The sequence below is a fragment of the Aythya fuligula genome, chromosome 2, assembly GCF_009819795.1.
Source record: "Aythya fuligula isolate bAytFul2 chromosome 2, bAytFul2.pri, whole genome shotgun sequence".
Classification (NCBI taxonomy): Eukaryota; Metazoa; Chordata; class Aves; order Anseriformes; family Anatidae; genus Aythya; species Aythya fuligula.
In genome coordinates this window covers 136846658-136907605 of record NC_045560.1, presented here as the reverse complement: position 1 = coordinate 136907605, position 60948 = coordinate 136846658, and the positions used below count along the sequence as shown (strand labels likewise).

The 60948-nt window shown below is 42.9% G+C and overlaps 1 protein-coding gene across 1 annotated transcript; it reads left to right on the top strand.

The window, feature by feature from the left end:
• Positions 1–501: 501 nt before the first annotated feature.
• NIPAL2 (NIPA like domain containing 2) lies at positions 502–46320 on the top strand. Its single transcript, XM_032181152.1, has 11 exons — positions 502–579; positions 16519–16587; positions 18318–18489; positions 28065–28124; positions 30131–30252; positions 35634–35730; positions 39889–40024; positions 42408–42496; positions 44225–44288; positions 45595–45689; positions 46018–46320. The coding sequence occupies exons 1-11, from the start codon at positions 502–504 to the stop codon at positions 46110–46112; spliced, it is 1077 nt and encodes a 358-aa protein (XP_032037043.1). The 3' UTR covers positions 46113–46320.
• The last annotated feature ends 14628 nt before the right edge of the window (positions 46321–60948 follow it).

Sequence of the window (60948 nt, the reverse complement as noted above, 5' to 3'; positions counted from 1 at the left end):
TATTCAGGAAATGTCTACGAGCAAAGAATGCATGACAGAAATAAGAATTTATGCAAGTGACTATATGAATATGGAAACAACAACTTCCAGCTCTGGTAAGCTATCTGTGAGGAGTGAACAATTTGGTCATGAAATTTAGGCATTGATTTGAAGGAGTTAAATTCCCAGGCTGCCTTTTAAGAGCAGGGTGGGGCATTGGGGAAGTCAGAGAGGGAGGAAAAGAAAAAAGAAAAACAAAGAAAAAAGGCACCTGAATGCCCTGGGAAGGAGCAGCAAAACCTGCTGACCAATTCCCCTTCCTCTCCTATGCACCCTGATGTAAATCTTCCCCAGCTGAGGGTCTCCTGTTGCCCTTGGTCACGCTGCGTGCCCCTGGGTGCAGGGTGACCCACAGGCACAGCCTTACCCACACCAGGAAGCAAGTGCCACGTCCTCATCCTGCTCGCCTCTGCTGCTGGCCACCTGTCCCCGCTGGCGTGACAGGGGGCTGAGGGCAGGGACATGGGCATCCTCCCCGTTTCGGAGCAGAATGTGTTCTTTGAGGGGCCCCTCTCCGGCCCCTGGTACAGCAAGCACAAGGTAAGTGCCCTGCAGCACCAGGAGGAACAAGTGGGCTCAGGGAGAGCAGGGAAATCATTTCAGCTTCTCCCCACAGTCCTCTGAAGAGCCCCTCCCAGCACCCCTTTGCTGCTGGCACCTGCTCCTTCTTCATCCCAGGCCTCCTTAGCTTCCCCCTGCAAACAGCCATGTCCGAGCACTAACAGGGCTGGGAGCTGTGCTGCTCTGTGCTACAGCATTGCTGGTGTCTGCCAGCAGTGTTTCTGTAGTTGTCAGTGCTGACAATGTATTTGGTATTTGGGTGATGGCAAAGCAGAGACTGAAGCGGCCTCCGAGAACTAGCAAGTTGAAGCATCTGCTAACAATAAAAATGAATTGGAAGCTGATTAAACCCTTTACCTCTTCCCTGCTTTTTTGCTTCACAAAGTAGGAGGCATGGCAGGATACTCAACATTCTTGTTCTCTGCAGCACAAGAAGCAAACCACTTTTTTATGATGCAAAGTATTGGCATAAATTGTGCATAAAATGGCTTGCAAGTAACTGCTCTCCTTTCTCTGCGAGCAGCCCAGTAGCAGGTCATAACTCAGGGAGGGTCCCCAAAACCTTCCCCTCTGGACTCTGCATGTGCTACTGGCAGGATATCCAGGTGGCAGGATGCATTTCTCAGCCTCAGAGGAAAGGAAAACTCTGAATTTACTCTGAACTCTGAATAAACTCCTAAGCCCCTGGAGCTGCAGCACTCCTGCCTGATGGCTGATGGAGATGCTTATGGGAACCAGAGCACTTATGGAGGCAAGAATTAGAGCCAGGGGGTTAGTGAAGGTTTGAGAATTAGGGCCCTGGGTCTGGGAGTGCTTGCAGAGCTGATGGGGAGCCTGGTGACATGGGTCCCTTGTCATTGAAACACCTGCCTGCACATCATGATGGGGTTATAGCTTTGCTTGCAAAACTTCCTAGCCCTGCTCTGCATTTTGGGATGATTGAGTGAGGATTGCTATTTTTAAAGCATGGTAGTTTTCTGATTCTGGTTTTCTGTGCTTCCATTTACTTGCAGAGTTAAGGTTTTGGACTAGGCAAAGGGTAACTACAGGCCATATATTGCTACCAACCTTTATCTTCCCAAGTGTTAGCTTCTTCTCTGCACTCTCATTTTCACATTTTATGTATTTAGATACATCAGAAACCATTTCTTTCCTCCACTCCTAGCAAATGGACTGTCCTGGCTGTGTCTGTGGTTTGAGCCCAGTTTCAGGTTTGCAGGTAGAGGCTCTCTCTGTCCTTTCCCCTGTTCCTGTGGCTGTTTTGTCCACTTGGTTTGGTTTTGAAGGGGAGTTGTTTGTTTTCTGTGCCATGTGGACATCAGGAACATCCATGCAGGCCTAGCAGTTCTAACGCATTAGGGAAGTCCATGGTACTACAGTCAGCCCTAAATGATGGCTGTAAACATGCAGCTCCCTGGAAGAAGCTAAAGAGCCTGTGTTCATGTGACTGTGCAGTTTAATGTCTGCTTGTGCTGGCATTACTTTTTATTTATCATCAGGGTTATTCTCCTGTCATATCCCTGATCAAGCCTATTGATCCTAGCTGTTGGCACAAGGTTAGTAGGGGGAATGTGTGGTCATGAGGCAAAGGTTGGAGGTGGGATTTCTCCTTAGCATCAGTATGGGCAATGATTGTCTGATGCTATTCAAGGCTCAGCTCTGACAGCCTTCCCTGCCTCAGCCCAGTATCGTGTGCTGTGAAGCATAGACGTGTTTAATGATGTAGTAAAACCTGATGAAATATGTACTTAGTTACCTGAAGTATTTCCTGACAAACTAATATTACTGTAATATCTCGAGTCTGCTGGAGTAATGAACATAAGAAGCCACCACATGTGAATTTGTTCTGCTTAACATAAAGTGTGTGTAATTGCTTCAGTTTAATCCTTTTTTTATTTCCCTCGGCACTTCTCAAATATTGTTTATTTATTTCCAATACTATTGTTTATGGACAAAAACATTTTGCAAGATTAGTTGAGATTATTAACTACAATATTAATATTGGTTTGAATTTCTGTCAGAGGAGGAGGAAAGAGCTGGGTAGAAACAGTCAATGAAAACTCAGAAGAAATTCTTCCTCCATAACTCAGTATTTCACATGGCTGTTGTGTGTTGTCACTGTGTGTGGTGGTTTAATTACGGAAGCTGAGCCTGAGAGGGAAATTAATTTCATTTCTGTGTCTTTTTCCTCCTTTGCCTGTCTCTTAATAAGCTTGGAGTAATTACTGGCTGCCCAGACACTCACCTCGAGATGTTGTTTTATTTCATGATTTGTGCTAATAAATCACTTTGGCTCTATCCTTGAGGCTTAAAACGTTGACAGCTCCTTCAGACAGATTGGTGGCCTCCTGTCCCATGACTATATATCACCGTCTGTCGCAGGCTGTCTGTGCAGGTGGCCAGTATGTGCAGCAAGGAAACCCAATCCTCGTGTGCTTGAATCAGCTGGCAGTGGTGCCTACCATCAGGTGCGACAAGAAATCCCAAGGATTAAATGCATCGCTGTGAGGCCTTTCCATGCTGCCTTCTGTCACATACATGAAAGCTAGATTTCATGTAAAGTGCCACAATTAAGGCTTTAGCTCATTCTGTTCAAGGAGGAAATCTTCAGTGTTCAACTCACCCCATGCTGCTGTGGGCTTGATGCAGCCACTCAGTGGCCTCAGCAAGGTGAAAGCATGGTTTGATCCCAGAGGGAGCTGCCACCCTGGACTTGAAGATTATTTCCTCATTTCCCTTGGCTGAGGAAGCACCCCAGAACCAGTGAGAGCCTCTTCAGCTGGCACTTCCACCAGAGAAAACTGTTGTTAGAGCACGTCCTACAAGCATTCACCAGGATGCTTAAAGCACTTGAACAATGAAATTTCCAGCCATGGTTTTCCCCTGCAAGAAGCAAACACCACACATTATCAGGCTATTCAAGTTGAAGGCAAATGATGCAAACTCTCCTCTTTTTATTTTCCATTTCAAGTGTTTTGTAGTTGATTTTTTTAATGCCTTTTTCCCAGTCTCTGTAGGATTCCTCATGCTGCAGCCTGGTCCCTGATGGACTGCAGATGTTAACTGTTTCAGGTTAACCGGTGAGCCAGTCCCTGAGCATGAGGGGAGTAGAAACAAACATGCCCTCACCCTGCTTCCTACTGCTGTACTCATCTCTGAAGGCTATGGAGGAAAGATTTCCCCCCACCCCATATTCTAAAACTGTTTGTTGAAAACAAAAGTATCAAAACACTGACTGCATCATCATATGATTCTTTACCTGTCAGGTTTCAGACTTCAGACAGTCCCAGTTTCCTTTAACTTTGTTCGGTCTTTCAAATACACCTCTTTTTTGAATCAATCATAGGGAATCCAAAAGTCAAAACTTATAATTAAAAAACATTGCAACCAGTTGCTGGCAGTGTTCCTGCCACCTGAATAACCCTGAATTCTGCCCTGCCAAAAATCAGCTGTCCCTGCAGAGGTAAAGATCCCAACATGTCTGGTGTGAAATGAGCATGCAGCTTATGAAAGCTGTAGTCTTCAGGTTAAAGCAGGGTCAGATGCAGCATGGGAACTTATTAATTAGTCAAAGATAAGGGGAATAATGACTAGAGAGCTTTACCCTTTGCTTGTCTCCCTTGCACTTGCACCATAGGCATGTTGGTGTGATGGGAAAATAGCCAAAAGACTGGATGTAGCATTCAGTTTTCAGTCAGCATGACGAGCGACCTGCTTATCTGGCTTCCAGCAGGCACTACTACGGGTCCCAGAAGTGCCTAGTTTGCACTGCTGTGTTTCTGGCAGGCCTCTTCCACCCTGCCAAGGCTGGAAGGAGCCAGGGCCCTGCAGGCAGTTTCCCCCCAAAGCCCAGCATGGCAGTGCTGGGCAGCAGCTTCAACTCCACGTTTTGGGTTTAGGGCAGACAGACCCAAAGTGAATGGCATTGGTGGGAGAACTCATCCCTCACCTTTTCTGGACGCTTTCATCTCTTCAGCATTGCTGGTACAGCTGCTCGAATGGATGCTTCCTAGCCTGACAGCCAACAGGAGATGGTGAGCAAAGCCATGCCTGTTTCCTGGTTCTCACTGGGTTATTTTTCCCAAATCTCAGGCTCTTTTCAATGCTTCCCCTCACATCCCTGTTATGGTGAAATGAGTCTTTGTTTTCTTCTGAGGACGTTGAAGAATATGTGCATTTGTGGTGTTTTTTAATGATTGAGGAGACAGAGTTAAATAGAGGCTTCTTAGTTATGCTAATTTGTTTTAGGACATTTGAGAATGGTAATTTGGAATTTTCTAGGCAATAATAACATTAAAAGGCTCATCATTTGTCAGAAAGACAAGTGCAAAGAAACTCGAATCACAAAATTTACATATTCTGCCTAGTGCAGAAATTAGTTTTGCTTTGGACTGCTTCAAAATGGTATTTTACAGAAAGATTTGGGGTATAGTTCAGGCTCTGTTGGATACCCAACTTAGCCCCCAGTTGCAGAGCCTTAAAACAGGCACTGCTCGTTAGCACAGTGATTCAGGGCAGCAGAATCAGATTTACTCTGGAGCCAGCAGAGCAGCGTGAGTGCTTGTCTTCCCCTTGTTAGCACTGAGTAGGAAACACCAGCTATGGGATGAGTCTCAATCCCTATCCTGCTTTGGAGGTGTCTGGCTCAGTGCAGTGCTTTGCTCTGCCCACCCCACCACCAACCTGTAGACTTTTCTGCAAATAATGGACTCAAAGTTAAATTGTCCACAGCTCCTGTGTTGATTTTGATGTCTCACAGCCTTGCCTCAGAGTTGCAAGGTGAGGGAGGGTGAAGGTCTGGCTGCTCAGGCAAACACCAGCCTGCAAGTCAGATTTTGTGAAGGTGCTGTGTGGATCTAAGACATCGCTGCTGCCTGATGGGGTGGTGCTGCTCCCATCTTGAATCTGCTTCTGCTGTTTCACTTGCCTTAGTGCTCATTTGAATCCTTGGTGAGTCAGTTTTTCTGTCTAAATGGACAGGAAAATACTAATTGATTTATTTATTTTTAAAATAAAAGTTCCCCTTTTCATAAAATTTCATGTGTGACAGTATGGGCCCTTACCATTTTGTGATTTAAAGAAGACTTTATTGCTCTTTGAAGCAGAGGTATGATGTTCACCTACCTATGTTATGGTAGTCTGCTCTGGGCATCAAAAAACTAGACATCTGAATCTTACCCTTACATGTCTTCATCAGTCTTCTGGGTCTGATTAACTCCTGTTTGAAAAAAAATCAAAAGAATCCCAGTGACTCAAGTAGAAATTTGACCAAACTCAGAAAAATAAGGCTTTATAAAAATGAGCAAACACCAGAATGTGCTCTTCAGTCATAAGGGAGGTGAGGACCTTTGGCTCACCTAATAACCAAAGGCTGTGATTATTCCATTTGGAGTTTTGCTGATATGTATAAACTGTTTTGTTCATGTTTATAATGTCACCATGAATTGTCCCAGAAGAATGACATTTGTTAATGTGAACAGTTGGGAGATATGCTTTTCATTCTGTGACTAATCTGGACTTTGAAATGTACTGCCAGTGGCTTCAAAAGACAGCCAGTTGGTGTGCGAATCAACGCCAGGCCTGGAGCAGAGATCTTAAGAAATATGGCAGGGATATTTGCAGAGTATGCTCAAAAGTAAATAATCAATATCAAACCAAACAGATGTGTGCTGCTTAAACTGAGGTTATACCAGTGTAACTCCGTTCTTCTCCATGACATTCACGGTTGATTTACGTCATCTAGGCTGGAAGCTTTGGCCTTGTTTGGTGACATGGACTGTTTTGCCCATAATGGGGAAATCAAGAGAGATTGTGGAACCATGATAGACAGAAATCATGGGACTGTTGGAATTTAGCACTTGGAAGAGGCACTCAGTGACTATCCAAGAGAAGGGCTATAATTCTCTCTGTATCCTGTGCTGTGTTCTGTGGAAGCAACCCTGAGATGCAGAGACCTATGGGGTGCTGGCCCACCATGCTGAGTGCATCTTCTGAAGGAAAATCCTCCGTGTTTGGAAGCACTGACTCAGAGACAAGAAAATGCTGGCTGCTTGGACGTGGCCACTTCTTGCTGGCTGAGGCAAAGTGGTAACACAGAAGTATATCTCCTCTTGTAGGCAAGTCTAACTTGTTGACATTTAATCTCCTTGAATTAAGTCAGCTGAATGGTAGCTAAAATCTGCAATATAGCTATAGCTGGCATCCTCAATAATGTAACTGTTTTCCTCATCAAAATGAAGTCATTTTGTCAGCAGATATGGATTGCACTTGAAGCCATCAACAGCCAAGATATATGCACTGGAAAGAGGTTCCCATGAAAAATAATCAAATGTGGGATTTGTGTACATAACAGACTTGCACCCAGATAGTTAACTGTCAATTAAAAGCTGCTTTAAGTTTCTGGGGCTCCAGCTTGGGAGTAAACAGATCCTGACTCCATTTACTTTGCTTTATAACTCTAATCTACTCTTTCTTGATCTCTCTGTCTCTCATACAATTTTCTGCTTTGGACTTGTCATGAGGTTCTTGCATTTAATGACTTCTTATGACTCTTTGCCTTTTTTCTCTCTAATTCAGTGACAACCTGTTGCTCCCTGCAGTGACTAAAGCACCTTGAACATTATCATTCAGTGTCTATGTTATCATGCAGCAATGACTCATCATGTCAAGATGATGGAGAGCAAGGCTTGTAGTGTCTGCAGAAGTTTCAGTCAAATAAAGAATAGCAGCTTTTATCTGACCAGGCCTCTAGCTTCATTTCTTGGCTATAGATCAGAAGCTGCTAGGACAAACTAGAGTATTGTGTGGTTTACAAGAACATAAAGTTAATAGCATCCGATTTAGGACAAGGGTGCTCAGAACCCTTTCATTATTTTCTGCCTAAAAGGCAATGGACAGATTTTTTCTTCATAGGCCCCATCTCTATATTATGCCCTGTCAAGAAGAAATTGTCTTATTATTATATTCTATGTTAATATTTAAATAGCAGGAAAAAAAAAAAAAAAACAGCAAGTTGTATATTTGGAGAATCCACATAAGCTGAAAAATACTAACAACTAGGAGAAAATACTTAGAATCTCCTAATTTAAGTGTAAAGGAGAATTCTTTTTATCTCCTTATTTAAGTGCAACAGAGAACATAAAAGGATGATAAAAGTACCTAGAAGGGATTATCCAGCTACACTGACTTCTGTTTTCTGCAACAGAAGGCAACAGTGCAATGCCTGTTTTGATTTCTTGTGAACTAGACACTTGGTCTGTATGCCAGCAACCCATCAGGAACTACGAAATGGTTCCCAATAATTTAAGTTGGGTTACAGTTCAAAGTAAAAGATCAAAATGCACAACTGTAATGTGTCACATGGAAACTGGAGGGAAAAATGAGGCCATTGCCTATATCTCAGGCCCCTGCAAGAAATTTGCGTATGAGATCATTTCTTTAAAAAGTTTATTCATTATCATAATCCCCAGGTTTACATCGTACAGTTTTGACCAGAAGCATCTGTAAATTAAAAGCATCCAGTTGTGTTTGTGTGTGTATGCACCCACATACATGTGTGTGAATATTTTAGTGAGTGCAAGACCTCTTGTTTTTAAATCATCGCTGATAATCCAGCAGTTGTTTATATTTAAATGAAGGATGTTGCTAACCAGAATGTTCTGCCTTCTGGAGTCCAGTCCTGTTTTTTTGCATTACAAGCTATCTGTAAATGATTAACACTCCTTGTGGAAATGAAACAAGGAGAGCCAAGTGTGTGAGGTGCAAGAAGGAAAGCAAGAACCTAATGCGTAGCACCCCTCCTCTGCAGGAACAGCAGACTGGAAGGGTCTTTGGGCTGTCCATTCCCTACTGTATAATCACAGAAGTCTTTTCCCAGATGGATCAAACTTCATTTTAAATGCAGCCAGATCTCTTCTTTTTTCCTCTCCTCACTTGTTACTCAAGTGCTCAAGTTACTTCAAGTGTCCTCGTCTCCAGCCCACGTTTACCCCTGACCCACATGTGACAATGGAGTTCAACAGCTGAGCATGTTCATTCAGGTTGTGACATGGAAAAGACTTTTCTGTGCACATTAACCAAAGGGTTAGTTATAGATAACACAGGATTAACTGAGATGGGCTGAAAGACAAGCCTGCCTTTGTTGGAAAGTGGTGCTGGAGAGGTGCATGCTGGAAAAGGTATGCCGTTGCACTGCTCCTCGCAGATTGTAATGGGAGATTTTTATACAAAAGTTCTTTTTCGGGTTTGGTAAATAATGTATTCAGCTGGCTACGTTGCTGTTGAGACTTTGTGTATCTGATTTAAGTGGATTAGAAATAGCTCATTTGTACTCCAGCAAGTTTTGTACTAAAATAACAGAAGGGAACAAGCTAGGTATGTTTTATTTAGAGGCATGTTTGTGTGTACACACAGAGCGAGTCATCTCTCCAACAGTGTTCTCTGCCTTGTCTTGCAACCTAACATAACGCCTGACAGCATGATTTACTCAGTTGTTTAGATAGGTCTCCTCTGAGCTTGCCAGTCTTTCCGAGTACAGGCAGAGCTACTTCCATCTTCCAGAGCACAACCGGGGTTACTCTGCCTCCCCATGAACCTCGTGTCTCCTTGGAACAAGGAGCTGCACCCTCCCTGGCTCTCCATTTAGGTGTCCGGGGAGCAACATGAAGTGGGGAGAGGAGCAGTGCAGCCTCTCAATGTACATGTAAGTCTGGCTATAGTTTCTGGGAATTAATATACCAAGGTTTTTAGTGGTCTGGCTTATACCTTGACTTGTATACCAGAAACTAGACAGGATAAAACTGGAATATCTAGGAAGCCTGTTCTTGGGCAGCAATGGAGGAATATCCCTGAGCCACCTGGCCCTATTGTGGGAGAAGCTGGTCCATCAATGCTTGCTTGCAATCCTTGTCTCTCCTGAGGGACCTGGAAACTGGCAAAAGTTTAACAATCCTTTTCTTGCTTTTCTGGGTATGTAATGTCTATAGTTGCCATGGAGATGTTACGTGATGGTCCCTGAGAAAATCTTTCTATTAAGGTATTACCAGCTATGACTGAAATTTTTAGAGCCTCTATTATACATTCATTGGAGACACGTTTATTTGCAATCTAACAGGCAATATTAAAAACGTGAAATGCTCTCTGATTATGTGGCACAGTATCCTAGGCTACTCATTTGAAGAACAGCGTAAAAATCCATTCTGCGCCTTCCCCATTCTCCCATTTATTTCTAATTCTGAGATTTGATTCCTCAGTATAAGAAATTGAAATTTAGGAGATGGTCGATTTGATTGTAACTCTTCAAGAAGGAAAGAAATTACCCCTCATAACGCTTGTAACATTATCGTAGATGGTTATATTTGTATGTAGCCTTAGAGAGCATTGTTGAAAGTGACTTTATTAACTTTTACCAATCATATTCTTCATCTCAGTTTGGTACCATTATGGACATTAATTAATCAGACTGAGGAATATAAATAAGAATACATGAAAATTATTGAAGCACAGAGCTGGACAAAAGGGGCTCACTTCTGCAGTTGCTTTATCCTCTCAAGCTCCCACACCTTTTGATACCCTAACAAGCTTTTCTTCCAGCCTTTAAAGTTTATCTCTTTTCTGGAAAAAGAAATATTCTAAATTCATGAACTAATGAAAGATAGAACCTAGTAAAGGCAAGAGCATTGTAATAGTTGTGAGATAGGAACTTTATTTACTCGTCTGGAATCCAGTGTGGCGACTCATGTAAAACCTACACCAAGTGTCTTGTCTCCACTCAGATTTTCCCTGGCTTAGTTACCAAGTTCTCCTCTCTTCTCTTGTTCTTAACAAAAATGGTGACAAACATTTTAATTCTCTCTTTCCTGTATATTGAACAATGTTCTTTGTCTTTTATGTCACAATGAAGAAACCAAATGTATTTTCATTACATGTTCCAACACTGGTAATTACCCTTTCACTGTTATTTCAGGTCTCCTTCAGTACTTCATATGGGCCTGAACCATGTGAATATATGAATTACACTGTGAAAACCATTGAAACAAGGACCTTATATTCTTTATACATCTGTAAAGCACTGAATACAGCCAGAGCTCTATAAATAATAATAGCTAAATGATAAGCTTCTCCAAATTCCAAAAATATGTTTTTTGTTAAGGATTCTAAATTCCTCTAGCCTCAGATTTAACACAGAAATGGAAGATTAGGAGGCATTTTTCCCCAAAGACTATTTTGTTATAGGATCCATTGAAATCTGTTAAAAACCTAATTACTGGAAACCAAATGTAGCATTTGAAGCTATATAGGTCATTACATTTGTTGAGAACACCTTTAGATCACAAATAAATACAGAAATAAAGAAAAAATAGGAGGAATGGTTTAACTAGACTTGGTAAATTAGAAGAGAACATACATTTGAAACTTTTTTCTTTTTCTTTTTTTTTTTTTTCTTTTTTCTGTTCATCAGTTTAATTTACCAGCAAAGAAAGTTCCCATAAATAATGGCCATATACCTTTTACTCAATGCAAATTCAGTTAATCTTTCTAAGTTTTCATTTCATGGGCCTGGAAACTGCAGTTTAATGTGCATTAGGAAACACAGATGTAATATGGGTAAATTGCATCTCACTGTATAACTGAATCTCCAATGCAGATTTTACTCTGCAAGGGATAAATTTATTAGAATTAGTGCCAAAGATTTAGATTTCAGCCTGGCTTTCATTTATCATAAGCCTCTTGCCTTACTTTGACAATAAAAAGAGACCTTGCATGTAAAGACCCTTTTAAAACACTTCCAGAATGATGTGGAAAGGCGTTAGGATAAATAAGCATCAGGCCCTGCATGAGTGCTCGAAGCAGGGCCGTATGCAGCAATATGCCGTGCTGCCGCTCATTTATTTTGAAGAGCAATGCGTTGCCACTCCAGCTGGCAAATGGGTGCCTTCTGTCTGATTGTTCAGACCTCCCTTCCCCACGCCTGGGCTTGTGCGAGAGCCTCATGCAGCCAGCATGGGGGGTGCCAGGAGACTGCTGGGGGCACCTTGCTTAAGTTTGCCACCTCTCGAACCCCCGCAGCAGGCTCCTGTGCAGTCACATCCCCTTACTGTCACCCCTGGCAAACAACACAGGGTCACCATTTAAAAACCCTCGCTGTGGCTTGTGAATTTTAATCCGCCTTCAGTGTTAAACATTGGCAGGTGGCTTATAAAGAACATAATGCTAATGGGGTATATTTTGGGAGGGTTATTTCAAACCTGGAACAGTGCCTTCCCAGCCTCACAAATAGTTTTTTTTTTAACGCAAATGAGGCAGTGAGGAGTGAAGACCTAGGAATGGAGGGCCAGGGAAAGGTATTCCTCAAGGCAGCTTTGCCACCAAAGGAAATGCCAGCAGATCCACAGCCTCAGTCCATGGTCTGTGTGCTTGGAGGCTGTCTAGAAAGGACCACAAAGCCAGCAAGTGACCTTCATGGCTTGTTCCAAACCTAATTATGGTGAAGGAAATCGAATTTCTCTAGTGATTTTTTACTTTCTGACAAATTTAAGGGCAGGATTTTTCTGGGATGAGCCTCATGCATTTGGAAGCATTGGAAGAATGTGTCAACAGTTTGAAATCTGGGGTACAACAAAGTGGCCTGCAAGTTCAGACTGATGTTTTGGAGATGAAGGGACTTGAGTTTTATGCCAACAGTTTTGAGTATTTCAGTCTTTTTCCTGGAGAAGGTCTTAGCTGAGCGAAGTAGCACCATGGCTCTGGAGTTGTGTATGCAACTGAATTCCTTCAAGGTTTGTCTCAAGACTTGTGTGGGAGAAGCCCTGCAGTGCTTTGGATGATATCACAACTGGATATCACAACTGGAAGCTCTGTGTTCAGAGAGTATCATGTTTATTACTTATAAAACTGGATGTTCCACCAGTCCTCTAGCCTCTAAAGGATGTTGAATAGCAGACACAGCACAAATGATAACGCCTTTTATATGACAAGATAGGAATGGAAGGATTCTGGTGGCCTTCGGGGCAATACAGCAAACATTTTAGTTTGATAGTGTAATCTATCTCCTGTTGTGGGGCATCTTCTTTCATTGATGCCCAGTTTTATTATCCTGAGATTTGGTATCCTATTTTTCCTCTCTTGCTTTGAGCACTGCTGTAAATGATAGCTCTCGTGCAGTAGGAAAACCCTGCTAGCTTAAGATGCATTTTGATTTGTGAAATTTACAACCTAGTTTTTTTCTTTCCCAAATTTTTATTCCCTGTTGTTTTCTTTAACACTGACACGTCTGAATACGAATGAAACTGCACAAGAAAGTTTTGCCATGCTATAGCTGCATGGTGTGACTATACTTTCATCTCATCTCCCTGGAGGAATCTATGTGATATTTGACCTCCTTCATGCACCGTACTCTGCTTTTAATCGTTAGGGCTATGTCCAACCCCTGAGTTTGGAAGAACAGCACTATCACCCTGTTAAACAGAGCTCATTAACTAATGACAGTCTGGAGCAGTCAGCGTCATATATATGCCAACAGCAATGCTCAGGTGAACCATGTGGTCAATACAATAAAATGACCTGAGCAGGGAGGGTAAGTTTTGAGCTCAGACTGTGACCATAAATTTACCCTTGATCATACACATGCACTGTTTTTCTCCTGGATCCCTAACCTGGGCTATGGACCAGGACCCTATGTCAGCAAGGCCACAGCAAGGCCAGGTCCCCACAGCCCTGCCCTGCCCAGCCATGGGCCCTGCTGAGCCAGACCCACCTGTGGGCCCAGATCCCAGCCTGGCCTCATCCCATCCCCACCCAGGGAGGTGACCAGTGCCTGGTGTCCCTGACTCGGATGGGATGGGATGGGATGCCCTTCCCTGATCACCCCTGTGGGGAGCCTCTGACACTACTGGCTCCTGGGACATGTCATGGGGAATGCTGAGAGAAATGCTGACCCCAGTACTTCATAAGGAAGTCCTGAAATTATGGTCACATACGTCTTAGTATTTCCCAGAAAATTAGGAGACTGAGAAGACCTAAATTTTTGAGCTGCTTTCTGATCCTGACAATTTCTGGAATGTGCAAAAAGAGCAATGACTTTTAGGAGAAGTTTTCTTTTGAGACATAGGGGTGATCATCAGGTGAGATCTTGTGTGTCGAAAAGCAAAGCTCACATACACCTAACAAAGCAAAGCTCTCATGTAGCTAATGAGGCAACCACTGAGGTATGAAAGCAGTCAGTTCTGGAGGGGACACCAGTAATGCTCAGCAGGGGAAAACTTCCTGCTGGAGTCCCTATTCGTGTAGCACACAGAGCCATAAAAGGGACATTTGATTTACAGTTTCTGGAAGTGGATGCTCAGATCGTCATTAGAAGCCATAAGTGGGCTTAATTTTACACTTTTTTTTTTTTTTTTAATTAAAGATTGAACACAGTTTCACCTTCTGCCCACCAGCTGTATCCAGCTTTTACATCAAGAGAAAGGGACATTTATGAGAATTATTATGGGCCATCACAGCCATTCCACAGGGTGCCTTTCACCTGGGTTTTCAGCAACTGCGTTAGGGATGGATATCAGACCACACGTGGGGATGTTGTTTTGCCCATCCATGCAGATCAAGCTTGGAGCCCTCCCTATTTCCACCCATCTTCTTTTTCACTGACAGCTTGGCTCATCCCTTGCTACCATGACTTACATGTGCCATGCATGGGGACCACTGACTGCCTTTAAGAGTTAGGGCTCCTGTCTAAGGAGATGCAAGGAGGTGCCCAGAGATGCAGCTGTAGGAGCAGGGTTGGCTGCTGAAATGGAAAAAGCCACAGAGAGACCTGGTTCTCTGCTGGGACTTGGGGGGAGATATATTAAAATTACTTATGTGAAAGCAAAAAAATGATGGATTAAATGAGGTGGCAGTTCCTGTTTCTCTGTTCCCTGCCGTCTCCTTTTTCGTAAACCCTTCATGATGAGGTTGACAAGGTCACCTCTCCACCCACTCACAAAACGAACATGTTGTCATTTAAAAAGAATAAGTTTTTGGGAGCAAGAGAACAATTTTGATTTAACTGCTGTTTTATTGAAATCGTTGTTTGTGCAGGATGATGAGGGGAGCCAAATAATCCCCTTGTGAAGTGGTCAAACTTTGCACAAGGTATAGTAGCACCAGCATCAAAACCCAGGGGAGGAAATTCTGCCCCTCTGCTTCTACGAGTGGGGGCTACCTGGTAGCAGTTCCCCAGTGTGTAAGGAGGCTGCAATGCTGCTCAAGTCCCTGTAGTAGTTAGTCCTTGATATCAGTAGAGACATCCATGCCAAGGTGTGCTTAGATGTCTTGTCATGCACTCCACTCTGAGGGGTGTTCCCAGAGCATGGAAAACACAACACACATGAGAGCCCAGGGTGTGCTGCTGCTGGAGCATCCACTGGGGCATACTGGGATCTGGAGAAGTGGATGTAAGATGGGAAGGACCTGTAGTGGCCAAGCACCAGATGGTCTGGGCAAAACTCTGGAGTTAAGCTTGTTATTGAATGCTTCTCACATACAGGTTGTGGCACTGGTGCTATTACTTAGCACAGAGAGTGTGTGAGTGAAGGGAGCTCTCGTGCCTTCCCCTCTCTGCATCCTCCTGTTCCTGCCAGTCTCCTCTTGGTGAGACCCAGCAATCTGCCAAACATTTCACCCTGTGTGATTCTGTGGTCTGCTTCTCCTGAATCTGAGCCACTGCAGCTGCATGCAGATGAAGACAGTTGGATTCAGCTGTGCCTCTTAAGATTATCATCCATTTTTAGACCTTTTGTAAGAAGGCTGCTGTTTCTTCACACTTTTGGAGATGCTCTTTCCTCATCTGGGAATTATGTAGTCATACCAATAATCTCCCCTACTGTCATCTTCAAGGCCTTTCTGGACCACATATTTATAAACCTCTATAAATATTGAGGTCAACATTTCTCTGCCTCTGGTAGGCACTGCCTGTTCCTAGGTCCCCAGGGGCCTCACAGAAGAAGAGTCATAACAGCTGAAACTGTGAGCCTGGTTGGATGCTGCTTTACAGCTTGCAAGCAATAGTTGTGCTGGGTTATGTTACCCTGACCTTGTTTGTAAGAGCCCACTGGTAGTACAGTTCTTCTCTACAAGCTAATGGGGCTTCTCATGGCACTAAACCGGTGGCCTCGGATGGGTGAATACGCTTAGGACAACGCACGGAGGTTACAACATTTTGAATGTCAATGGGGAGCTCTTCCTTGTACATGTTATTTAAACTTGCTGAGACAGCGTCTTTCAATGGCTGCTCTCCAAAATAACGAGTCCCGTTTGAATGTTTTTAATTGCTCAGCTTCATAGAAAGGTTGCAAATCTTACTGAAAATTAGACAGGCTGATTAGAAAAGAATTTGGTGAAATAACACAATACATTAAGGAGACTGTCAGGAGACCTGTGCTTCTAGCTGCCCTGTCAAATAGCGGATATGTTAACACATAAAATAACTGTGTTCTAATATGAACAGTTTGATTGCTGTTGGTTTTCCTTCTGGATTCTGTAATAATTCAGGTCTTCATTTATTTATTTATTAATTTATTGAAAAGAAGAATACATGTGTGTAGTGTTCAGCTGAGACCTGTCTATTTAAGTCTTTTGCAAGACTTGAGGACGTATTCTACCAAAGGCCAGCAATCCACCTCCTGCAGTGGGATGCCCTTTCAGTTTCCAGTTGCTTACTACTTAAGCCCTAGGCAAAATGCACCAGCTTCATTATTCTTATAGCCCACTATGCAGAGCGATTTTTTTATCAGTTTGCTCAGTGCAGCATGAACTCAGTGACCGAAAAGTTCAATAACTTGGTTTTGATTCCATTAAAATGTGCTATCAGAAAACCACTGTTCTATGTTTTTTCTTAAACTACTAAGTATTTTTGTATTTCTTTGTTTTGTGATCTTGCAGACTCAGCTCTTGGGAGTTCTACTTGCTGCAGCTTCAAATTTTTTGATCAGTGTCTCTTTAAGTATACAGGTATGAAATTATTGGTCTTTATTTTCTGTCGTTTACATTTGGCATATAACTTTTCTATAATTTGTTTTTATGCTGAAGTTCAAAACACAAATTCTGTTACATTTAATAAACATTCCCACTCTTTCTTTAACTAGTGTTGTGCAGTAGTTTTCAGTAAGATGATAGCTCTCAGGCTGTTCTTTGCTGTGATTCTCATATGGGAACACAATAAAAATTCATAACTCCTCCTACTCTTCCTTATAATATGCCATAAGTAAGTACTAGCTGTGACCTACATATAGTCCCACTGGACATCGTGTGAACATGTCTCAGTATGTCCAAATCTAAAGTGGAAGTGACTAAAAAAATCTTGGGGGTAACTTAATGGGGTGATTAATGTAATTAAATGCCCATAAGCATAAACTTGTTTGCTTTTTATTTGTTTATAGAGACACAAAATGCTGGATGTCACTGCAAATCGTTGGTTTGTGGATCAGGGAAGTTTGATTTCATTATGCTCCCCATTTTCCTTCAAGGGCTAAACTTCTTTCTAGTATTTCAACCCCCGAGCATGTTCCACAGCATGAAGCTGCAATAATGTTCTGCTTTGTCTCACTGAGGGAAATGACCGAGACTATGGTATATCACAGACATTACTCTTTGGCCCATATTCTCCAGCATAATTTACAGAGTAGAATGGAAGCCTGAGGACAATGATTTACAACTTCCTTGTGACTCTGCAGTGGCACTTCCAAAATCGTGTATCAGATGGTGGAGTAAAAAATGTATTTTACAGCCATTTATACAATGATAGCTGTGTCATTTGGTTTCCAACTTTTTTTGACTCATTTGTCTGTGCAGAGGGGCTGGTAAGAAATCTGAGAAAGGAAATTATATTCTGCAGAGCTAGTGCAGAACATTGCATCCTTCCCTATAATGACACCTTCCTGATGGTGAATGCCTGGACGCTGTTTCAGAAGTCCACCGTGATCAAAGTCAAATTATCCCATTATATACAGGTTCTTTCTGTACAGCCAGAGGGGAGGCAATTGTGACATGCATAAATGATACCTTCTCCATCCAACTAGAAGTGTTGATGAAATACTACTTAAGTATATATTAAACCTGTTGACACAGCTTTTTTTCCTTCTGAAAATAATGCCTTACCTGAGCTCTTCTTCCAAGATCAAACAGGAGATTGTAGCCAAATCCTAAATTCTCCCTTTTGAATTTAAAGATCTCCCTACAACATATGTGGTTAAGTACTGCCTTTTTCGTCTTGAAATTGTATTTCTGACTATGATACGTATCAGGGGCAGGAACACCATGGAGTCCAGTCCCCTTCTCCCAGTTTGTTGCCACCATTCTCATTATGGCCCATCTCTTCCCTCTGAGTGTTTCCAGATTCACAGCACAACCTACTGAGCTGTGCTTTGAGAGAAGAACAGAGGCGTGCAGGGATAGCTAGGAAGTACTAGCTAGTATTCACTTAATCTTTTTCAGATTTATTCAGAGGTCTAATTTTTCAGTCATTTCCACCACGGCTGAAAAAGCACACATCTGAAGCAGCATTGAGTTAACACAAAGCCGTCTGTCTGCAACAGCAAGCTGAAAGGCATGTTTAAAAAGAAAACTTTGACGCACCTGGAATTTGAAGTTGACAGCCCCCTTAATTACTCCACTTTTATTATACATAAGAACACAATGGGAGCCTTTCTTTTCATGCCTGTTCCTAATAATTAATTTTCTAGAAATGTGCTCATCTCCGACTAGCTTGCCAAACAGAGCCGAAGCCCTACTACACGAGCAAGCTGTGGTGGTGTGGAATTATCCTCCTGGGGCTTGGAGAGGTGGGCAATTTCACAGCCTACGGATTTGCCCCCATTGCCCTTGTCGCTCCACTAGGATGTGTATCTGTCATAGGTGAGATGGTTTGCCACATTTTGCTTGGGAACATACTTTAATTGAATGCTTATTTGTGACTGGAGGAATAATACCAGGGGAACCACAGCAGGAATGCAAGGGGAAGATGTTAATGTTGTGGTTTGAAAAGAAATGATTCATATAATTACACGAGCTGACAGTTTAACACAAACCCTCTACTTAACTTGGAGACTCTTCTAATATTTTTTCCTCTTCTATGGTTTTGTCTTTGTGGACTTTGTCACTCTGTGCTGTGCTAATCCCTGCCAGTTGAGCTGGCAGAGCGGGACCAAAAGGGACTAGAAATTTCCTGAAATGGTTTAGCTTATTTGTGGACATTATCAAAGTTGTTCATTTGTTCCTTCATGTGCAGATTAATTGACCTTTAGCAGAATTATTCCTATCCTTAGGGCTCATTTGATGCAATCTTACTCTTTACTTCATGATTGTTTGGGTTTTTTTTTGTAGTTAAGGTATTTGGGTATTATCTTGGGTATGAGATGTCTTGATTCTTTGATAAAGAAATGTACGTTTTAAAAGATGTTATCATGTCGTGCTAATGCAGAGCAGAGTAGACACGGCAATATATAGAGTGTATGAAAACTGGAATACAAGGTGCAGCTGTATCCCTTGGTCAAGTCGCTTCACATCCACAGCTGAAACATCCAGGGTTGAGATATCACAACAGCTCCGCACACGCTGGAGCTCATTTGCTTGCTATTGACAAGTGATAACATTTCATGGTCTGTGTCTAGCTACCAGTTTCAGGCTTGGAAGCAACGCTGTGGTGAGCGATTCTGCATGGGGAGGTAGAAAAGATGAATTATCTTCCCTGTGGACTGTCTGGCTGTATTGGAAGGAGGCAGCCAAACATATGTGGGTGCAATTTAGCAATAAAGTAGTGGGGGAAGGAAACTGCAGGCAATTTACTGTAACCTTTAATGTTAAACTATTGCAGAATTTTGCAGAATGAGATATAAAACTGCTGTAGTTCACCATTGTAGGAAAGATTTCTCAAGGAAAGGAATGAGATATTACCTGAGATGAAAATGTAAATTAACATGACATATCCCAGTGTGATTTTGGTGGCAGTAGTTTTATCTTTAACAATTGTAGACATTTCCAGATGTTTCTGAACATAAGGGGACTTGATCTAATTTGTTGCCCAAATTGAGGAAAATGCAAATGTATATACATCTAGCAGGAAGAAATGAAAAGCATTGGGAAGTCAAAAAATTACGTTGGTTATTAAGCTACTACAAAGAAAAGGTCATATTTAAGATGATTTTTATCTGGGCAGATTCCTTCTTCCTTACCTTTGCAATATGTGAAGGAACATTGCATATGTTTCCTTCATTCTCCATTTCTCCTTACTTACAACAAGTATCAAGAAGCCATTTTCCTTACTGTTATATTTTATCAAAACTCTCACCCACTTTTTTTTTTTTTTTTTTTTTTTTTAAACTGACCCCATAATGCTTATCCTGGAAGACCCCAGAAAGCACTTCAATATCTTATTTTCCATTCCCACATATCAATTGTCAGTCTCCCTTTCATAGCCCAAACAAGAGATATCTAAAATTGTATTTAGTCTAGCAAACATTCCCTTAAGGAAGGAAAAGTAAAAATGATGTAGACAGCCAATTACAACAATAACTTCCCAGTAACACTTCCTACCCCCTAGATACTTCCCTGTCTTCTAAAATTAGAGCTAGAGAGAAAGAGAACACATCCTTTTAATTTTAATGGTTCGCCATTTAGGACAATGACAAACTGACCAAGACACTTGCAGTTCATCTGCTAACAACTGTGCAGAGGATGGTTTGGCAGCAGGTCTTCCAGTTTCAAACATCACAAAATATTTTTTCATTAAGCTGTGACATCTTTTAGGTGGGGGACAGTGGACTTTGCACAGTCTAGTTGGCTGCTCTTTTGAGGTATTGTTGAATGTGCAACTTTTCATAAGTTATTTTTCAAAATGAAGAAATTAAGCACTTGTTAACAGTCTCCAAATTTGTGTTTGAACCTTGAGTCTGCCCTTCTTATAAACACTTTTTTTTTTCTGAGTTTGGTGTCAGCACATCTCAGATGGTTAGAGCTGGCTCCATCGCTGATGTTGGGTACTCAGTACCTGTGGCCATGCAGAGGGGAGGTGTGCTTTGTGTTATGCCCAGTCATCAAGGGGACTCTCTGAAGCTCTTTGTGACTCTGGGTCTGCATGGAAAGTTTTCTTTGCTTGGAAACCAGGGTGTGGGGAGAGGATAAGGCACACTACAGTCTCTCCAAAACAGATTTGGGCTGTACCCATCATGTATCTCCAGACCTCTGAAATCGGAAGCATCCTGGGTCTTAAAATAGATGGAGCCAACATCTATTATGCTCTGCTACCACATTTAACTGCATCCAACTGAATTTTGTGTTTAATCCGGTATCAATTAAATAGTGAAAAGTTTTTGCTTTGTCCTATTGAGCTGGGTGCTTCTGATGGATGCTTTAGAAAGAATCCATCACCACAGACCATGAGTTGGCATGACACCAGCAGATTTTTCTTTTTTCTTAGAATTAAGCTACAAAGACTATATTTTTCTTCTTACACAGTGGAAGTATTTCTGTGTGTGGTTGCAATGATGCAAGCTCTACATCTGTTCAGGGTTTTAAATAGTTTGAGAAGACAGCAGTTGTTTTCTTCAAGAGGAAAAATTGGTAAATTTTTAATTTAAAAATGGAGAAGTAATACATGTTTGATGTGATCATTAAAAAGCTTTTTATACTTAAAAATTAAAAATCATGTTTTACATGTAGCTTGGGTAATTTTAGACTCCTGTGGTTTTTTGCTCATTCTCTTGCTTTTGCTTGCAGAAATAACTTAGAGGGGGTTGGATGAGGAGAGGCCAGTGGTATCAGAGATGGGTTCTTATGCAGTTTTCCTCATTCTCTAGAGATTTTTTTTTACATTCAACTCACTTAGACTGACAGTGTTGAGATCCCTTTACATTTTTGGTATGCTCCTTCTATGTAGCTGTGGGGCAAGATATTGCTTTAGACTTTGAAAACTGATATCTCTGATGGTGCTTTAGGGAAAAGATTCTCAGATATTCTTATAGAAATTGATTTCTCCCACTCACTGTAATGTAACACCTTTGTGGTCCAAGACCGTGGGATTTTGCGAACTCTTGTTAATGAGGACTGGGAAACATTCACCAGACTATTCTTTAAGGTGCTCTATTTGTACTTGTCTAGAAGATAGAACAAAAGGATTTCCAGGGTCCTTCCTTCCCTCTGCAGAGAGTATGTTCTGAAATCCAGTTTCCAGAATTAAGCTTGCCTTAATGGTATTTCTCTTGAGCAATTCCTCTGACTTTTTGCTTGCTTCTTTATTAGGATATTGACAGTGTGGATGGGGAAGAACATTTAGTGTCCTGTCCACCACTTTTCCAGTAGTGATATTTAATCATGTTAGAAATGTTACATGTTCAGTGCGCAGAATAACTACCAAGATGTCATGCACCAACTGACTAAATTCTGTGTTGTTTTTTGTTTGTTTGTTTGTTTTTAATTATTATTATTATTTATTTAGTATGCCATGAATATCACAGAATCACAGAATGGTTTGGGTTGGAAGGGACCTTAAAGTCCATCCAGTTCCAGCCCCCTGCCATGGGCAGGGACACCTCCCACCAGCCCAGGTTGCCCAAAGCCCCATCCAGCCTGGCCTTGAGCACCTCCAGGGATGGGGCATCCACAGCTTCTCTGGGCAGCCTGTGCCACGGCCTCACCACCCTTTGAGTGAATATTTTCTTCCTAATATCTAATCTAATCTAATCATCTCCCCTCTTTCAGTTTAAAGCCATTCACCCTTGTCCCACCACTACACCCCCTGACCAAGAGTCCCTCCCCAGCTTTCCTGTAGGCCCCCTTTTGGCACTGGAAGGCCTAAAGGTCTACCTGGAGCCTTCTTCAGCTTGTCTTCATAGGAGAAAATATCTACAATGTAAACTAAGAATAGGCTTGAGTGATCATTTAGCTGTGATGGATTTGTTCCTATATGTCTTGGGCAGAGTTAGTGCTCTGTTTAACCCAAGCTACATATGCAGGTATTCTTTCAATTTCTTCAGATTTGTGTTACTCCTCCTCTGGCACAAAGCTCTGAGCAAATGTAATCAATGAATAAGTGTAAACCATGATACAGTGGTCAAATGTACTACCTGCCTCATCTTCTCTCCATATCTTCCTGACTGTGTGGCATGCTACACCAGCTCGGATGGATTAAAACATCTCCTACTGCTTCTCTATGGGGAAGGTCTGGAATTTCTTCAGCTCAGAAGCTAGGCAGGACTGAGGGTCCATCTATATAAAGCATAATTTAAGGTCACATTTTAAAATGTGACCTTCCCCAGCAGCAACGGCATGCTCACAGAGTGAGCACTGCTCAGCAATTGTGTGAAATCAGCTGGATGATCTTAAACTGCTTCATAAGATGGAGGCAGACCCTTAAATTGCATAAAACTGTGTAAATGCTTGGACTCAAAGTGAAATGTTTTCCCTATTTCACAAACTGAGAGAGGTGCAAACAGTAAACAAATCTTCAAATCATGCTCCTCCTTTGGTATTTTATGCAGACTGTTAGTGAAATGAGTAGAAAAGAGTTCTGCAAAATGGATGGCTTTGAGAGCCTTTAACAAATTGATGTGATTTTAGCTTTGCTACCAATCAGTCAAGCTTAACAGAATGAATATTAGAGGCTAATATTCATTTTGTGTGGCTATTGACAAGACAGAAGCAGCATAGGTAGTCTGTGTATTTATAAGGACAGTACTAATCTATTTAAACTAGTACACAAAGCTAATCTAAGACTTGAAATGAAAAAAAAAAATGAGCATTACAAATATACTAGCATTTACAGTTATGGACAGTTATGAAACAAAGGTAAAAAGGTGAGATTCATAAATAGGTTCAGTACCAGGAAAACAATTTAATAATGAAATATTATATAAATATTTCTCATATATATATATACACCATATGTATATAATTATGAAATATTTGTGAAATAGCTTTGGGTGGAAAAAATAAGTAGTAAACACTTTTTTTGGACTGGATAAAATGCAAAAAATGCACTCTAAGGATCAGTATGTATCTTCTGTCTTTAACTTCTATTCTTGTATATTATTCTTTTCTTAAAAACAAGCAAACAAACAAACAAGAAAAAAAGCCTAAGCACAGATTTCATGTCTAGGAGGCAGAGGAGTTGTTTTGTGAGCTGGATTCTCACCCTTCAGTGTCTGCTACTGGCAAAACCCACATATCATGCTATTTATTTATGTTTCTGCTGGAGAAAACCTGCATATGGAGATAATCTCACACTATCACTCTCCTAGGAGAATCAGCATCTGACTAATTTATGTGTAGCACCATTACACCTCTCCCTTAAGGCATTTAATTGCATATCATGCAGAAAATGGATGTTTCCTATACTTTTTTTTTTCTTTAAATTAAATTGAAATTCACGTGCTGTAGTTACAGACAATGAATACAAAACAGACCATTTTATGCAGATGTGTGAGAAGGCAAGGTTGTTTCAACATAATGATTAGGCTCCTGAACAAACCCATTTTTTCCCATTTTCTACCCAATAGTTTTTATCATGATAATTTTTTAAAATTTATTTTTCATTTGAAATATTAATTCCATATTTCCAAATTGAAGAGCTTCATGAGCCTTCAGAAAGGTTAAACTATAAAGATACAGATATTTTAGCAACCTATTTACTTCTCGATTTGTGGATATTGATGTAAACATGATGCAATCAAACCAAGAAAATAACTTAAAGACTTCATTAGGATGTATTTTCATTTGTATGGTCCTTCTTTGCCCAGGCCTGAATCTGTAATGTTCAGTCCTTAACAGAACACCTCCCAGATTTTTCTGCCCTTCTCTTGGTCTAGCAGGCTAGCTGCCACTGCTTTCAGCAGGACTAAAATCTGTGCCTGGTTTTGAAAATTTTGCCTCAATAATTAGTTAATAGGCTAAAAATATTCTGATTCAGCTGAAAGCATACAAATGGTCTCAGACAAAGAAGGATACAGTCTTTGCTTCAACGACTTACAGGCTGATCCTTTAGGCTTAGTGTTGTACATGTGTAGTATTGCTAAAACCAGCCATTCAAAAACAATGAGAGTGTAGAACAATGATAAATTGCTTGTTGTGTTGCCAAGCTGTTGCCAGCTTATGCTCTGACACAATTTTTTTTTTTTGTTTGCCTTTCTGCATTGTTGAATTCAATTGATGACCAATTAAAAAAAATCAGAGGCTATTCCTCACTGACATGGATCTCGTTCTCTGTGACTGTCTATAGCTTTTTTTTTTTTAAAGAAAAACAGGCAAACAAATGAAGAGTTGCAAAGACACATTAATACTTTTCAGCACAGCAGTTGCCCAACTTCCTTGGTCTATTCATTCATAGGGTTGAACATAATGTACAGTGATTTACTTCCCGCATCGGTATAAAGGGGAGAAGGATGCCCACAGCTCCTGTGACAGAGGGGAAACAAGAGAACCCTGGCACAGGAAAGGGAAAATGGGGTCTGGGTAGTAGGAAAGGTGTTAACTTGTAGATCTGGTGGGCTTAGCTGTGGCCTCTGGTTGCCCACTCACTCTTCTGCCAAGGATTCAGGCACAGCAGGAGCAGCTTGGAGGCCACCAGGCACAGAGGAGACAGCCAGGACAATCAATGTGTTTGTCAACCAACATATTGGCTTGAGAAGCTGATGTCTTAAGCAGTGCAATGCACCTGAGACTGTGAACTGGAGCCCAGAGGAATTCAAGAAGAGGGGCAGAGCAGCTGTGAGGCCTGTACATTTCTCCCCAAGCTCCTGGGGCTCACGGCTTCCTTTCACACCCCTTCTCCTCTAGCCCATTGTTTCTAGCGAGTCACTGCCTGTGCTGGAACAATCTGCCCTCGGTTTGTTTGATCTAACCTGGCTCCAACCCACCCTGCCAACTGGAGAACATAAAAGGTTGTTTAAAAGTCACACTCACAGAGCTTAAAACCCATAAAACTACAAAATAAAAATAAAATTTAAATAATGCGTTAGGCAGTGTATAATAACAAAGTGCTATTTTGGCTGTGCTAATGTTGCTTGCTTGGAATTCAGTCCTGAATGTAGTAGCCAGAACTTGCCAGATGCTGATCACACTCATGCATGTCCTCCAGCATCTCAGCCACTCTGTGTAACCATTCTCTGCTTCTTTGCTTGGATATACCACTTTGCTTTTCTGCTTGACTTGGATGCATACGAAGCTTTGGTGGCTTACCCACAGGGACAGTTGCCTTTTTTGTTCAGTCTCTCCCCTGGGTTTTGCTCTCCTCCTCTCCCAGTTGCACCTCCCCTCCTACTGCAGGTTTTGCCAATTCCTCCCATCCCAGATGGCCTAATGCATGTCCTCAAAACCTCTTCTTTTTTTAGGTTCCTCTACATACCACACATCGTAAAGTGCATTAATTATGCATATATTCTGTTAAGCTCATGATCTCTTGTGCATTACCAGCTATCTCTGGAGAAAGAGCTTGCAGCATCTGAATGCATTATTAAAGAGGATGACAGACTGAGTGACAAGTTTCATTATCTGGATGTGTTCCAGTGCCTGCCTGTGCCCACTGCCAGCCTGAGAGCTTGTGATCTCCCCAGGCTGCCATCTCCAGAGAAGCAGGCAGTGGAATTTGGGGCATAACTCATCTCACCCCGAATTGGATGCCAGTACTGGAACTGAGCTTTAAATTGCATTTACTAGATCTCCACTGAACGCACTGAGAGCCCAGACAATGGGGCAGTCAACAAAAAAGAAAAAAGAAAAGAAGGAAAAAAAAAAAAAAAAAGAAAAAAAAAAAAAAGAAATCAGGTCATTAAGCAACAGGTCTTTGCTGTTACAGTGGCTGCCTGCAGGGGTGGTCTGAGATGTGGTTCGGGAGAGCTCTGACAGCAAGGAGACAGAGCAGTAATTAATTCCTGCACTAACTTGGGTTGCTGCTGCTTCTTTCCTGGCTTTTATCCTCTTTCTTTTCTGAATCTAGGTAGCTCTGGCATTGCCAGTGTTGCCTGGATACCAGTGTCTTTTCTCAAGGAAAGTTACCACTGAAACACCGAATAAAGGAAACCGTGTCAGGTAGCTTACTTTCAGTGAGGTGCTCTCAGATAGAGATTCTTGTATTGCTCTTACTCATTTGCTTAGGTCTCCATCACTCTTTATGCAGTTTAAATTTATGACTTACGCTTTATCTGATTTTCTACCAACATGATGTTGAATTCCAGTTCTGTTTACCTCTTGTTCTGAACCTCTTTTTATATATCTAGAGTACATCTAGTAGCTAACAACAGATTAATTTTTGCATCAGAACAATAGAGATAATGAAGTGAAGATGGTGAAGAAAAGATCTCTTATTTCAAGAATAAACCAATAATTTCATGCTGTAGGCAGGAACAGAGTTCCTGTAACAGCTTCCCATGATTTAGGTTCAATGTACCCTTTCAGAATCCCTCCTGAGCACAGTCATTCTCTAAGAGGTTTCTAAATTAATCTGATATTACTAACACACCTCTGCCAAAGGCCTTTCCTCATCTCTTCTGGACAGGAACTCTTCAGCCTCTGTTGCCTCTCTTTAGAGGTAGATGCTCTAATGTTGTCTGCTGGAAGAGAGCCACCTCTTGCAGGTGGCTGACAGTCTCACCCATCTTAAGTCCAAACCCCTTCTTCTTTCTCTAGCATGTATCCACACTGAGCTGCTTACTAGAAACCCTGTCGTGATCGCTGTGCTGCTGCTCACCCGCCCACCCAGAAGAGGCAGGGCTGGGAGCAGGCACCAGGGAGATGTGGGACCTGGGCAATGGAAAGGGTTGCCAGGACCCTAAAGGTCATGTCCAGGGCTCACTTCCATTTTTCCCCCTCTTCGTTAGAAGTCACTCTAGAAGACCATGAGCAGCACTCCTGTAGGGCATATATGCTAGCTCCCCCACCTGCTTGTTTGCAGACATCAAGACCAGTCTCTTAGTTCATTACAAATATAAAGTTTTTGCAGTGGCTTTCTTCCTCTCAGTTGTACTGCTGTTACTTCACTTGTAAGCCTCTAATCCACTGAAGTCAAGAGAAGCAGAAGTTTATCTCTGTGGTGAAAATTGTCTTAAGCAAGTCCATGCAGTAAGCTGATGATAAAAGAGGGAGAGGAGCAGTAGGGCCGCTCAGTGCCCATTTCCCAACGCTTCCCAGTATGACTGAATGAGGGCAGTTTATGCAGTGCCTGTGTGGGAGATGGGAAGGGTATTGCATCCCTGCAACCATCAAAGAGCCTGCTGGATGTGTTTAAAATCTTACAAAAACTGAGTGTTGGTTGGTTGCTGGAATGGACTCATGTCTGTTTATATCATGGTATGGTGCAACAACAACAGCCTCAAGATATATTTATACTTGGCCCAGGGCAGTTTTTGCTATAGCACTTGATATATTCTATCATATATTTAAAAAAAAAAAAAAAAGAAAGAAAGAAAAAGAAAAAAAAAAAAGTCTTTATAATTCTCTTCTAGGTACTGCAGTTATTTCGGTCTTATTCCTAAAGCAGACCGTGAGGGCTGCTGATATATTGGGTAAGTAAAGCGTTTGCTAATATGGACATGTGTGTTGCCATATGCTTAGCAAGCTGTAACTCTCACGCAGCCCCCCACCTTCACACTCCCACTTCACCAAGCAAGTGTTTCGAGGCAGATACTTACAAATTTGGGAAGAGGTGACAAAAAGAGGGAGAATCTTCAATGCATGTGAAAAAGACTGCACTCCCAAATCCTCTGCTCCTATAACCATAATTCATTCCTTATGTGTCCTTTTGCTCAAATTTATTTTCATTGTCTGCTTTTGCCTCTGAGGTTGTATTTAGTATTATCTTTATGACTACGACACAATTCTAATAAAAGCAATGATACTATTGAGTTATTCATTCAAATATAAGAGTTTTTTTTCTTACTGCATAGACATTGCACAAAAATTCAAGCCCAATTAAAAGTGACAACTTCCCTTTTGGTATTAATTTTATCACTTCAAAGAGCAAATAATCATGTTGTCAAGAGTTTTGTTGGAAAACATGGTCTTCATTGCAAAAGCATGTCAACTTTTTGTGCGTGTCCAAGATTTTTTTGCATATCAAAACTGCCCTGCTTGTAATAGTGAGAGACAAGCAGATTTCAAGGTCTTACACCAAGCCATCTTGACAGGGACAATGCACCTGATGTGGTCATGGGGCACCTGGTGTTACTGTGGGGTTCCTAGCATCTAGGCTTGTTTGTCCATACTATAACAAGGACATCCCAGCTGTTCTCATGAATGTTTTGGAGAGATTTGTTCAGTATTGTTCCAAGAATACTCTATTATATTTATTTAGGTTTGGGATCCAGGTTTGCCAACTCAGCTGCTACATTCAAAATACCTCCCCCCCCCAACCTGATCATGTTTCCCTTATGGCCTTATACATTGTGTGTTTCTTTAAGTAGCGTTCAGCACTGATTTATTTTATTTCTGTGAGTTAGACTTTGCAAGAAGGATTTAACAATGTTGCTACATTCCATAGGAATGAGCTGTATGATGGGAAATATGGTGATGTTTTTGCAAGCACATAAATATAGAACAGTTCTGCTTTTCCAAAGAAACTGTGTGCAATAGCAGTGCCAGCAAAGTCCTCCGGATGTGCTTTGTTTTGTATTCCTGAGCATTGTATTCCATACCAATCTATAGGTTTGCCAAGAATTTTAAAGATTAGTTGAAAAAAAAATTGATTATCTAATATCTTCCTTAATCCAATACAGCTTATGAGCTCAGGATCAGCTCACTTCTATCTAGATACCTCAATGAACATCTGTGTTTGTCAGCTGGCTGTCCACAAAGCAGAACTTCCAGATTTTTATTAAAAGCACAATAATGTAAGTTCGACCTTGAAAAGGGGCCCCAGCAACCCAATGGCTGAACAGTTTTTTTGCAGATCAGCTTTTTATAAATCAGTTCATAGGTCTGCAACTGCATCAGGGAGTGGCCAAGATGTTGGCTTTGTGACAGCTTCACATAAGCATTGGACTGGAACATATCTGTTGCACTTCATGTTTCCAGGGCAGGTCTGTAGCTGATGCAGACCTCTGTGACCACAGTGACTTCAGGAGAGCAGTGAATATTTTTGTTGGTTAATGATCTAGCTGTCTGCCTTGGTAAGCAACTTGTCCTTTCAGTTTAGGAGAAGTTTATGTGACCGGCTTTGTGTCCGTGAGAAATACAAAGGATAGATTCTCTTTTGTCATGCACTTGGTATTAGAATTGAGCATATTGGAAAATGTGTTGCTGCATTGGAACCCTAATCCATGAGGCTTTACTGACAGCTTTTTTCATATTTCCAGAATCCTTTGGGTCTTTAATAAAAACTGTACCAGATACGTTGGGTCTTTATTAAAAATTATAATAGACAGGACCTACAAATGCCAGGCAGTCCAAATACCTAAGCTCAGATCTGATTAAACGGACTCCAATTTTCTTCTGGAAGCTATTTCCAAGTGATCTTGAGAGAGATGACCATGATTATGTGTATTACCAAAATAACGTTCCTTTTTCTTTAAAGGAGGAACACTGGCAGTAGCAGGGACATACTTGTTGGTGACATTCGCTCCAAATGTACCCCAAGAGCTCACAGCAAGACGAGTACAGAATAACTTAGTAAGCTGGCCTTTCTTAGTATATGTGGTGAGTATTTGGTTCACACTTCTCCTTAAACAAGAACTGTGATTTTTTTGCAGCATTAAGAATTAGTGGCAGAAAAACTGCTGCTGAAGATACACACATTGTTCCCTGTGTGGTTATCATAAGAAAGAGAGCAAGTCTTTGGGTCATCGTCCTAGTTGCCAAGCTGACGAACCAAACGATGTCTTTGGAGCCAGGGAAAAGTCACAGTTGTGCAGAACTGATGAGAAAGAAAGATTTTATTTTTTTAGTGGGCTTGAGGGAAAACCTAAATATTGGCACTGCTTATATTTCCTATGTGTGTGTTCATGCCACACTGGCTGCATATACATATTAGTTACAGTGCTTTCCTGGAATTTGATGAAATTCTGCCTTTGAAAATTAGGTTATGTATCCTCTTGATCCTGCTTTATTCTGTCATATCACTGTTTTATCCCCACATTGCTGAGGCTGCCTAAAAGGAGTTTTGTACGGAGCTGAAATGTGGAGAGATGGACTGCTTCACTGCCACTCAGGTTAATCTGAAACTGAGTTTGAATTTAAACACAAAAATACCATTTTGATTAAAGTATCCATATACAAACTTCAAATTCCATTAATCTTCTTTGATGTATCTAATTAACATCAGGAACAAGACAAGAGTGAGTAGGAGGAATTTCTCCCTCTCTTCCCCTCTGGAATGCTGAAAATTTGTTCCTCCAGCTGAATGCAGAAGCTGAAATATGGGAGTTTCAGAAGTGGTTACTTTTTTCCCAATACATTTCCTCAGGTGGGTTAGATTATTAGCACACAGGTTTTTCTCAGTAGGAAGCTGAGTTAGAAAGCCACTGAGTAGACAGATTTAGGATCTTAATCTTTTAGCCAGCCTGCAGGCTTTCAGTGCATCTTAGCTATCCATGAGACTATTGATTAAGCAGAAAGTACATGCTAACACAAAACAAAAGTTGATCCTCTTGCTCTATTTTTGTGTATTTTTAAAGCTTCTGTAATTTGGCAATCCAGCTCAATGAAAGAATTAATGGTCATGCTCCCCAGATCATAGCACGCACTTTCAATCAGGCAATGCCCAGAAGTTTTGGGGTGCTCAGTAAGGTTATCTTCAGCCTCAGCAAGAGCTTCAGAAAAATCCATGGAGCTAGCAGAGGGAGAGGGACTCTTTTAGGAGGTGGTTCACAACAGGAGGCTCAGTTGCTGCTTGCTGGAGGACCCCATCTTTTTCCTACTAAATATACCCTTCTACCATCCACTTCCACCTGTAGGTACCAAAACAGCCTGTCATTTAGACTTTAAACTGCTGCTTCATGCTTTTGCGTAGAGATGGTGGAGGGAGACAACTCTTCATCCACACCCATTACACCAGAAATTTCTGTGCTGTCTGGTGTTCACATTTTCTTAAAGCTAACAGGTAGCTGAAAAAGAGCTTTTCCCTATCTGAGGACATTTTGACTTTGTTTCAGGAAGAACACAGTTGAATGCCTGGGAAGACTGTCCTGTCTTCTTCTTAGGAGAAAGTATAAGGAGGTGATGAGTAACCCTTGGACTTTCTTTCCCCTCGTCTCTCCTTTGCCCGCCTTAATGAGCATCCAGTTCTACAGCATGGATTACAGGGGAGAATGGAGCAACTATACAGCAAGTCTTGTTGTCTCAACAACACATCAAGCTTGATTTGTTCCTTCTGCTCCCTGGATTCATCTGCTTTGAGCTTCTTGTGTCAAAAGAAAAGGGAGGAGTGAAAGGCTCCACAAGAGACCCTAAGATACCAGCCTGATTAGCCTGATATGCTGCTGGAAGTTCAAGCAAACCCTGCTGTAAACATGCTTTTTGGACAGAGAACAACTTTCATATTTGTTTGTAAAATTTCCAGCACAGGTTGACTGCTGATATATAAAAAAGCACAGCAGAAGTTGCAGAGTTTCCAGTATAAATATATATAGAAAGGAGACAGTACAGCACTATAATGCAGTCCAACAGTCTTTCTAAAAGTAGCCCTGAAGTGTGGTCTGCTGAGAAATACAAAGCCCCAGTGGTACAAAATGTTCTGTGTGGGTGATAAACCATCCCCATGTGGCACTCCACTGGCATCAGAGGAGTTCTGCAGAAATAGCCTGTAGTTCCCACATGAGACAACTTTGAGTCACCTTCTGAGGCTTTGCAGTAGCATACTCATGTCTGAGCAAGAATCACTGTCCTAGCTTGCTTTTTTTGTTTGTGTTTTTTTTTTTTTTTTTGTTTGTTTTGTTTTGTTTTGTTTTTGTTTATGTGCACTTTGAGTCACTACAGAAGACATCAATTATGGATGTAGCTCTTAGGCTTCCCTAAACAGTAGTGTAGCGAACACTGGGCTGTTAATATTTAATCTCTGTAAAATCAGGTTCAAAGCATTTCTGCTTTTTCTTCAAAGTGCCTAGAAGACCCTCCTGGTACATTGGTCCCTGTATTGCTATATGTCCCAGAAAAACTGTTGAGGCAGACAATGTGGAATTTGTTCTGGTGCCTTCTGGTAATGCTTAGAAACATGGAAAACATCACAATTCTAAAAATGTTGATGATGTGGGCTTGAGGAGACTTCGGTACAGATTAGTTATAATAGTAAAAATGATTGTAAACAGGTCAAGTTCCTTCAGTTCCTCTGAGCAGAATGTATGAAGCTGATACAATCTACATGCTTCCCCTTCCTGGTCTCTATATTTAACACGACCACAGCTATCAGCTATGAGACCTAACACCATTTCGGGTAATTCCCAAGACACAATCACAGGTAACAGCCAGTACACCCCAGGAGGTCCTGTCAGGAGCCATACACTCCACTTCAGTGCAATGTCCCCTCCCTTGTCTGCTGATTCAAGGTGACCTGTTGGTGGGAGGAGAAATTCGGCTTCTGGGCAGCGTGACGTGAGAAAAAATTGTTTGAATTTTATGCTCAGAGTGCAAGAGCAGAGTTTTCTTGGTGGGTTTGCTAGCATTGGCAAGAGACGAGCTGATGACAGGGTGAGGACCAACATGGATGCAGCTAGCAGTGGCAACCTGCTTCAGCTGTGACTGGTGGTGCTCAGCACTACCTGCCACTCTGGGGGCTGGGGAAGAGGGTGCTGAGGGCTACAGCTGGTGTTATGGAGCAGTTTGGGCTAGTGATGATCCCTGGGCTTGTTCTGTGGAAGATTTGGGCTGGGGGAGGTGGTGGATGCTCAGGTTTGCACCAGCACCAGGGGAGCAGGTCCTGCAGGGTCCCTGTCCCCAGAGCACCACCCCACATGCCCATCATGGAAAAGGACACATAGGACATCTCTGCAGCTTAGTATGGGTTCCTTTCCATGTGGGGGATATTTATTTAGCACAGCTTTCTCCCATTCTGTTAGCAATTGTTCACTGTCAAAATAGCAACTGAAGCAATCTGAAGGCTGTTGTAGCTGCAGCTGGGTAACATGATATTCCCCTCTGGCCCTGAGATGTGTTTGCCAGGGGCACAAACAGCAAATCTGCTACCTTCACTTCTCCTCTTGAATTCCCTCAAAACCCTGTTGCAGTTTTTCACGGGGAGGCCAAGATGAACTCACAAATCTGCAGTTCCTAACATGACTTCTACGTCGTTTCCCAAATCAGACATAGCCAGTGTTGTGCTGTTGAATGAAGATGCAGAGGCTGGCAAAGTTGCTTGGTGTGAGACTTTTGTACCACATGATGTCCTGCCTTTCACCTCTGGGTGCAAGCCTGAGGGGAAGGGAAGTCACTCTGGAGGGAAAGAACAGCACTCAGCAGGAGCCTACAAATATTATTGAGCTATGATTAGTCCAGGAATGCTTTTTTTTTTTTTTTTTTTAACCAGCAGCAAAATGTTTTCTTATATCCAAACAGTTTACAAAAGCAAACAAACAAAAATAAATCATTTAGTTTTTATTTTGTGATAAATGTTTGTGTTTTTTGTTTGTTTGTCTGTTTTAAGGAAGTTGGTATAAAATCCAAATTTGCATTTGTCATGTTTTGAGATGCAATTGTCTCTCAGCTGCCTTTGGGAGCAAAAGATCAGTGTGAAGGTAAATCAGAAGCGAATAGCTATGCAAATCAAAAGCATAGCTATGTTCTGTTCGTATTTTTGTACACTACTAAACTGGGGGAGGTGTAAGTGTGGTAGAGAATTTGAGTTGCTAAATGTAGCTGATGACTGCTTTCCTAGTGCACTCATTCTCCAAAAATGAGAAATCAGCTATGTTGCATTATATAACCGCTGCTGTGAACCGCTCAGTTGCTTCTTTTGAGATTTCAGCAGTGCAACACCCAGATCTTTTTTATTCTAGTGATGGGTGAAGAGTGGAGAGACATTATAAAACACAGAATGGCATGTTGGTGACGGAACCAAGGGGCGAGATATGAGGACTTTCTATGGTTTGTTTCCCTGGTAAAACAATGAAAATAACCAGATTCAGTAATGATGGCATTCTCGTTTTCTGTCTAATTTTCCCCATTCGGTTACTCCCGATGTGCATCACCAAACTTCTCCTTCTCCATGGAGTCCCAGTGTTCAAAACCTGCTTCACAGGAGTTTTCTGGACTTGCAGTCCCTGCTTCCTTTAGGCAAAGAGAGGCATTTGGGCAACTGCCTTATGCCGTGGGTTGGAGGGGGAATACCCACGCTTTTGAGCATTTCAGAGCTGGAAGCTGAGTTGATCCCCAGAGCCATTTCATCTGCCCAGCCTTTCAGCACAGAGAAGGGCGTAGTGGTGACCTGGGCAGCTGATAATAGCAGGGAGCTTCTGCTGAGGTGGTGATGCAGTGAGACATGTTAACAGCGAGTCAGTAAATTCAGCCGTCTGTCAGATGTTATTGAGGGAGCAAGTCTGGACCGTGCACAGTGTACGTAAAACTGCTTCAGCAGCTGCAGATGTCCTGCAGTGTGGTCTGCTAGTGTGTCACTGAGCTTTTCCAGGTAGGCTCCTGACAGGTAGCCTGCGATTTGAGAACCACCACGGGAAATAAGTGCTTTCTCCCTCGTGATGTATGGCAGAAAGTCTGAGCAAAAAGACAGTGCTTTGGGGGATTTTCCTGAGTAGGCTGGGGGAGAAGGGCAAGAAAGTAGCAAAAATAATTTTGCTTGTCACAAGGAGTGATGCTATCAATGCCATAGCTAGGAGGAGGGGCTGCTGTTCCTCCAGGTAAGCAGGAGGAATTTGCTTTATAATTTCTTACTCTGTAGGAATTATACACACAGAGGTTCTGTAAAAAATGTTTCCACTAAACATGGATATCTTTACTGTCACCTTAAAAAGTCTTCCAGTGCTACCAGTGAGAAAATACAGCTCAAAGTGCAAAAATGAGACATTTCAAAGACTTTGAATGAAGCATTTATTACACAGTTCTACAGCTCTAACTTCCTTCTCTTTTATTTCCAGATTTTAGAAATTATAACATTCTGCATTCTCCTCTATTTTTACAAAAGAAAGGCTGTGAAGCACATCATGATTTTGTTAATGATGGTAGCACTACTGGGTAAGAGCACATTATTCACTTTAATGTTCCTGTCTGTTACTTGATGATTCCTTGTCATTCAGTCCCCCCCAGCTAGTTTAGATTAGGGCCACTTCAAAGGAGTGTGCTGAAGGAGAATCACTGAAACATTTCACATCATTTTGCTGTGGTCTTTTTGAAGAGAAAAGCCAATTATGGAACATAGTTTCTGTGCTTATTGCTGGGGCTATTTCTTCTTACAGATTTCCTTATATGAATACGGTGTGTGCAAGGGTGCTCTGAACCTTTTCTACCTACCACTTCAACTTTAGATCTTAGGGAAGCGGGTTGTTTGAAACTGTTTTGTAGAACAGGCCTAGCTGTGAAAATCAGTTATGTAAACTAGAGCAGTTTAAAACCTTGTAAGCACACTGTAAGCATATGCAGCGATACCCCGTGTCTGTATGGGAACTTCTCTTTGAAGTATCTCTGCCTGTTTGCATATGCAACATTTATACTTTACCACCTTTCTGGAAGAAAACCAAAAATTCAGTGGGTCACTGAAGTTTTCCCTCTGATTCATGGTGCCACCAGAAAACAATCAATACCCAGAGAAACAAGGGAGGTCATTTTACCAGGCAGTTTTCAATAAAGTCAAATTTGAACCTGTTTTGTAAAGTGTCAGGAGGCTGTCTCTAAAGTTCTTTTTGTGTATTAAGAATTTGCTGAGCCCATATCTTCTCCCACCTTTGTCTTGTAAACTTTATGGTGTTTGATCTGTGCCATTGAAGACAATGGTTATCTTTTTTCACTGAGCTCAGTGGGGGCATGTATCAGCCTGCAAAGAAACTACAGAGCATGTTTCTAGTGGAGGTGGTCCAAATTGTTTTGATTCAACTAAATTTCAATAAAGTTTACCAGTTACACTATTTAGATTTAACTGAATGTGAAAAACCCTTGCAGGTTTCTCAACCACCTTCTTCCAGCTCCCTGCCTGTTTTCTTACCCAGCTGAAAAGCTCAGACTTTCTTTCAGATCTACCTTTTTGGGACAGTCCACCCATTAAATTTCCCAGCACTGAGAACATTAAGGTCAGTAGCTCTGCAGGACCCATGAAGGATTTTCTTGCTCCCTGCATGAGGAAGGGACTGAAGAGCCCCCAAAAGCCATCAGTCTGTCATCAGTCTGTTTAACTGCTCTTGATTTAGAAGAGAGAGAGCCCAGCCAACCCTCAGCTCATAGCACAGAGCCTGGCAGCTCTGGCAGAGCTTGCAGGGTTTCCAGCCCTGACATGCTGCTGGGCGATGAGTCTGAAGATCTCAGGATGGATTTCCACACTCAGCTGATGCAGTTTTGGGCAGACCCACCAGGAAGGCTTCTCTGGGCCAAGTCTAGGAGACCTGGTCCTTCAGGCTGTGAAGCCTCTTGTGCTTATTTTGCTGTGGAGCCTGCCTGCCCTGACACCACCGGTGCCAAAGGGACACGTGGGGCTGCTGAACAGCAGCCGAGCTGCAAACCCATGCCCCAGCAGGCACTGACTGCAGCTCAGTGGTCAGGCTGAAATCAAGCAAAAACAACAACTTCAGCTGGTGGCTGCTGAGGTTTTGGTGAGCATATGCAGCTTCAGGAAAAATGTGTCATTATTTCTGCTCTATTAGAAAAGACACAAACAAACAAATCCGGGTTCATGGGAACTTTTGAAATCCTGACAATTCCCTTGAGCAGGAAATCCAGAACTGTGGCTGGCTCCAGCTCTCGCAGCTGTCTTGGTGCCTGGTAGTCCCTGCAAAGCCACACTGCTTCGTATCTGACTTCGTGCTCAGCAAAGCTATGGGATGCTGAGAGGGGGCTCCAAACCATCCAACACGTTCGCTGCCTTTGGAGGGCCTGGCTGCAGGAGAGGCAGACAAGGTTGGGAGCCTCCATGCAGAATATTCTCAGTGGCAGCTTGTGGAAGGGGATTTCTTCCTTTTCTAACATCTGAATAGATACATTCCCAGTGGAGGGTTCATACAGATGTAAATAAAATGTAGAAAGGTTTATTTAAGGAGAAGGATTTGTGTTTCAGTGGATATTAAAGCTGCTTTCATTCTGAAGAAAGTACAGACATGATTGTAGAACCTGAAAATATTTTGCTTACTGTAAGCCTGCAAGTTCCTTTGGTGAGAATTATCTTACCTCATGTATATACTGGGAGTTATCATAAGTTTGGAGGGAAATATTTCAGATTAAAGTGGGATTTCTGAGTTTCCTGCTCTAACAGCTGGAAAGTGACATCATTTGTCACGCTAGCTTTGGGGGGATTGTTCTATCAGAGATAGAAAAAACATTTCCTAGGTTTTGAAACCTGTTCCAGGGCAACATTAGCTAAAAGAGCATCCCAAATTTCAAACAACCAAAACCAAAACAACAACAAACAACATAAGCCAACAAATCCTTATCCTTTTTTTTTTTTTTTTTCTGATTTTTATTTTTATTTTTAACTATAAGGGATAGAAACTGCCCCTTCATCAGGAAGAATTTTTCAGCAATCTTTCCTCTTAGTTGGACAATTCAAACCACTGATTTTTACCTCTAAGTATTCTTTTAAAGTAAATAACTATCCCATGTCACAGTGCAAATACTGTTTTTTTGTGGAGGTGAGGCTTGGGTGTATTTTTTTGGCTTTTTATCATATCATTAGCCCCAGTGCAGGCCAGGATTTGACCTACTCTGCTCACTTTTACTGCTGTGTTTGGAAAACCACACCACCTATTTCAATTACCGTGCAGGAGGCGAAGCACTAGGTGCAAAGTTGTCATTAAAGCAGTGAGTTTCATGATGGGGAGCAGGATCATCACCAGCTATAAGCAACTCTTAAACTCCTCCTGAACTTTTGGACTAGCTGTAAGAAAAAGGCTAGAAACCAAAACCCCAGACCTGAATCCACTCCTCTTCCCCCACCTTTTCTCCCAGCCCCTGGCCTGAACTCTTTGCACAGCGCAGCTCTCCTTGCCAATCTGAATTTTTGCAGCGACAGGAGGATGAATCAGAAACCGAAATCCAACACCCCCCAGCTCTGGAAGAGGGTGGAACAGGATCCCAGCTGGGGGACGGTGCTCCTGACGATGAATTACCTCCCTTCGAAGGTCATCTCTGCACCCTGACTCTTCTTACCATTTTCAGTTTGTTTTGAATTTGTTACGTTTTCCTTGCAGTAACCACAGCCTACTTGGTTTTGCTTCAACAAGCCAAGAGCGCTCTCCAAAAGGAAATCTAAAGTAACTCTGAGCTCAGCTGTCAGCCCCTTTTCTGAAAGATGTGCACTGCAAAACTTCTCTGCCCTGGTGACATACATATCAAAAGCATTGTCTGCTTTGTTTTATAGTGGACTTTTTTGTGGTGATGCACTGACAGTGATTAAATGGATTGAAAACACACTATCTGGGGGGCTAGATCCAGTGATGGTCTTAAAAGCCTGGTCCTTGAAATGCAGTGCATACCCCTGTGTTTTCTACCTGAAATCTGTGTATAACCTATGGGGTTTAGGTCCTTAGAGTTAGGTCCTTGGTGACGTGACCCCAAAAATCAGCTCTGACCTGCTTTGACCATCTCCTGTCTAAGCAGAGAATTCCTGAGGGTGAGCAGCTATTTTTGGCTGCTGGTGTCACAGGCAGGGTGCAATTAGGTGTCCCCGCTGCTCGGCATGGGTAATGAGACCTCTCAGCCCCTCTGCTGAATAATGCAGTAAGGGCTCCAAATTAGCAGCTGGGGCTAAATAAAATGTGTCTGGGAGATGTGGAGGCTGTTGTAGCACCTCTGCCTGGTAGCCCAGCATTTTGAGCATGTGCCCAACAGTGGGAAATGGATGCAGTTCTTGCCTCGACCACAGCTCAGCCTCTCTCTCACACATATACACAGTGCCACCTTGCAAGATTTTATCAGGCTCTAACCTCAGCCCGTCTGGGGAAACTTGGGACAGATGCAGGGTGGCAGACCCAGTGCTAAAAGAACTGCAAAGCACAGCACACATGGAGATAAGGTCACTCTGAGTTTAGGAAGCAATACAGCGAGTGTTGATAACATCACACACTTGTTTTTAGGTGCCCAAACTCTACCTCAGCATCTTTTAAGCTATCAGGCCTGTGGCACCGCCCTCACTGATGCTCTGAGGTCACTGCTGTGAATCCTGCCCTGCTAATTTTTCCCTTTCCCTTTCAGCATCGCTCACTGTCATCGCTGTAAAGGCTGTGGCCAGCATGATAACACTGTCTGTGAAGGGGAAAATGCAGCTCACTTATCCCGTTTTTTATATCATGCTGATTTTAATGGCAACTTCTTGTGTTTTCCAAGTCAAGTAAGTGAGTTTCTACTTATCTCCTCACCTTTGTACCCGTTTATCTGTCAGTGCTGTTCAGTACTGATACTAACTCCAGATACAAGTTGCACTTAAGGGTAACAAATTCCTGACAGAGCCTTTACAGATGCATGAATTGCCTGCAGCTGATTATATTGTTTATTTAGGCTTTATTTCTCAGTTTATAATTGATTAATTACACGGATGCTACCTCCTCTCATTATCACCTTATACAAGGTTTTCCCAAGAGTAGTTCTTGTTTTGGCACAGGTACTGAACACATTAAATGAAATTTATGTTCCTGATTTATTTTATTTTTTTGTTACTTTCAGAAATATTCATTGTTGAATACTCAAATGGCCACGTTTACCTTCATTATGCACCTCTTTTCCCTAGCTTATGTTACTTACTGGACTGGAAGAGAGTTTACCCTCACTGTCTCCCTGCTTCTGTTAAATCTGCATGTTGCTCTTTGCTATCCTGTATGTCTGTGATTTTTTTTAGGAAATAGTTAGCTTTTGGTGAGCGGGGGACATCGGAGTTTTCCCTGCTGGCCTCTGGCCTGTTAAGTGATTGTTTTATGCTGCCTTTGCAGATTGCTGGGGGTGGCAGCCCGGTAAAATATGACTTGCAGCTGAACAGAGAGTCCATTCCCTTCATGCTGGTCCCTGCGCTTCAGGTGCTGATAGCATCATTCAGTAATCCCATCTAGACTGCTCCAGTGTTTACTTGCATAATTATTTTCCGGTAGAAGAGCCAGCCCAGCTTTCCCGTGGCAGAACACACCATTCCCATGTGGGATCAGAAAGCCCGTGCGTTATTGTGCAGTGACTCTCCATGGCTGACTCAGGAACTCCGCCGTAACAGATAATGGAGTGATTCACATCCAGCTTGTCTTTGCCCTGGGAGAATGGCTCAGGGCATTTAAAATAGGAAATAAAAGTTTGGTAAATAGGAAGCTGCTGAATTAACCTCTCCTTCTTGCCAATTCTTTCTTTCTTTTGCTGGGTCAAAATTAAAATGTGCCCATTTCATTCCCTGAAGTCAATGTCTCTTCCTCTCTCTGTTGGACACATTTTCTAATGGAGATAGTGCTGTCAGTCTAATTTTTTTTCATTTTATTTCTTTCCTGTCTTATTTTATTTGACTGTCAGGTTAGCTTACAGCAGCCTGGGCTGCTACATCCTCCTGGATTCAGTGCTGGGCCTTGGTATCACTATTTTAGTCTCTGTGACCGAGTTTGTTGCAAATGGGAGAAAATAATGAGGTGTTTTCAATGACTTCAAAATCCTGACTATCCTGTGGATATGTAGGATTTCTTTATTTTTAAAGCACCATGGAGACTGTTCAACAGTTGCTAAAATAACCATGCAATTACTTTAATGGCTAAAACAGATCCAAGCTTGGATTTTTACTGTTCACATATATTGTACCAGTGAAACATTTAAGTGTGGTTCTTTTTATAGATTTTGAATACACTCTGCAGTCCCCTGATTTTTCTCTTTCGGTTTGAAATTCCCTGTTCTTATAACAGAGTATCTGTTGGTGCATCCGAGAGTTCACCCTCATGATTCATCACCTCGTGGGTAAATGCTGATAGCTCTGGTCTCCTTACAAGTGGGTTAATGCTTTGGCTTTTTGGTCCACTGATGCAGACTGTGTGGGCTGCTCCATGCCCAATGTTTCAGTCCTGCAGGTTTGTGTGTAGTTTGGGCTCATATGGTCCTGCACACTCTTGCCTCACCCTTCTGCTGAGGGTTTTTGTCACCTTTCTGAGGAGGAAGGCTGAGAGTTTCCAACCCAAGGTTTGCAGCCACCTCCCTGGACTTTCCCGGCAGGACAGAGTGTGTCTGGGGTGTGATTGCATGGATAAACATACAAATACGTGTTTTAGCCAAGTTGGATGGAGCCACAACAGCAATGTGGGTTTCAGCTAAGTGAAGCATTTCCTACGAGGACTCATACACATGTCCACACTGGAAATATACCCTTACACAACCTGTTTAATTTAGAGTGACTTGTCCCTGGCTGCTTGCAGGCAGCACCGCTTCCAAGAGCTGAGGCACACCATCGGCGGCAGCATTACCCGAGCATTCCTCCCTTATCTGTGGAGGACAGTTTTTCCAACAGTGCTTCAAAGGTCTCTCCAATGGCAGTCTGTGGCCAGAAGACTCCACTCCAACCTTCTTGCTTTGCCCTATTTGTTTGTATTTTGCAGTCAAAACCAGAAAGTAAATTCAATACACACACCCTTCTGTCAAGGGCTATTTGCTGTCCTGGTAAGAAATGGTCACACTTATTGAACTGACAGAAACTGGCTAACTTTACTTAAAGTGCAATGAACATCCTACAGCCATGAGGTGCAATAACGCTTGTTTTCCAGGTTCTTGAACCAAGCAATGCATCTGTACGAAGCAACAGCAGTTGTGCCCATTAATTTCATGCTCTTCACCACGAGCGCCATCGTTTCAGGTTGGTTCCTGACCTTCTGTCTCTACAAAATGGTTTTCTACACACCAGGTTTTCAAAGAATCACCATCTCTGAACAGGACCACAAACCACTCATGTTTGTCTTCACCAAAAGTTTTTCCTAAATGACAGGTGTTTAAGTCCTGAAAAATGAGTGAGTTCACAACTTTCAAAGCAAAATAAAAATCATCAAATTCTAGCATTTCCAGAATTGATACGTACAGCTTGCTATGCCTTGCTGGCTTACTAGAATTACCTGCATTTATCTTAGCCTCATCTTGACATCCAGCAAATGCATTTACCATGTGCACGCCAGCTTCCCTGTATCCGAACTGGTAGAGTAATTTTAACAGCCTGGCAAACTACTCAAATGACAACCAGCTGTGTTTCATAGTAGTTAGTGTATATTCAGTTTCAGAAGGTGGAATTCTAGGTTAAGTGAAGGAAATAAAATGACTCCAAAGACCTTTTAAGCATTTAACATTTTATTCTGGGTGAGAACTCTGAACTCGGTGCTGTTAAAGAGGGACTGCAAATCTTGGAAATGGTGCAGAGTGTAAGAGCACGAGCAGGGAGGACGACTAAGATGCTGTATCAGCAACGAGCCAAAATGATTGTGTTGTTATAACATTTATGACTCATTTTAACACACACTGGGGGCTTTCCTGTCATTGCTGTGCAGGAGTTTCTCATGCAGAGCTGCCATTAATGAGAAGGGGAGTTAGCTTCGTGCACAGATTGCCTCGGCACCTGTGTTAGAGGAGACCTACACTTTGTGACTGAGAAGAGACTTTCGCCAAAAGGGGGTTGCATTCTTGCAGCCATATGGGGAATTTGGCCTTGTGCCTCCTTAAGAGATCAAGTACCTATTCAGGAATGGCTTAATAGCTTTGAGACTGGATACACATGCATTTGCACCAGGTTTGTTAAACCAGTGTGGGGCTTAGAAGAACAAGCTCTGCTGAATCTTGGTGGGGTGTTTGTGGAAGATACCTCCTCTCGTGATTCCTCCATCCCCAGTTGCAGCCTTTGAAGATACAGTCATGCTTCAGTGGCTTTGGTTCACACTCTGGTGTTTCTAAGCAAAACTATGCTCATCAGTGGTTTAAAGCCAATATGTTTGGCTGTGAACTGGGGCAGCTGAGATCCAGATACACATCTGGTTCTGTCACCTCCACTGCAGAGGTGCTAATTCCTGTTAGAGGGGTGACCAGAAGAGTTAGTGATCCCTTCAGCCGGAGAGATTTGGCAAACTTGGCTGCTGGAGCCTTTAACTCGGTGTAAACATCAGGGACAGAGCTAGTTATCGAAAACCTGTTCCCAATTGTAGCTAAGATGTCCACATGGTCTGCTGGAGTGGCTTAACTAAATCCATGAAGAACCTGTTAGCTGTACTGGTACGACTCTGCTTGCGAATAAGACCTTGAGTTTGACCTGCATAAAAACTGTTGCTGACAATGCAAAAAAATACCTGCATCTGTGCAGTTACTAACACAGCACATACTCCAGCCTGATAGACTAAATCTTCTCCAGTCCCTTGCAGTATCTCGAGAAAGCCTAGATAATGGAATATGGGCACATAATGTGAACCCACAGCTACGTGTATTAATACCATATTTGGGATTTTTTTTCTCCACTTGAGCATGACACTGCTTGTGACCCTCCCAGCTGTAATTCATATCACTTGGAATCCAGTCAAGATCTGCAATTCTTGTTTCTGTCACATTCCAGGGGTCATATTTTATCAGGAATTCCAAAGTGCAGCTTTGCTGAGCGCGTTCATGTTTCTGTTCGGGTAAGTGTGCCGGCCTAAAATCTGCACTAACGCTTCCACTGCAACAGCACTGCCTCGCGGAACACCTTCTTTTCTCAGTAAGAAGAAACCTGTCTTGTTATTAAAATATTATGGAATAGCCATTATAGTAGGATAAAAAAACATTAAAGGGAAGATTAATATCTGTGCTTCGGGGGTTTGGAGGCCCGGTTTTGAATCCAAATATGTAAAAATGTGAGACACTTATGAACTACTAATCCCATGATGGAATGAAAAACCAGCAGCATGTGTTCCTCCTGCAGGAAGGAGAAATTACTGCTCTCTACCAAAGATCATGTTTTAGGGGGTGCTGATACAACTTCAAGGAATCTCCTCCCCTGTTACCTTCCACGTGCGTGTCCGGCTGCCCTTTGCTGCCATTAGGCATGGGCAGTTCTAGGAGCTGCTTGCTTACAAGGGTCTTGTGCCAAGGAAGGCACAGCCTGTCTGCTGAAAGGTTCAGAGCATGTGAAGAAGCTGCTGACAATGCTTGAAGAAGGCCCCAAGTGTTGTGAGAGCAGAGATCTGCTGGCTACCAGCACAGTAACAACTCAGGGAACAGGTGAACATTACTCAAGGACAGGCATGAGATGGTTAAAAGCACCTCCCAGAACCGCTGGACCTGTCTTGCCACCAAGCTGTCAAACAGCTCGGGCTGACAGCTGCAGACATCTCCATCCTCTGCAGTCAGGCAGGGGTAGGTGCGCAGACCTGCGATGTTGTTTGGCTGCAGGAAAAGTGGCAGAAAATGGAGATGAGCAAATTCAACCCAGGTATTTGGCAGGCAGGAAGTAGCGATCGTGTGTCCAACACAGAGCGGATAGAAGATTTATCCGAGCGTAGCAGTTTCTCATTGCTCCTGGCTTACAGCTTGCCCCTGAGACATGCAGTCGAACGAGAAAAACAAGAGAGATGTTGATTGTCTGCAACAAGCCTGAGTTGTTGATGAAATTGCAAGTGCTGGAGTGCTAGTTTAGATGTTCTGAGAAGATTTGCTCAGGGATTCAAAGGCTGCGGTCTCACACTCGCAGGCATTTGATTAGGTATACATTACTGAAAGTGTAATTTTGTCTGCGGAGCCTTTGGAACCGATTGTAAAGCTTCGGGAGGCAAAAACTAGTCTGACAGAGAGTCCAAGATGAATTTATACAGCTGCCAGGAAGGAAAGTTTCTTTAAAAACTGAGCAGCTCGGGTTTGGAAGTCCTTGAAAAAGAAACATGGGAAAAGATTCTCATCTCAGATGCAGTGAGCTGTTTCTAATAATACGATGCCACTGTTATTTTGCAGGTGTCTCCTATCTTTCCTTGGTGTATTTGTAATTGCAAGAAATAAAAAAGAGGAGCATTTACAAGTTCCTTATATTGACTGTGGACGTATTCCTGGTAAGTAGGGCTTTTTTTTTTTTTTTTTTTTATGTCTCTCTGTTTAAAAATGAGATATCAGATAATGGAATGACCTGGGAGAGTTGAGTCAGAAATGTGCTCTAGTTGCATTTAAAAAATATACTGTTCCCTTAATTTCTATTCCTGTTCCCAACAGATTTTTCAAAGAATTTTTCAGAGTTTTTCCAAGCTATTGTTACAACCAGTCAAATGAAAACAATGATTACTGGAGCAAGGAATGTTTAAATGATGGATTGGTGGGGGATTTGTTTTATTAAAATTCTTCACAGAGTTGTTGTTTTTCCCTTCTCTCACCCCATTTCCTTAGGACAAAAATTGACAGGCAAAATACAACCAGATTCTTATAGTTCATGCTATGGCACTTTGAATAATGAAGATGACTCGGTGAAAACTCAGAGCTGAAAGAAGAAAGCACCTTACCTTCCACTTAATGAGAGGAACAGCACTGGAACAAGAATTAGCAGCACCTTTTCATTGGACATATTCGAGTCGACGTTGAATTCAATTCCTGCATGCTGATGAGTCATAGCATTATTTAATCCTACTTAATTTATCTCCTGGCTGTCCCAAATGTGGTTTGAAGATAAAGCAAGCCTTAAGAAAAACTAAATAACCGTTAATGAATCTGAATATTCTTATAGTATAAATGCCTCTTGGTGATGACTGGGGATATTTTTAGAGTTTTAATTGCCTAGAAATGCAAATAGGTGCATAAAAGGGTTTTAAAATTTGCTTTTGAAAACCCCCAGATGTGCACAGATGCTTAAAGACAAAGATGGGAAATGAGGAGGATTTTCATACGAGACTTCAAAGTATTCTGCTGTATGTCTACTACCTTTAAAAATCTGATCCTTCCTGTCCATGAGTCCAAAATGTAGGCATATATGCAGTATGCTTAAACATGTATATACATTTTTATTATGTGCAGAGGCAAAATCATGATTATCTTCTGCCATCAGACATTCTCTTACCTTCAAAGGCAATAAACACTTGTGTGAGAAGAGGGAAGGACAAGAACATTTGTCACAAACATGGGCACAAGCACACATGCATGCATTTGTGAGGCGCCCAGCCAAAACAGAGCTGGGGAACCTCGTGTGACATATTACATACCCCCATGCCTTGTGCACTGGCTGTACTATATGTTAATACAACCTAGTCCAAGGTTTAGTCACTGTTTTCAGGAAAAGGGGGTTTTAATGAAGGAAGTGCAAAGTTCTGTAGAGGAAATGGGGGATCCAGGCTCCCTCTGTTGATCCATCTTGAAAAATATTCCTAAAATAGCAAAGTAGGACAAATCCCACCTCCTTGCTAAACCAATGGTTATCCTGCATGAGGAAAGGCTGTAAAAAACAGGGTCACAAGAGTCACACCACATTTTTTCCTTCATTAAATGGTAATTTCTCTCTACACTCATTTGAAAAGCTGGCAGCAATGGGGACTGTAGCAGAAGTGGTTGAGTGGGAGGTCAAAACATCCTTCAGCCCCAGCCTCCTGGAAAGAAAGCTGCTTCTGGGCCTTAGGTGTGGGTCCATTCACCCTTGCCTGGTGACACTGATGTACCTCAGCCGGCACATCAACGCTCAGACACCTCCACTGTAGAAACAAAGTGCTCTTGATAAGCATTTGGTACTAACCTTCAAGTCTTGGACAAGATAATTCCTTTGTGTTTGGATTGATCTGCTGTAATGGATAAGGGCCACAGGCTGTGTGCATTTTGTTTCAGTGGGATATGATGAAACAAGCTCTCTCTTTGTTTTGTTTTGTTTTGGTTTTGTTTAGTGTAGTTTATTATTATTTCATTTTAAAATGGTATTTTAAATGGTGCAGTCAAGGAACCACAGGACAGTTTGACTTCAAGCAAAGTGCACACAGAGATGTATTTTCTCCTGTGCAGCGATGTCCTGGCAGCCAGGGCTTGGGGGACTTGTGAAGTGGTTTTTCAGCATGGATCTTTTCCAGCTGGCACAGTACAAGACTCAGGGTCTGCACCTTGCTTGTACCAGCTGCCTGCCCGTGGCCTTCCTTTACCCTCTTACAGTTTGAGTTCAAGTTTCTAAAGCTTACAATGCAAAACACACCTGATTATGTATGCTTTCTCCAGGGAATAAGGGCCTGCCTGTATGCCCTCTATGCCACTTGCCTCTTGCAAGTCAAATTTAAGCCACTTTCTAATTCTCAAGTGAGACCATGTGCTAAAGATGGAAATAGGATGTCTGTAGTTTTTCATTCGATGATCTGGGAAATAAAAGTGGGCTGGTGGGAGAAAGGATTTAGTTTTGTTTCTTTTTTAAATTGTTGGCCTTGGGCTTCTTTCTAAAATCTGTCTCCATGATTTAGGAGGGCTGAAGGAAATTATAAGGTCTATCAGGTATAGGAATTTCTTTTCAAAGCAGGAAACAGAATGTAAAAATCTATGGCAAAAGTTATTATTTATTTCAAGCTACCCTATTTCTTCTCAAGCAACACCTCCTTTCTTCCTATAGGTTTATACAAAAATTGAAGGGTTAAAATGCTTTCTGTAAACTTCTATGTAATTAAAAATAATTTATAGAGCAAAACACTGGCAGGAATTATGTGCAATTAAAACTTGTGATTTGACAGAATTTTTGAGATGTGAGCATGTTCCAACAAATTAACATATCACAGGGTCAGAGGAACGTGGTGATGAGAATTTATTACTGCTCTCCAAAGACAGGGACATGATTTGTTTCAAGAATCAGTTTCTAATCAATGCCATTTTCAGATTTTGCTTGTGACACTTCGGTGATAAGTAGCACAGACAAATGCTTATTAACAAAAAAAAAATGTTTCACTGGAACAGAGAAAAGTCCTTGGAAGCCTTCTCTTTACCAGTGAGCTATTTTCTCGCAGTATTTTTCCTGACATCATATACATGGGCCAGATACAAACTGTGAAGCTTGCACCTGCAGACTGAGCTTTCTTGAGCAGATGCTCTATGGGATCTGAGGAAATAATGCTGAAGGAAGGCATGCAGGACAGTCAGCATCTCACGTGGTCCCAGCTGGCTCCAGCCTGGGATTTCTGACAGACCAGAACCAGCAGGACTCACTTTGTGCTTGTTCCACTGCTGGTCAGGCTGCAGTAAAAGATGAAGTATTAGCTGGCCACAGGCCTGGAAATGGGAACTCTGGAGTACAGCTAGGCAGTTATTTTCTTTTGTGATAAAATATCAAGATGCTTTTTACCAAGTGTTTTCAGCTAGCAAGAAATAGTTTAATCTTGGACTGGATTCATACATCTGCCAATGGCATTCAGCTGGCAGGCTTAGGGCCTGCTCCTCGCTACCATCCAGCTTCTGATGGCCTCAGTTTTTGCAGTGGTCACCCAAAACCAAGGAAGGGAGGTCAGCTTTCATAGAGGCTTGAGTTTCTGTGCTTTGAAGGTGTGGTTACATGTACCTGCCGAGCTGCTTGGATGGTTCAACACTGCTAAAACCTCACCCCCTGGCTGTGGGGTCCTGCTCAGCTGATGGCTCGCTGTGCACCCCACAAAAAACATCTCATTTATTTCTTCTGCTGTGTTGGCTCTCTGAGAGTTATCAAACTGGGCTGTCCCACAGCGGAGGCTGACTTGGACATTTGGTGAAAACACAAAGACCTGGGCCAGACTCACAGGGCTGTGGGTGGTGACCACTGCGTGGCTCCATGTGGGGCTGAGATGGGCAGCCTGTGGTGCAAGGAAGGGCCTAGAGTTGGTGAGGAGCACGGACATGCATCTCACTACACAACCTGTGATAAGGACTGATTTTTTTTTCTCTCCAGTTTGCATACAAACCATGCTGCAAGGACAGACAGGGACAAAATGTCCTCACTTCTGACCTCAAAATGTTCTCCCCTTGCATTTTTCCCTCCCAACTCACTTCTTGAAAGGTCGCTTACAGAGAAACCTCTGATAACACTGAGGTACAAATGATTAGGCAGAGCTGTCTTTCAGCTTGCCCTTTTGCGTTTGTCCTCTGAGACTTGGCCTTTTTCTTGTTTAAATTTTTTTGTTTGTTTATCCCTTTTGGAGAAATCAGCTGGTCTGTGTTAGGAACTGGCCCAAAGGAGATAGAGGCTAATTACCATAATTATTATTGGAGGGCCAAGTTGGAATTTGTACAACCTGAGGTTGTTTGAGGAGAAAAAGGTAGAGAAAAGCCTAGCTCTCGATTCGCAGGAGCTTGAGAAATCCTGTGTTTGCAATGTTTCTGGGCTCTGGGGCAGAATTAGGGACATCAGTGAATAGTCAGTGATTCCATACATTTTTATATGTGTTTTTAAGGTGTTGTTTTTGTTTTGTTTTGTTTTGTTTTTAATTTGGAAGTGAAGGATGGCCATTCTCTGCCTAGAGAAGCAAAGAGAAAATAAGCCACTCCCTTGGCAGATGGGAGATGTTTCAACTTTTTGGAGCTGGAAGAAGCATGGAGGCACCTTCCAAGTTCCCTGGCTGTAATAACCATTCAGTTGTAACATACAGAAGGGCAGCACTGGCAAATAACACCACTACATAGTAAGCAGTCATGACTGTTTATAAAGGATCTTTGTCCTTTTGTCATGTGTTAAACCTGTTCAGAGGACATGTAGCTGATCTGGCTTCTTCAGCTGCACATAAACATATTTTTGAAACATGCTGAGCTAGTCTACAGGGTCTGGGCCCCTTGAGCATCCTATTGATGTCTCTTTGGCAGACCCTGTCTCCCATGCAGAGCTCTTGCCAGGTCCTCTCTGTGTGGAAATCAGACTATGTGGTGGACACATACCACAGGCTCACTCAGTAAGAAGATAGAGTATTGACAGGATGTTTCCCTTGACATAAGAAGAGTTTATGCCTACAAGGATATTGTGCAAACCTACAGATTTGGATTACATTCCCTTTACTTCATGATTCCCACTGAAGTATGCAAGGTCAGTTCTGGGTATCTGCAGGAGCAGAACTGTCACCTCAGGAACTTCAGGCTCAACAGATGAGACCCTGTGTAAAGAGTTAGGGGTCTGCTCAGTAGGTTTCTTATTTGATCTACATCCCAGTTTTGCTGTTAGGACCCTAAAGTTAGCCCAAGCCTTTGAGGGAGAAAGTGCACCTAATATTATAAGATCTGCAGTAACATTTTGATTGCTGATGGACTTGGCCATTGGTGCCAGGGAAACTTGTGTCATTTCACAAGGTAATGATGAGGGGGGACAGTGTTGTGCAGCAGAATCGGAAACGTACTGAAGTGGCAGGAAAGTTTTGCATGGACACAGAGGAATGAAATCAGGAGACTGGTAAGCTACTGTGGCCTTCTGGGCTGCTTGTTGACAGTGTCAACAAGGCGAATGTTGACAGTTTTCAGAGCAGAGCTACTGTAAAAGAATGACCAGGCAGGTGGCTTAAACACGGACTGTTTAACGTGAAGTTAATGTATCACTGCAGCCCGCGGCACTAATACCTTAAACATTAAAAGTGGCCTGTGGCCATTGATGAAGGAGCCAATTTCTGTATTTTGCTAGGTCACACTGGGGAAAATGGAAATGATTGATTTAAGCCTCCAGCACAAACATGGACTTGCCAGATCTCCAGTTGGAGATTTCCACTCTTGGAATAGGCATTGCCTTGCCTAGATGAAATCTTTGGAGCCTGCTGCCAGGTCTTTTGCCAGAATAATTAAATGGGTTGAAAGAACAGCACTGTCATTTGTCTTCTGTTTGATAGCTAGTGGGCATACATCCAGAGCAGCACTAACACAAGATCAGGACTTTTCTCTCCATTTGAAAAAAAAAAAAAAAAAAAAAAAAAAAAAAAGAGAAAAAAAGAAGGAAAAAAAAAAGAAAAAAAAATGTTTTTCTTGAGCTTCAATAGCATGTGCACCAGGCCCAGAGCTCTATGCTGTTGAACAAACTCTGGTACACTCAGCCCAGAAGTAGAGAGAAAGCTTGCATGGCCCAGAGGCTGCTCGTTAGGCAGTTCTTACCTGTCACTGAAGGTTACTGCTGGTAATGCATCATACAGCAATAGAGTACAACAACAAAGTATTGGAGCATCCACTTTGTTTTCCAAGAACAGCTGCTCTGTGTTTTACGAGGGAAAGGAGATGAGGAATATGATTTAATATTACTAAGCATCACAGTTACCCATATGTTTATTTTTTCCAGACAATATTTAACAGTTAACCAACAGCCATGTCCTGAAAACACTGGCTGGGTCCTGAGATCATGGATGTGTGGCAGGATTTGACGCTGTATGAATAAGGGCAGGCTGCTGATACAAGAAGGCAGGTTGGTGTCATCTCTCCTGGCCTCCTGCACAGCTCCGGCCAGGCAGCCTTTTCCAAGCACTTCTGTGTAAGCCCCTTGGCCCACCTACAGAAGAAGGCACACCGACCTCTCCTGTGAGTCAAAGGAGAGGATCCACCAATGCCATTAGCAATGTGTACTAGCAATGACTCATTGTTTGCTTTTGAACTGTGCCTTATGTCTATTTTAAAGTGTCTGGATCTCGCTCGCAGCTATTTGTCTTTCACCAGTGATTTAAAGCACTCGGTAAGTCCCTCTAGTAAAATACAGTAAGATGACTTGGGCTTTTTGCTAAGCCAAACAGACAGACCTTTTAAGTCTCTCACCATCAGACATTTTGGTCAGCCCTCAAGTTGCTTTCCGTGGTTGTTTTCTGCTCTATCTCCATTTTTCCAGTGTCGAAAATTGGCTTTATGAGTGCCAAAGACCGAGTAAAAATCTGATCTTAGCACCACTGAGGAAGTAGCACAGAGCTGGGCCAGAGCCAAAATGCAGTGGTCAGGGTGCCTGGCTTCCCCTCTTCCCAAAGCTGAGCCCAGCCCAGCTGCCACCTCTCCCAGGAGGTGCCTGAATATTTTATTTTTTCACTGTGATTTAACAGTGGCTGTTTTGCATGCCCAGGGATACAGCAGCCTAGATAGTTTTCAGCAATTTGACTTCTGACTCATTCCTGAGATCAGTGATGGTCCAAAGAGGTCCCCGGGAGGCTCAGCACAGCTGGAAACCCTGAAACCAAGTGGCCAACGGATGGACACAGCTGTGGTGGCACAGAGAAGGAGAAAAATGGAATGGTCTGGGTTGGAAGGGACCCTTGAATATCAGCTCATCTAACCCCTGCCATGGGGTTGGGGTGCAGTAAGTAAATAGGCTCTGGATGTGGGGACACCCTGCCCAGATAAATTGCTCTTGCCTCAAGGATGGTGACAGCTCACCAGAGAGAGTGAGTGCTTATATTTGTGATACACAACAGAAGGGCTTTGGCCCCCTTTGCCCCTTGCTGCTCAGTCTTGCAGCAAGGTTGCATTTTGAAAGGAGCAGCTCGGGCATCTCCTCTCCAAGAGGAGGATATGAGCACCTGATAACCCCAAATGGGGCATCCAAACCCCAAAGGGCAGCAGGAGGCGAGTGCCAGCCCCAGCTTCTTTGGCTGATTTGGGGAACCAGCAATCACTCAGGCTTCAGTTGTCCCTCCTCTAAGTGCCTCCTGCTTCTGGATGCCAGCACAGGAAAGGGGACGCCTCCAGCCCTTTTTGGAATCTAGGTTTTGGTATGGAGAAGAAATGCATTCATGTTAGAGAGAATTTTGGGATGGATTTATCACTCTTAGTCCTGTGTTACACTGCAGAGCAGGCACAGCGATTTTGCTGATACCCTTGCACTGTGAATGGTTTGAATTCAGTGTTTTGAGGTATTTGATTTTTGGTTGTCTTTTGTTTATTTGTTTGTTTGGGTTTTTTAGTAATTTAAAAGGAACAAATCAGTAAAGTCACCTCAATTAACCCAAGGTAATCTGTGGTGGAATTCTTCATTAAAAAAAAAAATAAATAAAATTTTAAAAAGGCTGATTTTATAGTGAAGTCTTTGCAAATAAAAGGCCATGCTGGAGCACTTTGAATGTGATTACAGTGACTCACATTTTTAATGGCTTTTTTTTTATCTTCAAAATGGCTTTTTTCCAAACAAAGTCCTACAAGGCCTCATATAACAAACAAGGGTTACTGCTCTTTTCCACACATAACATGAAAAATATCCTTCAGCAGAGCAGAGCGAGCTGCAGCCCATCTGCTGTAGCTTGGCGCGGCACGGCGCAGCTCCCTGACCATTACGCATGCCTCTCGGTAAAGCAAACCACCTGTTTCCTGCGCAAGATTCCGCCTCGAGCCTCCTGAAAGCTTCTCCCAGGGTGAAATCCATCCAAACCGCTGATGGGGGATGACAACCTTGGCATTCCCTTTCGCTGCGTTTGTTGTCGTGCCGGTTCTTGTTCGCTGAAGGGCTCCGTGGACTTTAGTCTTCTTTTCCATCCAGACTAGAAAAGGGCAGGCTGCGCCAGAGATAAATAGGCTCTTACTTTCCTATTTATCATGTCTCCTTGTTCTTCAGCTGTGGTCAGCAAAGTCTTTATTTGAGGGCCCAAAAAGAGCACCTTTGGAACAGAAGGAAAAGGGGAGAGAGAAGTCTTGGGGCACCTGGCCAAGGACCATCGTCCCCCCATCCCCTGTTCAGGGCCTGATACTGCAGACACTGAGCTCAGCTGAGCCTTACACGAATCCCACTCGTGTGAAATCAGTCCTTGCAGGAATCTCAGAAGTATCCCAGGCTTACCAGATGCTTTACCTAGACACTTGCAGCACAGGCAAGCTGTAATTCTGCAAGGGCTGTGCTGAGTAAAAAATGGCATTTTCCCCCAGCTGCTTGCCATCACGCTGGACAGACTGCAACCAAATATTACACAGTGGGCTCTGAGCATCCTCACATTGGCGTAACCACTGCTGCTTGGAGCAGGTTAGAGACCTCTCATGTCACCCCATCCACCAGCTGCATTGGGAAAGTGCCCTTCAGCCCTGGGTTGCAGCGATGGGCAAGACTTCAAAGGACACAGCGCTTAAAAACACGTCCTAAGAGAGGTCAGGGTATGCTCTGCTCCAGAGAACCTCTTTGTGGTCAAAACTTTGATATGAAATTTAGAAGTCTGGGTTGAAATGCTATCCCAATCTGAGCTGGAGACTGCTAGCCATGTCTTCATTAACTGGACGAACTGGGGGGCAGCTGGGGGGCGAGGACTCCTGCTGGGCCCTGTCCCTGCTGCTGCATCCAGAGGGTGCTGTGGTGGCACTTCATGTAGCAGCTGGGTCTTGTCTTGGGACTGCCTGGGTTCACATTGCTGGTACGGCGTCACTGACACAACAGGCCAAATCTTCTCAGTTGTGGTAGCACTAAGTGTCAAAGAGATATGTGAAGAGAAGCAACCCCAAATCCAGTGGGTAATTCCTCTGGAGACTGAGGTGGCCAAATGCTAACATGTCCCTGGAAAGGCTTGTAGCTTCTCCACCTCAGACTGAGGAGTCCCCAACATGGTGAAGATTTCACAGCATCCCCCTGCTCCAAAACGAAGGTGCTTCACTCTTGCATGGAAATTAAAATGTGTCTTTCCTCCTACATTAGAAAGAACAGAGATGCAGTGCTGTTGTTTTGTTAAAAATATACAGCTTTCACTACATTTTTCTCTAAAGAAGCTAAACTGTATTGTTAAATTGACTGAATATAAATAACCACCAGCAGCTGCTTTCACCTCATTTGAAAAATTTCAGCTCAGAAGGTAAAAATTTGGCAGAGTTTTATAATCAGCTCAAGATACGATCTTATAATGGAGGACAAAGCAGTGCTGCCAGCTGTGACTAAGATCAGGATATTTGCCTTCTTGAAATAAAATCATTTGGAGGAAAAAGCATTCTGGATTAGTCTATTTAACTGGGTACTCATGTAACATTTGGCCAGGTTAATAACTCAGAGATACCAGCCTTATCACGTGCTCATGGGCGTGCAACATGTCGTGCCACTTTGTGCTCAGAGCACACCTTTTCATTTCTTCCTTAGAGCCAGAAGTTGTGCACCGTGCAGTAAATATCACCAGGAGTAGAAAAAAAATACTTATTTGCTATGCATAAGTAATCCTTCTAATGTAAAAAAAAATAATAATAATAATAATCACAGATTTAAAATGTGTCATCATTAACCATTGGCTAAGACAAAATCATAGCTAAAGTATGCATTAAGTCTGGCTGGCAAGAACTCAAGCCTGTATTAATTAATAAAGCTAAGTGGTGGCTTTAAGCACAACAAGCCACCAGCAGGCACAGGCTGCAGTTGGGGCTGGATGAAGTCAGGTAACTCCTGCAACACACTGCAGTAAAGCCTTGTTTGAGATTATCTAAACAAAAACCTATAGGAATGTGCTGAAATGTGATAGGAAGAGTTTCTGCTCTGCAGAAAGCTTGTAACTCTGCTTCAGCACATGTTGGCAGGTACAAGGCTGGTAGGAACCTTATCTCTCTGGAGTGACCAGTCCTGTTGGCTCTGCAGTCCCTCTGTTTGCCTTTCATAGCAGGGCTTTGGGCCATTCCTGTGACCCCAGAGAAGGCAAAGGCACCAGAGCAATGAGCAGTGAGGACACCAGTTTGACCCTTCAGCACATACTTTTGATGTGCACCTCTTGTGTCGAGGCTCCCCTCCATCCTTTCGGGTCCCTCCGCTCACGGCCTGTGCGTTGGGTGCTCGGTGGTGGCTGGGCAGGGCCCGCGGGTGTGACCACAGCGCAAACAATTCACTGAGATAAAAGGCAGCACGGACCCAGGATTAAATAGGTTTAGATCTACTGTACAAATGTGTCTGGAATTACAGCTTCCAGCCAGACTGGTGACTCTGCTGTGGAAGTCTTACGCTCCATAATCTGATGTAGCTGCTACATTCGGCCTTGGCTTCTTGCAGCTGTAAAGCTGCAATGTGAACCTCTGCGCATACCAGAAAGCATTTCCTCTCCGTATAGCAGAGCTGTGGGGAAGGGAAAAGACTTGCCCTTGAGCCCAGGCTGTACAGTAGCTGAGGTATTCCAGGAGCAATGTTTATACTGGAAGAGCCAACCCAGCCTACTGCAACAGCGGTAGTAAGGACTCCAGCAGCATCGGAGATGGTGTCCAGGAGTGGAGCAAGATCGTATAAAACTGCTGTTTTTCACTACAGCACTGTCACATCTAGTATGCTTCATTCATGAGCATTAAGTACCTGGTGGAAGATGGAAGCCTGACGTATTCTAAAGAGTCCAGACAATGTACGAGGCAGATATTTTGAGACTTCCCAAGCAAATAAAATAGTAGACATGCTTCTTCAAAGTAGCGTTTCTCCACGCCTTTTAATCCAATGATCCCCAGACTTTTTGAAAGACTAAGCTGCAGGCTGCCTGAGCAGTCTTAATGCAGTGGTCTTCATGAATAATCAACTAAAAATTAGGCCACCCTTTGAATGTTGTGACAACATGTGTGTGTGGGTTTGGGCATTTTAGGGGTGGATGAGATAGTGGGGAGAGTTGCTTTGTTTTAGAGTGATCTCACAAGCCATTTTCTGAAGCCTTTCAGACCACGAATGGTCCCCAGAGCACAGGTTGAGAAATACTATCCCAAGGACACTTGTGCAAAATAAAATCTCAGAGCAGAACTGCATTGTTCCCAAAAGCTGCCGAGTTCATGAGGGATTGCTCAGAGAGCAGGGGGGTGGTTAGACCTCTCCATTGTTATTCACAGCTCTAATTTACAGCTAAACAGAAAATACTGCTCTAATTGTTGTCAGAGTGAAGGGAATATTTAAATCCCAATGCAAATGTAACCCATGCTGTTCTTCTGCAAGCATTAGTGGAAGGCCTGAGATGGAAGATCTCCTGGGTGTTCCCATGAATTATAGAATCACAGAATGGTTTGTGTTGGAAGGGACCTTAAAGACAATCCACTTCCAATCCTCCTGCCTTGGGCAAGGATGCCACCCACTAGATCAGGTTGCCCAAAGCCCCATCCAACCTGGCCTTGAGCACCTCCAGGGATGGGGCATCCACAGCTTCCCTGGCAACCTGTGCCAGGGCCTCACCACCCTCTGAGTGAAGACCTTCCTCCTAATGTCTAATCTAAACCTACCCTCTTTTAATTTAAAGACATTCCCCCTTGACTTATCCCTACACCCCCTGAGAGTCCCTCCCCAGCTTTCCTGCAGCCCCCTTTAGGCACTGAAAGGTCGCTGTAAGGTCTGCCCAGGGCCTTCTCTTCTTCAGGCTGAACAACTCCAACTCCCTCAGCCTGTCTTCACATGAGAGGAGCTCCAGCCCCTTGGTCATCTTTGTGGCCCTCCTCTGGACTCACTCCAACAGGTCCATGTCCTTCTTGTGCTGGGGGCCCCAGAGCTGAATGCAGCACTCAATGTGGGGTCTCACGAGAGAAGAGCAGAGGGGGACAATCACCTCCCTTACCCTGCTGGCCACACTGCTTTTGGTGCAGCTCAGGATGCAGTTGGCCTTCTGAGCTGCAAGTATGAACTAGAGTAGAGTCAGAGCTGATACATTAAATGCCTTGTGCACTCAGGCTGACTTTGGTTCATTGTTGATCAGTGTGTGCAAGAAGTGGGAGTATAGTTTCTGTGAAAAGTTGCATTAGCAATCAGCAGTGTAAGAGAATCCCAAGAAAGAGAAGAAGGTGGGCAACAAAAGATATGGACTCCTAAAAAGTGCCAGGCTTTTTAATGGTTTTGGCTGGTTGGTTGGTTGGTTTCTTTTTTTTTTCATTGGCCTTTTGAGAGTCTGGGAACATTTTCTTAGTACGTGAGTGAGAGGTGCCTCATGGAAGAGACATAAAAGGATAGTCTGACTAGAATCAGTACTCCTCCAACGTTGACAAATTTCTTATTCCTGAATAGTAAAAAAATGCAAATATTGAGGAGTCTCCTTTCGGCACCTACAATGGTCTTGCTCTTCTGTTCCTTTTGAGGAGCGCTTATGAAAGATAACTCTTTTCCCCTTGTCAGTAAGAAAGCAATAAAATTACAGTCATCTGAAAAATACTGGCAGTATCTCTGAAAAGGGATAACACAAAAGTATGCCAAAGAATAAAAGGGGAAAATGAAATTTTTGTTATAGTCAGCTATGTGTTTAAGATAACTGAATTCCTCCAGGCGAATAAAGCATTTATCATCATGAATGTCAAAATTTCCAATGGTAACCTTCATTAAGTCTCTTCAAAAGTCAACCATCAACACCCACACGGTTTAGGAGTCTGAACAGCAAAACCAATAATAAAACCAGTAGGTGTAATAATCACTGCTGTTCTCTCTCCCCATCACTTTCTCTATATAAGTGTGTGTATGTGCGCGCGCAAAACAGACATAAATCTAGTAAAGAGCAGGCCTTGCTTGTCTCTGCTCAGATCATGCATTGATGACTCAAAAATATATAATTCTGAGAAAAAGAGAATTCATCCTTCTCCCTTACTAATGATGCTATCCATCTCCCTATAGTAAGAACTTTCTTTTCCCTGCCCAAACCATCACTTAAAATATTTTTGTACTAAAACATGTTTTAATTTGTATTTGGAGTAAGCATTCTCCAGCAGGTTTGGGTGGTCAGCTGTGGAGTTCATTTGGCTCCCATGAAGTTATTTGCAAAGGAAAAAAAGGGTTGTAACAAGTGATTTCATGTTTTTCCAAAGATTATTTTCTTGATAATGTTATACAATAAACTCCTAATAGCTGGTTTATAGGCCAGCTCTACAAGACAAACAGACCAGCTATACAAGAGAAACAGTGAACAAATCAGCCTGGCCAAGGAAAGCTTCCCTAAGATAATTAAAAACACCTCATGCCTTCATTGTGAGAAAGAAGACAGCTTTCAAAATGTTTATCTTAGAGCTAAAATACAGGTCCCAAGTCTGAGTTTGAAAAGCAGTTGAAAAACATTTGGCCCCAGTGAGGCGCCAAGGGCGCGCAGCTGAAGTGCTGGGGAGTGGTAGGTGGGCTGTGCACATGGGGCCATGGGCAAGCCAAGACAGTCCGGGTAGAGGTGGGCAGGGACCTGCTTCATCCCATCCCTGTGCAGCCCCACGTCCTTGAGAGACACGCTCCCCAGGCTCAGGGGTACCCTCAACCCAGCTATCTCAAAGCCCCTCCTCACACGAGGTGCCCCGTGAGCTCACCCCATCACCCTCAGCCTCTCAGTTTGCTCTTGCCTTGCTCTTCCCTCATCCTTCCACTCCTGTGGATGACCACGCGGCAGCGCTCCCAGCTCCTTCTCCTCTCCTGCATTTCATTTTCGTGTCTTCCCTGGAGCATTCCAAGCCTCTGAGGCCTCCAAGTTTCTGCTGTGCAGCAGAAGGGCTCCTGCAGCTCACCTCACACCTCGCAGGCAGCCCCTGATATCTGAAATGTACCTTTTCTCCCAACACATCCTTCTCCTTCTGTTGCTTCTCCTCACGTTGGCTTCTTGTCAGTTATTTAGGCAATGCCTTCCATGAAAAACCAGGGTGAGAACAGAGGTCGACGTGGTAAAACGGCTTTGATCACAACCTTGCTTTCAGTCCCAAACTTTATGAAACTGCCACCTCTTGGTTCCAGATCTCCAGGCGGTGCGGCTGCTTGCAACTCTGTGGTTTTGTTTATTTTGGCACCTTTCCTTAACAAGAAGAAAGGAAGCAAAGTTCAGCCATTACTGAGTGAGCGGGAAGTGAAAAAAAAAAAATCCTTTCCTCATTATAAAAATATACTAAGACCTTCTCCCTGCCTTCCCCCATGCTTCAAGCAAGACTTCAAAGCAAAAGGCAGTCTCAGGCAGTGACACTTGCCATGGAAATATGTTCGTGGAGTGCAGCACGGGGCTGGGTCCCGGAGGACATTTTTGTTGTTGACTTGACAGTTACAAGGATTTGGAAATCGCCTAATGAGCATGTGCAGTAGGGTGTTATTGTCTCGCAAACTCATTAAACCTGCACCTGGAGCATTTATGTGCAGCAAACAGCCACGTGCAGAACTGCTGTCTCCAGACATGGCCCAAGGAAGCCAAAGGGCTGGAAAAGACAAATCCCATGCACTGGGAGAGCTCCTGCCGAGTTCAAAATGGTATAGTAGTGCTGTAAGTCTCCCCACAGCACGTTTGTCCATCCGTTTGGGGTGGATGGGGACTTGGCTGAAGCGTGTGGGCCAGCTCCTGCTCCCTGACTAAGTTCTGCAGGTGCCATCTGCAGGTTCTGTTGGGCTGCACAACATGCACTGTGCTCCCAAGGAAAAGGGAAGCAAGTTGGACTTGCAGTCAGACAACATAGTCACAGTGGAATTATAGTTACGAAGGCTTATTTCTGGGAAGCTGGGAATAATAGGTTCCAATAAACAACAAGAGGACACAATAAATACTGGCCACTATAGCTCTTTAGGGGGAT

Excerpts from the sequence above, each read along its gene's own strand:
- NIPAL2 (XM_032181152.1), top strand. The coding sequence starts at position 502 with ATGGGCATCCTCCCCGTTTCGGAGCAGAATGTGTTCTTTGAGGGGCCC. Across the intron at positions 16,588-18,317 it reads GTGTCTCTTTAAGTATACAG|AAATGTGCTCATCTCCGACT; the intron begins GTATGAAATTAT and ends TTAATTTTCTAG. Across the intron at positions 35,731-39,888 it reads AATGATGGTAGCACTACTGG|CATCGCTCACTGTCATCGCT; the intron begins GTAAGAGCACAT and ends TTTCCCTTTCAG.